Here is a 64,663-nt window from a genome sequence, read left to right as displayed (position 1 = left end):
AGCACTGGAACAGGCTGCCCAGATTGATTATGGAGTCTCCTTCTCTGGAGACATTCAAACCCCGCCTGGACACGTCCCTGTGTGATCTGCTCTGGTGAACCTGCTTTAGCAGGTGGGTTGGACTAGATGATCTCCAGAGGTCCCTTCCAACCCCAACCATTCTGCTATTCTGTGAAATAGCATCAGGAAAAGATGAGGTCCCTGAAGCCCATGGAGCTTTGCTGTGGGGTCAGAGGATTCCCCAAAGCACCACTGCACCAGTGCCAGGGAACTGCCTTACTTTGTGTGACAACATGCAGCAAGAGGAACAGTTGTAAAGTATTAAGGCATAAGGTAGGAGCACATGTTCATGAAATACACGGCTATAAAGCACCTTATAAAACTAATGATATGTCTATCACACATCACAACACCCACAAGACTGAAGCATAGACATTCCGGCAGTTGTTGGCAGCGCTATCTCCAGCTCTGTTTGGAAGGTACGCCTAAGGGTAAGAAATTATTTCCTTACAGTTTGTTAAAGATGTCTACAGCAAACCAGTTATCACAGTATCGCTTCCCAGCATAAAGGAGCGAGGTTTGTCACGCCGCTGGCGCCGCGGTTGCCGGCCGGGCTGTGCAGCGGGAAGACGCTCTGCGCTGAGCGGCCGCCCCGCAGGAGCCGCCCGGAGCATCCCCTGTGTAACCCGGGCTCTCACTGCCACCCGGCGGGCAAACGGCTTTACACCGCGGAGTTACGCCGCCTCCAACCTACTGGTGATGCTCCGTCACAGAGACACTTCAATCAGTGGATCCGTAGGGGAAATAAATTGCTTAACCTAAATTCATAGAGGAGTAAGATAAAGGAACTATTACTTGATAGAAATCACACATTCAAAACCCATGTGGGTATACCCAAAGCATCACGAATGTGACTTACAAATAATGGCTACAAGTATTTTGAAATTCTTTTTGACTTCTGATTTCTAGGCACTTGCAGTACGTCAGGCTTTTCCTGCAGTACCAAGAGTGAGCCTCTTCAAATAGTAGGTTTTACCTAATCATGTCTTCAGAGGGAAGAACTTCTGACAACAGCAAATAGCACAAGTCTTATTATTAAGCTGCTGAATAGTGGCAGTATTGATGGTGGTTCCTTTTTGAAAACAAAACTTTTAGAGGTGATAAATATTTGATGATTCCAGTACAGCTAGATTACTAATAAAGACAAGTGATATACGCAGGACAGAGACCTCAAGATGCTAATCTATATTGCAGTCTATGTATGAGAGCACGCCTTATCAGAAATACATTAAACAATGTCCTTTTATTTCCAACTTTGATTATTATTTAGTATTTTGTCACACTAGGGCTCTTCTAAGCACTTAAAAAATACAAAGGCATGTGACACCAAAGCAATGAGAAGGAAAAACACAAGTTCCAGATGCAAACACAAAGCGTAAGTGTGTGGCTCACAAATACTCTTTGTATAACACTTGCATTAGGACTTCCATCAAAAGCATCTTTTAGGGTTATCACTCCTAGGCTTTGGAAAAATCAAAACTGACTTGGTCCTAGGTGTTTAAAAAACACAATTTATGTGGAAAGAGAAAGCTCTTTCCAGATGGGCACAATCAGGATTCTGTTTCCACATGTGCCAGTGTAACAATTTGGATACGGAGCTCAATTATTTGTATTCCTGAGAAATCTTCAAATTAGCAGAAATGTTGCTTACTTAGCCAGTGGGAGAAGAAAAAAAAATACACTTTTCTTTTTGACTTGTTACTGGATGATTCCAAAGGCCTTGCAGGCACCTAGTGAAGATTCTGGGGTCCTAAAGCCCCAGTGAGCATCCTTCTGCCATAGAAGAGATGAAAAAAGCAGAAAAGCTTTTAAGATCAAACCCTTTTTGGTCAATGTCCTTTTTTGTGTAGCTCTGAAACTCATCATTACAAGACAAATAATTCATCAGGCTCCATGATTATGTTCTCCATTTCAGGCTGTAAAATAACTGCTCTGAAGCAAACATGTTGTGATCTAATCTACTTTACCGTAACAGCAGCTGAACTAAGCTTTGACAGTGATTTTCTTTTTGTATGCTCAATTCCTAAACTCAAACTGAAGTTTGAGCTCGAGAGGGTGCAGACTACAATGAGTGAAACCAAAGGCAACATTCATATGAATCTTAATGAAGCGAAATTCTCAAGCCTCAGGCAACTTCAAGTCTTCTGCGAGTCAGACAGAAGATCTGCATTACATGAGAACTTGATGTAACATTATGATACTTTCACAAATACAAAATGTTGTATTTTCCAGTACCTGGTTCCCCTGTGACCCAGCTTTTAAAATCATGATTATGAAAGGTTCGGGGAAGTGAAGAGAGTATATGGAAAAAGAGTGCAAATTATTTGCTTAACAGCATTTGCTTTTAGAGCACGTCCAGAAGTGTTAAAAATATGCTTCAGATGACAGGAGTGATTCATGACTAGACAGCTGCTGAGAGAGACATCACTGACAGGAGAGAGAGGGAGAGAGTGCGTGTGAGAGAGGGAGAGAGATTTGACATGCAAATTACTTGGAGAAAAAAGAAATTAAATACCTTTTCTTCTGAGCTTTAGAATTTAGGAATTATTTTAATGACTTTTGAATTGAAACGAAGTTGTTACAGCTCCTGAAGCTGTCAGAACTTCAGTGCCCCTCAGACCTGTTTCACAGGCTGCAGTCACTACTCAGCTGATGTGATGACATCTACCGTCACTTTCTGGGTAGGAAAAGGCAGTATTCTTTTGTCCATTTGGTGTTTTGCAATATTAAGAGACTGACTGCTGAATTTCCTGTCAGGCCTATCTCCATAAATAACGCAGTTCTTACATAGGTGTCAATCTTTAGACAAAATGTTGGTTGGAAGTTCCTGCTCAACAAGTAAAGGGATAATTTCCCCATTCTGGACCCATGGAACAAATTAAGAAAGTGATTGATTGAAACCCAAATCTTAAAGTAATGGCTAAACCATTTGAGTTTGAAGTTTGCGACCCCGTCTAAAAAACTACCATGGCAGAAGGGCTCAGCTCTGGTCTATACCTATAGTCCCTCTGCTTCTCCCTGTCCGCTTAGCCTGGATCTGGCAGCACAGCCCTCAGCCTGTGGACATGGGACTTCACTGTAACAGCCTACCTCTAAACAGCCATCTTCATTGATCTTGTACCTTGATGTTGCTAATTTGGTATATACTTACAGTGATATGATGTTCCCTGGATAAGTTTTGGTGTTTTTCAAAACTAGTCAACGTTAATCTTGGCCTTTTTCATCACTCCACCTGTGCATGCCTCCTAGATGATTTCATGCTTATGGTTGTTCTGTGTATTTTTTCCCTGAAATATTGTGTCCTGCTTTTTGTGTATGGCAAGTGAAAATGCAGAGGCCTTTATTCTGAAATGAAAGTAAACCACAGTAGAATCAGCTAGAACTCTCTGTACCTAATTTTACAATTTTTCAGCCACTTCTAAAATAGGCATGTCATACATTCATATATTTGCATTGAAAAAGCTAAGCTGATTTTAGAAAACCAATATGATTAAATCATAGGCAAATTTGTGTCGACCACCCCCTTTTGAGAAGAGGCTTTTTTAGCTTCCTTTGTTTCATTAGAATACAGATTACCTATTTGAAATACACAAACTGAATGGACTTCCCATTGAGGTTAGTGTATTCTAGCATTGCAATAAAGGTTATGAAAAGATGTCCGAGCACCAGCTGGCCTTCCTTTGATCCTCTCCATTCTTGTGATGATACATTTTCACACTTAAGATGATTCCCTTCTACCTCAAAGGCTGAGAGCTGCTTTGGTCCTTACAAATATTAACTGCAATCACAATGACCTATCTTTCTGGTTCCAGTCATCTGTTTAATATAGAGTGGAAGGTCAGAACTACATTAAAAGGGCCTGAAAGGCTTTTTTTCAGTATACTGTCCCCTGCAGAGCTTCACAAAAAGCTGGCAGACTTGTAGTTCATGCATGCACGCTCCTCAGCCCTGTATTGTGTGCTTGTATTAATGGGCTTTTGTAACCTTCCAGGAAAAATTCCCTCACCAAGAGAACAAAACTGTTGTCAGATCTAAACACACATGTGAATATCAACTAAAAAATATATATATATATATATATATATATATTTGAACAGTAGGGGTACTGTCTTTAGAAAACAAGAATGTCTGAGTCACTAGCGTGTGTCTTCACCAGCCTGTGTTATAAAGCGAATTTTCATCTATTTGTTAGGATGGAGATTTAATAACAGAGATGGAAGTCAACTGTTTAGAGAAGGAAAATTCAATAATAGACGTCAGTAAGGATTAATGAATAAGGCTAGGGACCAGAAAGCACAAGCCTGTGTGTACAAATACAAAGAAATCTATTTGCAGCACAGTGGAGCACAGGTCACTTCGAAGTCATTAGCATACTGAATTACAAAACAGCTGCACTAAGGCCCTTCCGTTGTCGCTAGAAAACATTTCCCAGGCCATCACATTTTCCTCCTTCAAATCTGCTGATAAAGCTCACATTTGCTTGCTAAATATTAAGTCTTCTGTACAAGCAGGACCATCTACATTTCTTGTCCTGTTTATGTATTGCTTCTCAAACAAGTTTAGCAAGAAAGCTAAAGAAAGTACATACTCCAAAACATGGGGACTGGAGATTTTTATGGAGTTTTACAGCTACGAGGGACTCTGTTTACCTATGTGCCTCTACATTTTTCCTCACAAAGCCTGAATATGTTAACCTCTGGTCTGGATTATGAGGGGTGGGTAAGTGGCATGAAGTGAGCAGCAAGAACTGAATGCAGCTGTCCACATATGAATGGAGCTACCCACGGCGGGGAAGACAATGGAAGGAAAGAAAAAAGTGGATTCCAGAAGCAAATGGCCTATGGGGCCAGTTCCACTTGCTTCACGCTGATTTTGTCTTAAATTTGGCTTGCTCTTGTATATGCCACTTAGATGCTTTGGGAAGACTTCATGTGTAGCAATTACTTCCCTATAAAATTATCGACAGGAGTTTAAGCCTGTTTGGACTTGCTGAAGAAGCCTTGGAAACAAAGCACAAGGGCTCTGTTCTAAAGCCCAATCTGAATTCAAGAAACTGCAAAACATTGAGTAGACCAGGTTTGAAAAGAGTATGAGAATGCAGATAAAGTTTCAGACCTCGAGAAAGCTGTACGTGCTCAAAGGCAACAGCTAATAAACAAGTGGTAAGTCCTTCCTAGTGAAGTTCTTCCTTACATAATTTTTTTAGTTCTAACTAAACTAGATAGTAAGTCTCAAGATAAGCAGAGGACGTTTTTTTTGGAGGGAGAGTTATTTGAACTTAGACTCAATGATATATGACATTTTCCTATGTACTTATAGAAAACCTACTCACATAAAAATGGCAGATTAAAATTTTTATAGGTTTAGTGCACTTAAATCATCCCCCAAAACACAAAGTAATGCCTTCACAAGCTTAAACACTACTATCGTTTCATTTTTTTCATACAGTGCTAGAGTCAATGACAGAGATGTCTCTGCACTAAACAAACCCAAACTAAGCCCCGAGCAGTTACCTGCATCTTCTGGAAACAAAAGTGACTCAGGTTTGCAAGACAAACTGAACAGCACCACTGAACTGCAGGATAGTTATTCTAATAAATAACAACTAGCAGTCCTTCAATTTTACTATGCCAGCTTGGTTAATAAGTTTTCTTTTTAAATAGCATGACACCTACGTCCGTTATAACAGCACTTCAGCATTGCCTGCTACTCGCCAATTGACTGCTGCTTATTCACACCCCTGAGCACACTGAGCAATAGCTATGGCTGGGCATCTGCTGCTCGTTAAATACTATCGGCTCAATAATTATGTCACGGTTTCCACCTGTTCTTCAGAGTCACAGGGTAGCTGCTGTTATCTGTGCCAGCTTTATAGCAGCATTAGGACTATTCGACCGTATTTGTTATTCCCACTCAAACATCCTCTTCATTACGGAGCTACTGGTTGCCACTGGAAGTTCTTAGGACACAGAAAATGATCCTCTTTCAAAGTAATTTTATACAGAGGTCTCACTGAGAAAAGCTCAGACAATACTAAGTTGACATGACATACTCGATCTGATTTTGAAAACACAAAAGCAAGCTACATCATCTCAGAGTCAGGCAGTCATATTCTCGCTGCAAAGTGGCTGAAGGGATGGGGCTTCTTAATGCAAAACTTCTTACTCCATACATAAAAACTCATTCTCTTCCATCTCATTCCACACATCTACTCATCTTTGGAATTTTCTCTCTTGCTCAGCTCTTCCCTCAAGTCAGATAGAAATAACAGTGCTTCAGTGCTCCTGCCCAATGCTGCCACTCTTGCTTTTTCTGGTTCCAGCTGCATAAGCTCAGATGGAGCCGGCTTTGTCCTGTCAGTGTTTTCTCTACTTCCTTCTCAAAGATGCCACATTGCAACATGGTGTTTTATCAAGCTTCCCAAATGGCAAACAATATTCACAATCTGGTAGCAGGTTTGAGAACCTTCATGTTTTTGGTGTGAAACATTCACACAGAAAGAAATACTGGAAGCAAGAGAAATTATCCTTTGTGCAACGTGGCTGTCCTCTCGGCACAAAGCACTTGATAGCCAGCAATCTCACCTGTATGCTTACAAACACCTCAAAATGCCATTTTCACTTTAAGGCAGACCTCAGCAACAACACATTCCTCCAAAACAAAGTGTATAGACCTCCAATATTCTGTCCGAAGAGAACAAAGGTTGCAACATGGTCTGTTTTAAACCTATCCTGTACTGACTCCACCAAAATACAACAGAGAAACCAAAACCATTGCAGAAACAGGGACAACTAACAAGTGAGGAGGTTCACATATTGCAGTTTTGTCCTTTCCAAACAACAGAATCCTCGTGGAAACAGAATCAAATTTCTATTTTCTCTTGGGATAAGTAAATCTAAAAATAGCTTTTGACAAGGGGAAAGCTGCAGAGCTAGTGACCGCCAGACACATTTTGCCTTAGGCACTAGTGTGAGGAAAGCAGAGGTGAGAGCAAGCCTGAGCACACATGGTCAGGGCCAGAACCGTGATACATGGATTGCTGAACAGCATGTGGACAATTTCCACAAAATTCTGCAGCGCTCAGCAGCAAATAATGTAAAAGAAAATTAATGAGAGAAGAGCTAATGGTTCAAATATACAAAGTGTTCCCTGCTTAATCCTATCCGAGACTGTGTTCTGCTGGCCTACCTGCTACTCTTAGAATTAGGCAAGGCAAACTTGTTTTGACTTAATTTGCTGCAAAAATATAGACATTTTAGTTTCCTTGTACATGTACAACAAAAGAACATGAAAAAACCTCCCAATTTGCTCTTCGGTGCATCTGGATTTTTTCAACTGCTCTGTCAATGTAGTGAAAAAAAGTTTTCATAACATTAAATGAGAATTGAGGAAAATGTTTATCTTTCAAGACCTACATAGATGGTGTAATGTTCTGCCCCTTTTGCTTTAAGGAGTGCTATGATCTGGCCAGCAATTTATCTTTCTCATTTTGGGTTGAAACAGGTTAAAAGCAGGGAAGTACAGTGCCCAAGTAAAGGAAGGGAAGCCACAAATTGCAATGTATTGTGTTGACACAATAAGAAACTGAACAGCTAGTTTTGAATTCTGGGGCAGAGGGGTAGTGGTGAGCACTTAAAAAATGTGAAAAATACTACATTTTCCAGCCTCTGAACTTCCACAGAATGCAAGCACTGGACTGTAAGTCACCTGTGGTCTACACTTCTGTTCTGGCAAAACTAAGTCTTGTTCTACCAAGAACTAGCCAATTATAATATATTTTATTTTTTGTGCTTTATAGTGGGATACAAGTGAAAATATACTTTCTAATACCAGCAAAATGTGACATGACGTATAAATTACAAGAGTTCCGCTACTAGTTTCACACAAACACTATTTTTTTCAGGAGAGGAACTGCAGTGTTATCAAAATAGCAGTGATACCAGGTCTTGTTAGCTGTTGCAAATCACTGACATCTACTTCTCAGCCTACAAAACTGCTTCTTCGCACAACTACAATTTTTATATAACCAGATGCTTGGGGGTTTTATGTGATAGTGTCAAATAAATGGACTATTTTTCATGCCAGTGCAACCCTGAAGTCTTGCAGTCTTATCCTATAAGACTAGAGATACTGGTACTCACAGCTGTCCTGCTAGTGGTGAACACTGAGATTCCTTATAGGAAATAAGAAGTATGTACTTCAAACATACTTTCCAGCCTGTGAATGAATTTCAGAAAAGGTTAGCACAGAGGTATTTTCTTTTCAGGAGCTACAGTATCTAAGGAATGTTTTAGCATAAAGCTTGACAACACACTGCTAAGACCTTTTGATAGGCTGGAAAATGTTAGGCCAGTAAAACACATGTGACTGCAGCGAGCAGTTTGAAATGCAGCAACGGATCTATACTGAAAATGAACACAATTATTCAAAGCACCAAAGCAGAAAAAGGCCTCTAAGCAAAGTTTCTATCCTGTAAGAGTCAATTAGTTTCATTAATTAGCCAATGTTTTACATTAATCACTGAAAATCAAGACGATCTACTGGTGTACTGATTGCATATTTTTATAGTGCAGTCTTCTTGTGGTGGTATCCCCATTAGCATTGTAAAGATACCTGGAACAGATGGAATTATGTTACTGAAAATCTCTAAAAACACGAAACACATTAAGCAATTAAGATATAATGTAAAACAACTTCCCTTTATTCACATTTCCTGATCTTGGTTTTCATTGTACAAATAATCTGCTGTGCAAAATAGTTTATAAAATACTAAAAAAAGCTTTTATTGTAAAAAAATAAAGTTTCTAGATATAACAGTTACTTTGCACTATCACAAATATTGTCCAGTATTTAACATTTAAATTTAATATCACAATACTCCAGCCATGTAAACCAATGATCCTACTGGTAAGAAAGCCACTACTGAAACTCAGGTTCACTAAGGATTTGTTAAATATTTTCTTCCTTACATATCTACACCCTTATACAACTCTGATAACGCATACTTGAATTGCACCTATATCATGAAGTTAGACATTGGGCCATCCTTTCCTCCATTATCAGGTAAAAAATACCCCAAGTTAAATGGTAAATTTTAGTAAATCCTGACAACACACAAGCTACACAGTGCAGTCACAGAACAACAAAGGTCCTTGAAACTAGATTTGAACTTTGCTGAGCAGCAGTGTAAAGGCAGTCTACAGTGGCTTCTGGGCTTGCGTATCTTGATTTCTACCAGCACCCAAACTAGTTGGCTTAAAACCTGGCTCTGACCTCTCTATGCTGCAGTGCAATCACAATCGCTTCAGCATGAAATGCCTCTAAGAAGTTTTGATACAGTCACCTGAGCCCTCATTGTTCTAATTCGCTCTCATTCTGCAAGGTCTTCATAGCTAAACCCCAGAGGGTCATGCTGGAGAAGAATGGTCCTTCATTATTCTTGTACGCAGCAGATGATGTTCGACTGCTCAGGGGATCGTTACAATGACTGTCCAAGCTAACCACAGAAGAACGAATTGCGGGAATATTATCAGACTGTAAGGGTTCTTCTGCAGAAGATACATCTACTTCTGCATAAGCATATGGTGGTGGTGGTGGAGTTTGTTGTGTCGGAGCTTTTGGGAGTTTAGCAGAACCCACATTCAGTTTCTGATGGTTTGCTGAGTCATGGTGCTGAATCATTGATCGCAATTTACAGTAAGAATCCGCAGAACGATCAAATTCTGTTGAATTTGCAGTTGGACGAATGGGAAATTTAACAGACACTGGTAACAATGTAAGAGACATTTCTTGGCCAAAAGAGTCAGAACTCTGAGATTTGTCAAGATCAGAAGTATCAATCCCTTGGGTAAATTCATCCAGCGTGTTTGGACCTTCATCAGTGGCTTTACAATGCATTTTCTTGTGCCGTCGTAGAACAGCAGAGCGAGTGAAGCACTTGTTACAAGTTTCACAGGTATAGGGTTTTTCTCCTGTGTGAGTCCTTACATGTCTACGCAGGTCACCAGAGCCTGCAAAGCATTTCCCTACAAGACAGAAGAGATTTATTTAGATTTTGTTCTTAACACAAGTGCATAAGCATGTTTTCATTAGAGAAAATATCAAGTGATAATGTATGGTATGTCCCAGCTGTGCTACTTTGTTTATCTAGAACAGGTTCAAACAAGTTCCATCTATTTTTACAATTCAATGACTTGTTTCTTCGTCTTGATCTGATTTTCTAACTTGTGTTTCCCAGGGCTGTAGTTTTTGTCTCTGGAGACAGGAATATCCATTATTATTTGAAAGCTCTGAGTGCTTACAGTTTGTATCAATCTTCATGGAGGAAAAAAAAAATAAACTATTTAATTCATCTGTCTGGAAAAAGTGTGCTGATAAGCTTCTAAGTATATTCCTCCAGCGAGAACTGCATCACAGAATCTCACAGTTTGTTCATTACCAAGGAACTATTCTTAAAGTGCTGACAAAATTCACTTTTTTGTTAACTTTGAGCAAACATGATGCAGCAGTCCATTTTTTTATATTCTAGACAGAGAATACATCAAAACTACAATTTTTTTATTACTGTAAATATTAGAATACAATAAAATGTTCAACTGTTTGCCTATTTTCAGAATCACAGGCTCAAATAAGCTCAATTACCAAACTGCAAAGAAAAAAGTGTCTGATGCTGAACCAGGGCAAAGTGTAGAACAACAAGCAGAACATGAGAGCATTAATTTCCAGAATTGCTACATGATTCAGACACTTCACGTTCTTTAGGATAGTAGAAATAAGCTGGTACCTATTTGTGATTTTATCTCATTTTACTTAGGTTAAAGATTATTTTGTGTGGAATGATAACAAGTAAAAGGAACTGTGTTATCTGAAAGCCCAATAAAACGGCAGGCTCAATTTTTGGCATCATACATTTCATTCTACTACCCAGATTTCTCTTCAGAAAAGCCATTAAGATCACAAATTACTGGAAGAACATGTGGATTTTTTGCATAATATGAATGATTTCTTAAAGCCTGATCAGATCCTCTTTGCACATTTTTTGCCTTCTCAGTACAAACTGACCTGGGTAAAATGAAAAATAATCAAAAGGCCACTAGAAGATGAAAATAAGCCTATTTTAATGACAGAAAAACAACCGTTTGTTTATTCTTTCATATCATGCATGTCTATATTTCCTTCCTCTGATGCAAGACCTCCGGATAATTTTAGCTCTTCTTGTGCCTCAAGACACTATAAATAAAACATACTGCAGCTGGACATTATTATATGGAGCTACCCTCCTCAAAAGCTGATTCCTGAGAACATGAATGAAATAATACCAAAAAAAGCACTTAAGGGCAGAAAAGTAAGTAGCATGCAGGATGCTAAATAACATGCGAGCTAAGGATAGACAACGCAATTTCTGAGAACGATGTTATACAAGGATGAATCATTGAACTAAGAGCAATTTTCAGACCACCCAGAAGTATGACCTACCAAGCAGATTTTGAAAACGGGCATTCTCTGGCATGAAGCATTGATCAAGTTTTGATTTTATTCCAGAGGTTGAAACAAGGTAGAACAAGGTAGCAAAAGGTTGTTATTGTCAACACTATGGTTGAATGCAGTTAAAGCTGAACAGTATTCAATTGAGGGGAGAGGAAAAAGAGGGGGAAAAAAGAAAATCTATGGATAGCCAGGTGATGCCAAACCTAGTTTTCCATCAGAAAGGACTATATTGAAAATAAATCAATTTTTGAAGCAGCTAGTATCAGTACTTCTCTAGCAACCATGTACGCAACCAGTGCTGATTCCTCTTCTTTCCCTTCTCTATTCTTCAACTGAAATTCACTTTTTAACTTATTTACAGCAGCTAAAGGAGTTTAGTATATCAAATGAAAGACTATTAAGTATGCAAGACAGAAGATTTTGTGAAAAACTTCCACAACATGGTATTTCAATTTGAAATAATGTCAGTTAATTGCTATTCTGCTGACATAGGAACTGTTAGTTATAATTTTAAAAGCAAAGACACTATCAAGCTACACACAGTAAACCTTACCACATGCGGAACAGCTGTATGGTCTCTCTCCAGTATGCCTAATTCTGTGCTTTACTAATTTTCGTTGCATGTTGAATGACTTCCCGCATTCATCACAGGTAAACACTTTGTCTGCGGTATGGGTCTTTTTGTGCTCCTTTAAATTACTGAAGTTACTGAACCCTAGAAAAAAAAGGACAGATACTGAGATCAAAATGAATCCTCTCATTTCGATAAAAAAACCTGAGAGGCAGAAACTTTGGTTCTTGCACACCTCTGCCACAGATATCACACAGATGAGGCTTTTCTCCAGAATGAATAATAATATGGCGTTGAACATCACCAGAAGCAGCAAATCTGTAACAGAATACAGAAACCCAATTACTATCTTTATAAGTCCCTTACTCTCCTAAACTGAGTATCATGTGAAAACCAACTATAATGAATGCCTGATGTGCTGAACAAAGATTAGACTCTAAAAGACAGATAAATGGATGCATTTAAGAAAAACATTTTGAAGCTGGCAATGTCCAACTACATTTATAAAAACAAACAAACAAGAAACCCCTTTCACCATTAATGCTGCATTTAACTTAATGTAAGTACAAATGCTGCTCCTAAATTAGCGCATTTTCTGTCATCTTTTAGCAGAAGGCAGAAACATTTAATGCTTTGCATAAATTTGTCAAATTTTGCATACTTTATAATTTCCATAAACTGTAACAAAAATTATGTGACCAAATAATGGAAAAAAATGTGAGGGAAATGTACAAACCAGCATGACTTATTGTGACTCACACTGTTCAAAATACACATAAGAGTATATGTATATCCTTAATTGAAGATACTAATACACATAAAATTAAGACCACAGACTATATATGTGGTAACATGTTTATCTTATTGTTGAGGCTTGCAACAAGACACTTGCATTTTAATCCCATCAGTGTTTTAAACAAAATTAACAGCATGCTGCCTTAGCTTTTGGCCCTTAGCTTATCAAGAACAAATTCAATCACGTTAACTTTACCAAGATGAACAATTCTACTCACCTCTTCCCACAGATTTCACAAATGTATGGCTTTTCACCAGAATGTCGACGTAAATGTGTCTGGAGATTACCAGCCTGAAGGGACAATAATTTAAACATTTAAATTCAGCTAGTCTGTTGCTGTATACAAATAAAAAGACAATGATGGGAACTATGAGATTGGCTTTTTATTCCTAATTCTAAGGTAGTGAATACTTCAAAACATGTAGGAACTCAAGCATTCTTATCTAGCAAAGGCAGACTGCTACATACTTCAAGATCAAACTACTTATGTATGCAATTATACATTGACAAGAACAACAACAACCAAAAAAAAGCCTGGAATCAAATGCAAGGAGAAAGACCTATCGTTGAAAATAGATCCAATCATAAACGAAAATTACACCATCCAGATTGCAGTGAAGAAGAAAACTTACTAGTAATACAATTCATGTTAGTCTCATTTTCCCTGTTCTACAAATAAAATGTTGCTACCTCAGGATGTCTGAATTCACCTATCAGAAGGCTAAAAAGGAAAGAATAGGGTAAACGTTTTTCAATCCATAAAAGAGTTAGAGCCAAGTGCTCCAAATCTATAAATATTTACTGATATCAAAACAAAACAGAAGAAGTACAGAAATGAACAAATGGGATTCCTGGTAACTAATTTTAATTACATATCTTTCCTTTCTCAATCCTGTAAAAATCATGCCAGTCTAGCAGGCAAACCAGATAATGACTACACAAAACCATCTTACTCATTCCAACTTCTTTTTTTTTTAAGCCACTGGTTCTTCTGCATGGCTAATCCACTGAGACTCCAGTTCTCAAACCACAAGATACAGCGAGTCTGCATAGAAGAGCTGCAGATGTTCCATATATTGTGCATATTTCCACAGTCAGTTTTTAACCCATCTGTTCTCTTTGATGTATAACTGCCTGGTTTTATCTAAGTACACTAAAGAAACATTAAGTCCTTTCAATCAGGAAAGAAAACTGGGGATGCAAAGATTATCTTGTCCTCCTTCATCACAGTAAGATAACAAAAATAAGACCCACCAGTAATTTCTTCCAACTCCTTTAGGTAATAAATTACCTGTGATGACCAATCACTGTAATCACAGCTTATAATATACCAGCACTAAAGTAATGCAGACACACAAACAGCCACAGAGGACAACATCCAATGGATTGCCTTTTGAACCCCGAGAGAGCTTCCTTTAACCCTTGTGAAGTTTTTCAGACATCAGTTTGACTGAACCGCTGTTCTCTCAGGCCAAACTTTATAATGCTGAAATCCATCCAAAGAAAGGCATTAGGCTCCTATTTCTGAGGAAAGAGAAGACTAAACCGACTTCTCCATGGAGTAATTTGTGCTTTGCAAAGACGACAGGATTTTATGCACAGGTGCATTTGAGAGAAGCACACAGAAGACAGAACCTTTACCTCTATCCATGTCACAAAACAAACCGTATCATAGGCATTTGAAAGTTATTCTCGGTAAAGACAAGAGGGTGAATTTGAAGTGCAACAATTATTCTGCAATAGTTCCCATATAGGTATTTTTTAGTCAGAGTAGCAGGTAGTAGAGGATCCATTTCCTTATTACAAGTCTCTGTCACTCCCTCCTAATAAGGGCAAAAGTTATTAACTGTACTGACACACACAAAAAAAAAATAGTTAAAAACATCAGTAACTTGTGTTCTTCCTAAGATTTCAGGTGGTACCCGGCATTGTTTAAGGCATAATATGCCATCCTAATGAAAAAGTGTAAGAGAACTTTTGCTACCATTTCAGTGAAAGCAAAAAAATGTTCAGAAGGATCCTCTTACTGATACTGATTGCAGACCACTCCTCATAAATGTGGAGACTAGAGAGGTACGCTAGACTTACTCTGTTTGTAACTAGAGTACCTCTAAAGTGAAGGAACTAATGCATATGATCCCCCAAAAGAAGCTCTGCAGAAGGAGGCAGGAGCTAAAACACAATACCCTGAGTCACCAACCAGAGAAGGACCAAATAGCAACAAGCTGTCTACTAGTAGTAAGCAAAGATGCAGGCTTGGAAGTACAAAAGGAACTTTTTCCTCCAGAAATCAAACAAATTTATGGTTATTTGTTCAAGATTATGAGTTCCTATGTCAGTTTTCACTACCTTCTTCATTTTCTGTGTCACATTCCAACACACATCAGTCACATTCAGCAGGAGCAGATATACTACCAGGCACCACCAGTGCACAGTCTCAAAAGCACAGAACATAAGGCTTAAATAAGAAAAGCGTTACTATTTCTGTCCTTGCAGACTGAGAAGATCAAGAACAAGATCAAAGATGGTCTTTTAAGCAAAAAGTAGATAGTAATTACCCTTGCATCTTACTTTCTGGTAGGTAGAGTCCTATTTATTTGCACTACTCCAAAGCAAGTACCTCAGAAGAATGCAAGTCCCCTTTTATGAGCAGTGAGAACCGCAGCACGCAAGCTGAATGCTACGGCTCATACTCTGGATGTGCAAGTATTTATCCATCAGTATTTATCTACCCGTACCTTCAGGCAAATGAGGTGATGGTGAGAGGAGAGCAGCTCTCGTGCCTGTCATACACTAGGAGTGTCTGAAGCTTCTTTATTCCTGCTTCCCCCACAGTAATGGTACAGAATACCGCTCTATTTGCCAAAAGTATTCCTAATGAAATTTGGAAATATTCACTTTTTTCTTTTAATAACTAGAAGCTGAGCCATCAAAATGAAGGAAAACATACGTTCTTTGCCTAATAAGCAGATCCAGTTTTACTCAAATGCTTGATAAGCATGATGAAACAGTATCGCACACTTGATGTAGTGTTACATTCATATTTAGTAACAGATGGAACTGCATCAGATTCATGGGCCAAAGAAGTACCACTGGTGGATTACAAAACTGGAGCAAGAGAAGTGCGGGCACTGGTGGGTGGGTGGGTGGACAAAGACCAAATAATTCTAATCCTTAAACCATACAAAAACCAAAACCAATAATTATTATTTAATCTTAGCATAAAATTATGCACCTGTCCATTGTCTCCTGTGCTTAAGTGCACATATTCCAATCAAGAAAAGAAACAGACATTTTTGGAAACGCGAGACAGCTAGGCACCAAATTTGTAGAAATACAAATGAATTGTTGTACCCAGAATAGCAAACAAGCACTGGATGGCAAATGAAGACAGCTGAAGTTTAGGCCCCATATCTAAGTAGGGAATTTCACAAGAGTTTTTTTTAATCATAGCTAAGTTTTGTCACTTCAGACAGACTGTGCTGTTCTTCTCTGCAGAAGGAAACTGACTCAAAAAAAATCTGCTTAATAATTGAAGCCATTCAGGAAGATGGAACTGTATTGTAAACACAACATTACATACAATTCTAACCTATATTTCTTTTCAGATATGGTAAAAACGCTATTCCAAACATATCCCTAAGCATAATGCAAAAGCACACTCTGCAGGCGAATGTTCTCTCTATTGCAAATATAGTTGTGGGTCTGTATAGTTAAAACACTCATTTGAATGTAAAATACATAACAAATCCACTGAGAGCAGACAGGATCAAAGGTACGAAACGTATCAGAGAAATCTAAACCATTTAACATGTTATCTTCAAATAAGACATTTCAATCCTTTATCCCTGAAATCAAGTCTGTCTTTGAACAAAAAAAAAATCTAATTTATAGACTTTAAACCAAGTTTATTTTTAGAATCAACACAGATGCATTTCATTTTCAAATGCAAGTACCATAATAGAAAATATTCCCACCTGTGAGAAGTGTTTCCCACAAATGTTACATTCAAAAGGTTTCTCACCTAAAAGGAGAAGAAACAGAACATAGAACTTCTAGTAGTTGCAATAAAATACAACGTTTTAAATTGCTACACTTCCTTTTAAAACATGTAATGTAAGAGTAAAAATATCCCCAAAAGGACACTTACCCATGTATATAAGGGGAATTCCAGAGGGAAGTACAGCATTTGTCAGTAGCTCATAAGGCAGATTTGCTCAGAAAGAGAATTTATCTTTCAAATCGAGTAGGTAGAAGAATTTTGATACATACAGGAATATTTTATAATTTTTTAACAAATACTGTTTTTTTCCAAATGAAAGGGGTACCATACCTCCAGGACGAACAGAACAGATGACAAGGTCCTAAGAAAACAACAACAAAAGCTCTAGGAAACGCACCAGTTTTTCCACACACAAAGGTCCACTCATAAAAAGAATATGGAACATAGAGAAGCTAATTTGGAAGGATTGTTTTCTCTGTTCAACATGTACCATACATCTCTGATCAGCACGTAGGCATTCACTTTCAGCAAATATATATGTCTTTAAATTCCCATCATATATAAGAGTATGTGATAATTAACACGAGTATTTTGCTCCAAAATTCTGAGTTTATACTTGCAAAACTGGTGTTCTTGCATCTCCAAAAACACATGAGCAGCTTTAGTAAAAAACTAGTGCAGTCCACTTCAGCTTTTCCAAATAACTTGACTCTCAATCTAGAATGTGACTGCATAATACTTCAATTATCTGGTTGTTAATTTGAGTCAAATATCTTTTTCTAATCACTTTTTCTCCTCTACAATTTTTCATAAAGGCAATTTTTTCCCCTGTGTATTTCTTGGTTTCCTAGATTTTAGGCTGCTGATAAAAATCTCTTGCATTCTCCAGAGTTTTTAAAACAATAATAATGCTCACATACCACTGAATTCGATGACAGTCAGACTTCTAAAGATATTTTCATGAGCCTAACTGTTCTTTCGAAGGACGTATATAATCCAGCCCCCAGGCTCAGGGAAGCAAAAGAACTAGCATAAATCCTCATGATTTTGAATACAGATATTTCCAGAAGGAAAAAGAGACCTTACACTGTGTTTTATCTTAATGCTGATTCAAAATCTGTCTAAAGATTTTTATTTCGTTTTTTAATTATAATTTTCCTGATTTTATGGAACACCTCTTGGCTATCTGTAGCCTTTTCTTCCAGCAAGTATTCTCTACATCAGTATTCTTCCTCTGTCCTTCGAAGTGTTATGAGCAACACCTACAACATCCATGTGCTGAGGTTCCATTTTCTTTCCCTGTTGCCAAATACAGGTCATGTTCTTTCAACAGATTTCAGGATCAAGGACTAAATGCAATTCTCTTAGATTTTACAGCACAGAGTAAACATACAGTTATGTGGCTTCACAGACAGTAATCTCGCAGTTATTCTGACAACCTGAGGCTAAATGTATTTTTTCTACTTAATAAAGAATGGAAATACTATGGCAGTTTCAAGAAAGCTTTTATTTAATTAAAGATAAAAATTAAGAACCCAATAACTCATCTATAAAGAGCACTGAGGCTTGATTTCATTATGGCTTTCAATTTGCAAAGCTATTGTTGTAGGCTCCATGCAGCCTCATTATAACTGTACTGATGTACAAAGAGCTGGAGGTTTTCTTTTCCCCCATGATAAAGATAAAATAAAAAAGTTTTGTTTGAAAAGAAACATCAGATTAGTTTTTGGAGAACAATTCTGCACCTGCATGAAACTCCAAAGCACTAGGCATATCAAGCAGCCTATTCCAAGAATGAATTCTAGCAGAAATACTAGATTACTCACAGCATCGTAGCATCCCTCAGGTAAGGTGGAGCTAATTGCTTCCTAGGGCATTTTAGTGAGAGTGTTTCTAGCAAGCTGAAGGTGATTCTTCTCTACCTATCACTAGTGAGACCATATGTAGAGCCTTAAGGCAAACTGGAAATGGTAGTGCTGTCAACGTTTAATGGGAAGATAGATGAAACCAGGTTGTTCTTGAAGGTACCCAGTGACAGGACCAGAGGTGACAGACACAAGTTAGATCATGAGAAATTCCCATTATACATAGGAAAAGAATATTTTACCCCATGAGGGTGGCTAAATACTGGCACTGGTTTCCTGAAGAACTTGTGGAATCTTTGTCCTTGAATATATCAGAAATTTGACCACATAAGGTCATGAGCAAAACAACCAAATCTAATTTGACCTGCCTCAAGCAGAGGATTGGACTGGATGACCTTCAGAGGTCCATCCTAATCTAAATTATTCTGTGATTCTGTGACTGTCATTAAATTCCAAATGAAAAAAACCTTATCTAAAAACACTAATCTTCTCAAACACCATGGCTGGATCAACAGTAACAGATAAAACTTAGGGAAAACTAATAATTGGACTACAATTAAGACAATGCTTAAACAAATATCAAGGGGACTGCCTTGTGCTTCCTATCTTCTGTTGCACCCTTCTTGTTCAATACTCTGCAAGAGATGAAGTACACAGTAGTGGGATCAAAGCAGTGGTGTGTCAGCTCCAGTGGAGAAAGGCATGAAGGCAGCAGCAGTGTTCCTGAAGAGACCACAAAGGTGAGGAACAGGACCCACTAAAGCACTGAACACCAGCAACTTGCTCAAGCAAAGCTCAGAAGGAAAAGGTTGAGGAACAACAGTGTATTGCATGGCAGTGTGACTCTGCTCCTGTTGTTTTACATCCTGCCAAGCCCTGTCCACAGGGCTTGGGGAGTGGGGTTGAGATGTTTTAAAAACCCAAAAAAGAGAACACTGGATATTCCTGGATAGATGAGGACTGTTTAAGAGAGATATTTGCTTCCTTTTTTTTTTTTTTTTTGTTTTCCAGACAGGTCAATTTAATTAAAAAAATTGACAAAACAGTCAAGTCAAAATCAATCAAGTCAATGCAATAAGCTCTGTTTAGAGGTTCCTTCAAATATCTGCTAGTGATACAATTAAAATAGCTAGACAATCTAACACAACAACTCGCGTTGAACACAGTACACCTGTCCTTCACATAGACAACTCATCAATGCAACCATGCTAACCTGTAAATTCTTTAGCAGTTCCTAGTGTTTGTGGACAGAGAATTTCACATGTGCTTTTCCTTGACAACCAGGCTACCACAGCACTTATGCTGAGAGAGTTGTCATTTGTGGGTTAAAAACTGGCTTGCCATTGTGAAAGGTGCATTTCAGTAACTTGCTTCCTTCATCTCTTCAGTAAAACCAGATTTAGAGGACTTTCAGTAAGCGCTGTAATACTTAAATACGTGATAAACCTTTTGCTCAGTGCTAGAAAATAAATGTTTTTCAATAAAATTGGTTAGCTAGCAATTTCCTGTGCTTTCTGAAGTGGCAGATGAATGGAAATGGCCTTTAGAATATACTGGCATTACTCAGCTACCAGTATACCTAATATTGATGATATAGATGTGCCTTGTACCTTCAGCTACAGATCCTTCCTGTATTAACATCCTATTCACTGTTCGCTGCAATTTTCTGAGTACTCTTTTCAGACAAGTTGGATATTTAAAACCGAATTAACATGATCCTAAAATAACAGGCATATTTAGTCATATTCTTGCCTCATTTTTTATATCCTTCTTTGATGTGCATATTATTTGTTAAACTTAAACTTCATCAGTTTAGCACATCTATAGAAGAATGTCAATGCCACATTAATCAGTATTCAAGTCTGGAATTTTTTTAAAACTACTGGAACAACACAGAATTCCTGAATCCAGTGTATACTCAGACTAGTACAGCAGAACAGCAACAACAAAACCAAGTCTAGGATCACTTTTCTTACACAATGTAAAAACCTAGTTCATATCAGGCAGTGTTGTGAAACGTGAAACAACATTTACCAGAGCTTAAGCGGAGTGGAAGCATGTGTAAATACATAGACCTCAAATAAAAAGAAATAAATTAATGGAAACACAAATAACCTTGAAAAGCTACTGCAACCCTTTTTTGAGAGAGATGCATTTGTATATTGTATATCTGTACACAACACACGGAAGAAGAAAAGGCAAAAAATATTCAACAGCTTAATCAGGAATAAAGCCGTCTCAAGGACCTGGAATCAATGCTGTTACTTGACTAGCTAAGGTAGTTCTTAAAAACTCTTAAAAAAACATATCTAAAGTTGTGGAAACAAAATAGCACATGCTGGTTAAACTGAACAGACAAATGAGTTGATTCAAAGTTAGACTGGGTCTTGGTTTTTGGTCACCTGTTTCTCGTTGCCCCTTTCACGAGATGTGCATCCATTCTCATCCATTCTTATCAATGACCTTGCATACCATTGCTATGTCTATCAAAACATGTATCTGGCTTTTCAGAAAAATGCAGCTAATATGAAGGCTTTAGCTGACAAGCAAATTTGCTAAAAGAGAAATTCTTTTTTTAACAAAACTAGGACAGGTAATTCTTAAAAACTCTTAAAAAAACATATCTAAAGTTGTGGAAATATAACAGTACATGCTCGTTAAACTGGACAGACAAATGAGTTGATTAAAAGTTAGACTGGGTCTTGTTTTTCACTAGAATAAAAAGATACTCAGAAATAAATCTATACTAGGTTTAAAAAATAATATTACCTGTGGGTTTTTAAAACAAAGTAAATTAATTCAAAATTCCTATTCAGTCTGCAGCCTACTTGTCTGCAAGAGCATTACTTTATCGGAAACCACAATGAAAATGGTTCACACTAGAAAAAAAATATATAAATTAATTACAGAGCATGCTTCTACAGGTTAAAAAGAAGTGACCAACAAGCCCTAATCACTTGCATCTTACAAGGAATATATTGACCAGAGAGAAATGAGGTCGTCTGAAACAGTTGTAGTATCTCCCACTATCCATTTACGCTTTTCATTGTTATCTGTCTCAGACTTCTGACTCTGACAAACTGACTAGAAACGTCTCTTCTAAATGCAAGAAAAAAATAAAAATTTCATTGAAATATGATGCAACATTCTTTGAAAAACAACCCTAAAAAATACGAAGGAAAAATCTTAATACAACTCTCAGCTAAACTCAGTTTTAGAGTCTTTATTCCTGTATGATTATTAATTTAAAAAACAACAACAAACACATCACAAAACCACCACCTTTTGAAAGTAGACCTTTATCCAGCATCCCTGAATAAAGAGATACAACAACACATGCTCTTTAACTGAAATATTTGGTCTGCAGACCAAGTTATTGATACCTGTACCTGTATGAGACCTTTTGTGGAGCTCCAAATTGCTTGGATGTTTGAAAGCCTTCCCACATAATTCACAAGTATATTGCCTCTGCGAATGAAGAGTCTGTGATTGTCCTTCTTGTTCCAAAGGACCTTGAGGTCTTTCCATTTCAACACTTTGTTCAAAATTCTCAGAATTCACTACATCTTCAGCTTCTTTTTCTTCAGTAACTCTAACGTTTGTCATGTCCATGGTACTTTCATTTACAGATTCAATTACTCCTGTTATTCTACTCTCATCTCTTTTAGGCTCAGTTGGCTCCTCTGCAGATTTCTGAGATCTTAGAAAATTTAACTTTTTGAGGTGTATTGCCTTTTTCAGCCTCATCTGCTTGGTGGGCTGCATAAGCGTGCTTTCTGCATCTTGGTCTGCAGTGGCTTCATTAACAGACTGAACCAGAAAGTTTGATGGTAAATGATCAGAGGTTTCCAGAATACACTCCGAGTGATTGACAGTACATGAGTTACTCTCTACTGTGTTTATTTCTGTAGATGTGTTGTACGAATAGGATTGTTCTGCCATTCTTTCATTATTAGAGCAAGCGTTTTGCTTATAGAACTGTTTACTGTAAAAGTTGCGTAGTTTATAATAGTAGTTTGGTTGTTTAAATGGAAGCTCTGTGCAGTTGCCATCTAAGGAATCTTGTGGTTGTTTCTGTACATCACCTGAGGGCGCATGAACATTAACAGACTGCGATGCATGAGAATGGTGGTCAGCCAAGACTTTATTAGCTTGTGTGTCAGATGAGCATTCATGCAATAGGTTTGTTCCATAACCATCACTGGCACAGCCAGTATCTGCAGTCAAAGTATTCTGCAGTGAAAATATGCTATTACAAGGCATGCTGGCTGTTTGCCCTACAGCTGTAGAAGATTTTAAAAAGGTGTGGCAAATGTTCAGCACATTTTGCACTTGGAGACACTGCGCAATATCCAGCATAGCCTGTACATTGTCCTGGCTAAGATCCAGGTGAGAGGTGTACATGAAGTCCAAGATCTGGCCTATCCCACCTACATTTTTAATGTCCAAGTGAAAAACATCATTCTTCTGGCCTGAAGAATTCTGGAATAGGGTCCTGATAAAATAAGGCAAATATTCAAACACACACATGAGTAATTCACAAACACTTTTACAAAAATATACACATACACCTCAGACAGACTGCCTGGCATGATACAAGAATTTATGCTATAAGGTCTTATCTAGATTGCTGTGTTTTTGAAGACAAACATCTCAAAACTGCTCAATTGTCTTACATATTAGTTCTACGCTAGTATACTTAAAGTATAAATCAAAGCAAACGATCCATTATATAACTTTAATTTTCTATATTTTTCATGCTGTGAAGTCACACCCTATACCTGTAGTTTTCCATCCAATGTTCTTTACGTATTAGGTGCAGTGATGTGTTTATGGACTATTTGCAAAAAAATGTTAACTCAGAATGGTGTTTCTCATTCCACCATGACAACTAAAACAGGACATGAGAAATTTTCTAGTAAAAAGGAGCAGACAGACCTCAAAGTCAGCTAAACTGTTCTCTACTGGAAACTGAGCTTGTCCATCAAGCTTTATTAGTAAACTTTAATGTTATTATTATTAATTCTTTCTCCACAAGTATATGAGAAGATTGTAATAGCAAACAAGAGGATGGCATTATTTTCAATCTATTCTCTCTTATCCAAAAGTATATATTTTTACTTGTACTGGATTAGAACCAAGTAAAAGAATAACGAAGAGTACAGATACACGAGCTTAAAACAGCCATTCAACCAATACCCACTGAATTGTCATTAAGGTGTCTAAATAATTCCCAAGACTTCTTACTAGTTGATATAAAGTATTCTTAGCATCAGAGCTGCAGTTCTTCACATCCATAATCAGTTCTAGATTAAGTGCTCTGCCTCAGTCAGCACCTTCACACTTCACAATTAAACCCCCCAGTCTCTAACCTGGTTACTCTCACAATAAATGATACATAAATGGCATCAGGTCACTCCTATGTAGCTGTTTTCCTGCACTAGGAAACACCCTGAACTTGATGATTCCTCTCCGTGGATTAACTCTCAAATTAGGTTTTGTTTAACGGTGGGTATAATATCAATGATCTCTGAATCTCAAGCATATAAGAGTCTAGGCTTAAACTTTAGAAATGCAGAGTTTCAGATGCGTCTCCATACTTAAGTTGTCCTATCCTCACACTTACATGCTACTCTGAAGCCAGTGCTCACATCCAAATTATTTAATAAATCCAGCCCATACTATCTAAATTAAAACCAGAACTATAATGAACAGATCTGGGTTGAGAATCCAAAATATATATCTCTCTCTATATATAGATATATATTACTTCGTTATTTTTAACTACTTTAAAAATTTCAGTCTTTGAGCATAATTTCACTTCAGCATCAGGATTAAAACACTGGAGGAGAAAAGGAAAAACAACCTGTCTTCTTTTTTCCCTCAGCCATAACATAAAAATAATTTTCTTAGATAAGAATTGGTAGTCAAGCTATAGATGTTGCAAGAAGGTCTAAAAACTGCTAGATCTAACAGCTTACTCATAACTAACATAAAACATTAAGTTGGGTGATCCAGCATCCCCCAAAATTTGGAGGATCAATGAGGTCTACGCAGAGAGGAATAAAACCAGTGATGAGGCTTCATGGGCCGCCTGTATACTTCAAAATACAGATGTTATCTCTCTGAGAATCTGTTCTACAATAACCTATATAGTCAAATTTTATTTTGAATATATAATGAGTGAAACAATTCACATTATCTGGAAATGGATAACATGAATTTTTTCATCAATTACGTCCCTTATCTGGCTCTGTTCACATACTCTACTATGCTTTTGCAAATGGTTACCTTTTCATACTGAAATTGTGAATGCTGGTTCATGCCAGAACCCATTATATGAGGCACTGTAAGCAAGTAAGGATCAAGAAAACGCCAAACTCAAAGAGCATAGTAGTTAACTATGGATATCTAAAAAACAGATTAGGATGGTCACAGTCTTTAATCAGATTAAATATTTGATACAGGTTTATCTGTGGACAAACAATTCAATTTTTCTCCAAACACTCCAACAGTTACTTAGTCTGCAACTACCAGAAAAAAATACCTTTCCCAGAGAAAACCTCAACCAACAGCATTCAGTTCACTTTTTTAATAGAAGAATTTTCTTTCACATACCTGAAATATTGACTGAAAGCAGCTAATACATTTTTGTGTGCTTTGAAGCAGACACCTTTTACCACCAGCATGCAGTCACAGAGAAGACCCTGAATGCGCTGTTCATGTAGCTGCTGGAGAAGATGACAACTATGGCTAGCAACAGTGTCCATGCTAGAAAATCACTTAAATTACCTACAATGAAATAAAATGCTAATAAGAATTTTAAATATTAAATTGCAAAACTAATTTAGAATATAAAGAATATTTTTGCAGTTTGTTATAGCTCCCAAAGGAATCAGACTTAGGCTTACACCTGCAATGTGAGATCTAATGACATTTCCCTGATTAAAGATGAGTCACAATATTGCTCAACAGTAAAAATACAGCAATATACATAAGGAATATTGGTGTTAATGATGTTTTGCTTACAAGAAAAGGCATCGGCAAAATTTGCTAATGGTGCTGCCAATAAACCGAACTCCAGAACAACAACAAAAACCACAATATATTTTAAAAAAAAATTCACTTCCTTGAACAGGTTGAAGGGAAGACAAATAACATTCCCACATAACATGTTTACATTCAATTCCATACTTCCTTTTTTTGGAAGAAAGATGGAACTCCTCCCCTGCACACTTGTAAATATGAAAGCAAAATTTCAACTATCAGGGCAAATAGAACTTCTAGTCTTCTAACTAATGAATAAAGCAGAAAAAACACCTTGGATTAAACATGAGAAGAAAGTGGTTGCCCGCATTCTCAATTCTCATGAGTGCTAAAGGCTCCACATTTTAATTTATTCTGTTACTCTGTGATTCGCAGCCTCCTGTTGTCTTAAGGTCGGCAATATTATATTGTACTTTCCTATTTATTCTTATCATGCCTGTTACTGGGCTTTAAAATAAAGAAGTCACATTTCTTTGCCAGACAACCACTTCCTTTGTGTATCTTTCCCACCACAGCATCTTGCAAGTACTTTTACAACCTGTGAACTCAGACTGTCAGCCAGCAGGTGCCAGTCTCCCCGCAGAGAGGGCAAACAGTCCGAGCTGCTCCCGAGCAAGAGGAGCCCTAGCAACACGGTCGCTATTTACAGCTGAGCTGCCATTCCAGGCTCCCCTCAGCCTAAAGCTCAGGCTCGGTGCAGCACGGAGGGCTCGCCTCAGAGGAGCGGGCGCCGAGGGGAGGGAGGGCTCTGCCCGGGAAGGCGCGGAGATGGAGCGGAGCCGGGCGGGGGGGGCGGCAGCGGGGCCCGAGCAGCCGCTGCCGCAGGGGGACGGGGCTCAGGGCGGGCCAAGCGCCAACAGCCGCAGCGAGAGAACGCGGCCGCCACACCGCCCTCAGTGGGGGCAACGCGGCGGCACCGACTGGCAGAGGCGGGCAGGGCGGCCGAGGGGAAGGAGCCGGCCCTGCTGAACCCGGCGCTTACCGGCTCCGGCCACCTCCCAGCTCCATCCCCGCACGGCCGCCCGGCGGCAACTCCGATCCCATCACCGGTCTCGGCCCCGCCGCTGCCGCTTCCGCTTCCGCGGGGGGCGCGGGGCGGAGCGGGGGCCGCGCAGGCGCGGAGCGGCGGCACCGAGCGAGGCGGAGGGGGCAGGGCGAGGCGGCGGCTGCACGTGCCGCGCGGAGCGGCCGTTGGAAGCGGCGGTTGAGGTGCGGGAAGCGGCGGGAGGTGGCACCTGCTGCCGCTGAGGAGCCGGGGCGGCGGGCGGGCGGGCCGGCCTTCCCGCCCATATGGTCCCCACCTCAGGCGGCACAGCTGGGCCGGACCTGGCGGGGACGGGTCTGCTCGGAAGGCGGGGGAGTCACACCGGGAAGCGGAGGGGAAGTGGAAGCCGCCAGCTGCGTGCGGATCGGCGTGGGCTGGGACGTTGGGCCTGGGGGCTGCTAGTTCCAGGGTTACTGGTCCCCCTTGTGCTCGAGGTACCAGGCAGAATGAGTTTTTCCTTATGAACTTTTCCACGTGAAAAATCAAACTGCTCAGATTTTCTGTTGCTGGATGCACAGTTACATTTCCTTTCACCATCCAAGGGTTCTTTCAAGCTTTACGTGGAAGATCTCCTCTTTGTGTTTCTAGGGCTGTGCTTGTGTGGGGAGGAAGAAGATTGTCCCCATTTCGTAGAAGCTACTGACCAGTCACCAAAATGGTAGTTTTCACATGCAACGCGTGTGGAGAATCTGTGAAAAAAGCACAAGTTGAAAAACACGTGAACATCTGCAGGAACTGTCAGTGCCTTTCTTGCATGGATTGTGGCAAGGATTTCTGGTACGTAATGGATGGGTATAGCCTTGCTCACTCCGCAGTGGTTGTTACAAGTACAACATTTTCCTATGGTATATTAGAATTAAATTGGGCACCTTCTGAATAATTCGTATTTGTATTTTAAAATTATACACATTTTTACATAATTTCAAGCTTAATCATCCAAGTTTGAACCGCAAGGACAACTAAACCACCCAGCAAAGAGAGTTGCAATTTCTTTTTCTACAGTTATAAGTGACAATGCTTTTGGCTTCTGATCATCAACTGCTACTTATTCTGCTACTGCTGAGAGAGAGAGATTGGTAATCATGTCAGAAATTCTGAATTGGATTGTCACTTCTCAGAACTCAGAAGAAAGCAGTGCTACTATCTGCTTTCAAAATATAAACATATAAATTTGCATAAGAAAATAAGGTTGTCCTCAAATAATTATTATATTGCTCAATATGTCACTGACAAAAGATTATGTTAGTCATTCCTTTTGGGGAGCACTTACGCATTGGTTAGAACTACACTACCACATTAGTATATCTGGGTTTAGGAATTAGGTTCGTGCAAGCATTTTTCACCTGCTTTGATAATTTTAAAATGTGTCCATGTGAGTAGTAAAACACAGATATGCATTAATAGCTGTGCATATGCTACCTGTAAGTTATAGAGCATTAAAAGGAGCAGTATACTGAAGACTTAGATCTGATTTTGCAAGTCAGAAATTTTCTCTGAAGGCTGTAGCATTACAGAAATGTCAGCAGTCTTATAAGCATGTACTTTAAGCACATGAATTTTACTCATATAAGCGTTAGCAGTATTAAGGTTTAAATGATAGATACTATCATCTGTTCAGTTCGTTGTTTATATAAGTCTTCCATAGTTTAAAGGACTGAAACACTTCAGTGAACTAAAGTTAAAAATCTCCTGTGTTCAGGGGTGACGATTATAAGGAACATGTGAAGTGCGTAAGTGAAGACCAGAAATATGGTGGAAAAGATTTTGAAGCCAAAACTAACAAAGGAGATGCTAAACAACAGGAGTGGATTCAGGTAAGGTTTTTACTATATACAGATATGATAAATAACTGTTCTTTACTACCTTTAAATATACAAGAGAAGCTATACTGGGTCAAACCAGACATCTGTTTTTCCCAATTTCCACATCTTTCTTTTGGCAATTCCTTGGTAGGTCTATTTCTTATCTTGGTAAGAAACACACCTTTTGTTTGTTTTGAATCCATCTCTTACTAATCTGATGTAATGTTCCCTAGTTCTTGCATACAAAGTGTCTTTGATCATTGTCTGCCCTCTTCATGCCACATATGCTTTTGTAGACTTCTGTCAGGCATCCCTCCCCAGCTCATCATCTCTGTTCCAGGCCAAAAACACCTATCCTGCTCAGTTGATCTTCATTTGTAAATTACATCCTGGGTCTTCTGAAGTCTTCTCAGTTCTACAGTGTCCTTGTGAAATGAGGTTACAAGAACTGCATACACTCTTCAAGATATGGATGAACCATAGATTTACTCTGTGTCATAATGATGTTTCCTGTGTCCTTCTTTATTCCTTTGTTACTGATTTTTGTCAGTTGATCTACTTTTTTGACTGCTGCTGAGCATTATGCTGGCATTTTCATGGAATTGGCTATTTTAACCCCAAGATTTTGTGTCTAAGCTCCAGTGGTCATCTTAAAGCCTGCTATTTTAGATGCAAAGTTAGTATTGCTTTTCCTGTGCATGCTGCTTTACGTGAACTTATGTTGGATTTAATTCACCTTTTTATTACTTATTGACTCATTTTCTTTCTATCTTTCTGGAATTCTTCACAGTCTTCATACTGAATAGCACCATATAATCAGGAAAATTTTCCTGCCCTCTTCTCAGATATTTTGTAAATATGTTGAACAGCAGAGGGTGCAGCATGGATCACGGAAAATGTCCTATCCCTTAGGTAGTGCAAGAACCTGCCCTCTTACAGGTGTTAGTTTCCTTTAAAGGTTTTAGGAAGGAGCTCTCAAACGTTTTTAAAACTCCATTAGATATTATTAGTTAGATCACCTTTATCCACGGATTTGTTGATTTCTATCTCATATAGAACACAATCTAACAAAGTACTAATCCCCACATAGTCAAGGAATGTGAATAATACCACTGGAAGTCAACAGATTAGTGCCATTGTTGAGATGGACCATTGTTGTGAGTAAATTGTTCAAAGACAGTATGATATGACTGCTATTGCTTATGAAAATCATTAGCCTTCCTCAAGAGCAAGTACTTTCTACACCAAAAGATGAGGGAGTGTTACAGAGCATCCTTTTCTGGTAGTCTTAGCAATTCACAAAAGCCTTCAGTAAACAGATTTTCAAAAGTACAGGAAGGCTCTCCAGTGTCCAGTGGCTACATCTTTAAGTAATGAGAAGCTCAGAGCCTTTTTTCCCCCCAACTACCAGCAGCATGGTTCATGTAGCTGCCGTAAGGCCCTGGCCTGACCATTTCTGCTGGCACCTGCAGCACAGGAGTGTGCCTGAGCTGTCTTATAGGGATCAGTGGTTGTTGAAGCTGGCACTGCTGCCAAAAGAAATGTGTGTCAAACTGTGACCTCAAAGTTAGCCTGATTTTTTACAATTAACTCCAGAAGTTTGCAAAAACCAATCAGCTGACAGTTGCTTTTCTTAATGCAGGTCTTTTTCACGCTGCAAAAATCCATGACGTGATACAGTTACTTTACTTTTAAATGTTTTTATTATAGGTTATGACTTGTACATCAGAAAGCATTGGTGAGCAGTCCTGCTTGCCTCAGCTTGCTATACAGGTTTGAATATTTATATAGATAACTTTGACACATCTTATGATCTATGATAAAACCAAAGGTTAGTGGTTTTCCCATGCATATTGAACAGTTCTTTTGAGCAGGCTACACACTGTGAGTACTAGGTGATTTCTGTCCAGTATGTTTCCAACTTGCATACCTGCATGTATCATTTGGTCATTATGTGTCTTTGCTGATTTAATTCTGTATTTCTTCATTCAGAAAATTCATGAAGTAATGAAGAAGCCAAACATAAGCCCTAAAGTGCGGAATGTTCTGGAGCAAATGCGTGTCTTTGATAATATTCCAAGAAAAAAAGTAAAGTTTCAGGTATGTATGAGACTTGTAGTAACCCATGAAGTGTGTTTAAAATAGACCTTCTTCGGGAGTGCTGCCCTCTTTTAACAAAGGTAGGACAAATTGCTTATTTGGGCGTGGTAAATAGCTGGTGTAATAGCTGAGTTTCAAATAGGCAATGTTTGTTAAATACATCTCTTTGCTTAGAACTACTCTCTGCATGCCATTTTCTTTAGGTGTTAAGACAGAGACTCACCATTCAAGCTTCATCTCCACGTGCACGCTTGTTCTTTTTTAATACCTTTATTTTTTCTTTGTGCAATTTCTATTGAATGTCCAAATTCCTAGATGTACTTTAAAGGGATTCTGATTTCTGTAGCTTTGGTTTTTTTTCTAAGTAAAGATACTGTTTTGAGAGTTTTCCTGTTGCTCAGTATTCTGACAATCTCCTGCACTGCAGGCTTCACTACACTTTGCAATACCACCCAAGCAAATTCTAAATGTTTCATGTTGTATCAGTAAAGTATTACTGACAAGCTGGCCTTTTTTTTTCTCCGTTTTGTGCCTCAGATTGTGAGGCAGAGATAAGATCATGATTGCTTCCAAAGCATTCAAAAATAACCTAATAGAGCTGCGCTGAAATTGCTGCTAGCGAGCTGAAGGTTAGAATACTTTTCTGCAAAATTTATATTCTAAGGAGGGAAAGTGATATTGCCAAGAAGAATGTTTCTTTTTGGCAAGATGTGTTGCAGTGGAAGATCAAAAGTTTTTTTAGTTCCTTGTTCTAATTTACAAATGCAGCTTTCCTGCGATTTTCATTGCAATGCAAAAATCTTTACATTAGGTTTTACTTAGAATTCTACATTCCTGAAGGTTGATCTGTTGCTGCTAGTGTAAGCATGTTATAAGTAGAAATTTACTGCTTTGTTTTAATTTCCAGCAGGAGCTCTTGCAATAGCCCCAGCAACTTTCTAATGTTTGCATTGAGATATTTGTTTAAATTTTACTTCTCTGTAATAAACTACGGTATCCATTTAGGAGCATGACCATCTGCCCAGTACACAAATGAATCAATAAGATCAAATCCTTAATGTTTTAACTCATGGGAACAGTCAGAAGGTTTGATAGGACATAGATTTACATCTTCTGGATTCCTATTGGTGAGGCAATTGAGAGGTATGGTATAGCCTCATAACAGTACACAGGCATTATGTGAAACAGTTTAGCATGGAGGTTTAAGAGTTTCCTGGAGAGTAAACATCTAACCAGATCTTAATCAGAAGAAGTTATTAGATTCTTAAAAGAAAAATGAAAACAAGAACCAAATATAAGTCAATTGAGAAAAACAATCAGATATGCACTTTTTCAGTTATTCTTGTTTTTTTGCTGCACAGAATTGGATGAAGAACAGTTTGAGAATTACTGACAGCACTTTGCAAGACCAGGTGTGGGATATTTTCTCTGAAGCAACCAGAAATGTAAGTGAAGTTAGAGGTACAATGTCATACAACAGGAATGCAGTCAGAAATGCTGGAAGGAAAACCCTTTCAGACTCCCTTTGTAGATGTTAGCACAAAAAGTGGCTCCCAGTCTTAAAATGGATTATGTTATAATGTAACACTCCTAGACTAAATTACCAATTTGTGGAATATACTTTTGCTGGAGCGGTTGTGCATACTGGGCACATTGTGATTAAAAATTTGGACATAGTGACACCATTGTGACACGATAATCAGAAGGCTAATTTAACTTTATACTATTAGTACATAAGGAAAGGGCAAACCACTACTTTTATCTTTGGTTTCAGCCTTCTACTATACACTAAGAAGTAATAAACCAATGTCTTTTCAGAACTGTATTGGCCTCAAATTAGTGCGTATTGGAGCAGGATATTAACAGCACCTAGCTAATCTATTAATATATTCATTAATATAAACTATTATAAGCCCAGGAACTTTAAGAAAACAAAATATGTTAAGGTGAGAAAAAAACAATTAAACAGCATTGTATTTGTTGACATCATGCAATAATAGTTTGGTGTGCCAGACATATCCCAAGACAGGGATGGCAGAGCTGAGCTTCTTATTTAAGGGCTGTATATTTAGGAATAGGTTCTATATCTTGCTGTAATATGCTATATTTTTGTCCGTGTAAATCAGAGAATTCTCTCTCCCTTAACTTAGTTACATTTAGTAAATGTTTAAAAAATACATAGACAGTTATTTCAAATGGAAATTCTATATGTTGTAAGTTAACATTTCTCCTGTGATGTTAAGGTAATCAGCATTTATGCTGTTAAGTTAAAAGAAGAATCAGCTGCAGTATTTAGTGCTATTTCTCAGATGACTGGTGTCACCAGTGTAAGCAGTTTTATTGAATTCAGAATATTAGTGTTCTTAATGAATGACGGAGTAGAAAAAAGTTGCCATTTCAAAAAAAGCCTGTAAAAATTGTAATAATCTGTCTTTCAACAAAAGATTTCAAGTGGAAAAGAACAAGACAAACCACAGCAGAAGGAAGAGGGGCAGTCTGCAGAAACTGGGAAAAAAACAGTGGTAGAAGAAAATGGAATTACAGATGATAAAATCGAGAGGAAAAAGAATAAGAGAGAACGAAAAGAAGAGAGACAAAAGAACAAAAAGGAGAAAAAAGACTTGAAATTAGAAAACCAGTCAGAAGTAAAAAAGAGTAAGAAGTCCAAAAAAAGAAAGGAGAGCTCAGAGAATGAATTTGAAATAAATGGAAATGGCCATCAGAGTGAAACAGAAGAGGAAACAAATGTAAAGAAACGCAAACATAAACATACAGAAGGTACTGATCCTAATTTTATAGTCTTGTTTGTTTTCAATATGGTTTATCTCAATGTCTTAAAGCTCAATAATCTACTTTCAGTAGAATTTTTTAAGTAGTAAGTTGCATATACAAATTAGATTATTTTTAATGCCGTGGTTGCACAGTCCTTTTATAAAATGTGAACCTCTTAGCAGATATAAACTCATGTTAAAGGAACATGAACTTGAAATCATGTCAGAACTTTCCTTCTAGTTTTATAATTTTTTTGTGTGTGTTGATCTCATTCCATCTCTAGAGGAACCTCGTATCAGAACAAAGAGAATGAAAACTGAAAACATTTCAGAAGACATGGAAACAGAAAACACCAATGGCAATGAAGAAAATGTGGGAACAGATAAAGGTATTCTTAAAGGGGGACTTAAAAAACTATTCTGCAAAAGACTTCATGCAGAATATAAATACAGTGCTTTTGCAGCAAGCCATGAAATAAATTGTGCCTCAGTAAACAGATACATATATGTATATTCAGTATACATATCTGTTCCAGAGTATATAGCCTGTGCTACCTTTAACACCTGATGCTGAATTAGTTCTCTCATTTGTTGCTTCTGCTGAGCTGGCAACCTTTGGCTGTGTTTGGTTTCCCTGCGCCATGAGGAATGTGTCGTTTGTGTTACCACAGCAGGTCTCTTCCCTGCTGCCAGGAACTTTAACAAATGTGGAAGAAAAAGGGCAACAGCTCTCTTGTATCTCTTTGTATCTCTTATGTAGCCATTTTTGTTCAGTGAATCATAAATTAGACTTTAGCTGTGTTTGAACTTAGTTTATACGTAGGTAAAACCTACTGAAGCCTGTCATCCAACGCAGTGTTACTGTCAGGGAATGTTGGTACTTGAACATACAGATTGTTTATTTGGAAAATACCAATTAATGACCCCTGTGCTCTAAGGGTGAGGAGACAGGAGCTTTGTAAATATTCCTCTATTATGTAAGAGTTGCTGCTTAACAGCTGAAGCACAGAAGTTAAGTTAAAGCGATCCTGACCCTAGTTGTTCAAGTAGTGTCTTGGTTCTTTGTGTCTGTCCTATTATAATCTTCAAAAACATCCTACCTGACTTCATGCTTAAGACACTCTGCTGTTGTAGAGTCAGTAAGACAGCAATGAACTGTTGTGGTAGATGAATTGGTTCCAAAATTAGGAGATTGCAGGTTGGCTCCTACTAGAGAAGAAAACCTGCAAATACCTGATTTTACCAATTATGTTGTACACTTGATTATTTTCTAGGTAAATTCAACTGGAAGGGAACCATCAAAGCTGTTCTGAAACAGGCTCCAGACAATGAAATTTCAATTAAAAAACTAAGAAAAAAGGTACTGTACAACGTGGTTTTTTGAATTTCCTTTGGTATTGTGAATTTCATTCTGTAATGCCTAAGTTCATAAAATCCTGTCCCACATAAGCAAAAAAGTTTGACAAAGTAAATTTTGCTTTGACTTTTTTGATTGCTTTTTTGATCAATTCAATTATCAAAACAATTTATATTTAACAGAGTATCAACTGACAGAATGTCAACTGAAGGACGTGTGCTCTATTGCTTACTGGACTACAGTAGAAATTCCGTGCTAATTCTGCAAAGGAATAATAGCATAATAGATTCCATGCTACTTTTAATACAGTAACATGAATGTATTATTGCTTTAAGTGAAATCGTCACTAACCACAAACTGTTCCTTTCTTCTTTGTGCAGGTTATAGCTCAGTATTACGCAGTAGCTGGTGAACATCACAAATCAGAAGAGGATATTCTAGTCATATTTAACAAGAAAGTGAATAACAATCCTAAATTTAAAGTTTTAAAGGACAAAGTTAAACTCCTGAAATAAGAGTTTGCATACTTTTATAACCTATGCATCTTAATCTTGCAGACAAATTCGTGACAGCTGTACAAATATCGTGCTTTGGGCTCAATTTAAGTGGTGTATTTGAGAGCAGAACTTAACTTTTAAGGCTGGATTCCTCCTCTTTTTCTAGATTTATCACAGAACATTTTCAGATATTTTATTTTTTTATTTTATGGAAAATGTATATTTTTAGTACAAGTTTTAAGAGGCATTGAAAATAATTGCTGCCTACTATATTAAAATTATTCCAGTAATGGATATAATTTAGAGGCATGAATGTTTATCAGGACCTGGGTTGTGTGGATTTTTGCAGAAACTATTCTAAGAGCAAATAGAATTTTCATATTCCAAAACCTACCATGGAATGTTTTGTTATGCTAAAATTCAAAATGGTATGACTGGTATCCACTTTATGCACTGTATATGCACGCTTTAATAATCTACTAATTCTGTGTTGTAAATTACAATAATTAAAGCGTTTGTCAAGTTTGTGTATGTAATACTGTGCATTGACTGAAAATCTAAAGACTGAGGTACTTGTATATGCATCACTACTGCATATTTGAATTAATGCAACTGACTTCAACTTAAGTGCACACATGGACTAAAAATTGACTGATTAAATAAATTACTTTAAAACACCACCTTAAATATAATTTATGATTGTATAATAAATCTTGCCACTTTATGATTGTATAATAAATCCACAAATGATAAAAAATTTGAAGAGGCTGTTATGGCAGTCGCCAAAACAAATATTACTTATATGTATGAGAGAGAGTTGCCTGGGGAAAATTAACTTGAAGTTTATATGATTTTAATGACAGAATGCAAAATACTGCCAGATAGGGTATTTCCTACCATGAAGCAATCTGTTAAAAATAGTGGTAGAAAGCCAGTGAAAATGTCTTTCAGTAGGTAGCATAGTGATTTCAAGCAGATACAATTTTATAAAACTCCATAATACAAATATCTGAATTTGTAGAAATAGCGAATATATTAAAGGTATAAACGTGAAAAAAAACATGTCTGATACACTGGGTCCAGTTTCTCTGAGTACCTTGTTTATTATAAAAGTTGCAATAAAATATCTAATAAATTTAAGATCTTCTCAGAAAGTGTTTGTGGTTAATTCATGAAAATGACTTTGGAGATAAATAGAATAAAATTTATTCACAGACATGGAGAAACTTGGAGAAGTTTTTTTTAATCCCATGGATATGTTGCAATGACGTTATGTACCTTGGATGCTCTTTTGTTTTTAAGGGGGGATGGGGAGGTGGGGTTTGACAACCTGAAGATTTAGCAAATGCAAGAGGGCAACAGTATCAACTGTAGATTTCCAATTGCATTCATCAAGTATGTTATGTTTCAAAATTATTCCAGACAGTATAAGAACAGCAAGGCACAACCCACAGTGGTAATGTGGAAACTTGCTGAGCACCTTGCAGTTTAATAAATATGTTCGTTAAGTGTTATTATCTGATCCCAGTTTCTAGATCAGGTGATTAGTTTGAACAGATCTTAAGTCATTATTTCAGTGGCTTTGGGGTCTGTCACCTTCAAGAACAGATGACAGGACTGACATCCATCCGTGTGTGCCTGTGTTTGAAGGAAGATCTCGCTCACAGTAATCGCAGCAAATCTGGGTGTTGTGTGTGTGCTGACAGCGTGACTACCATCCTGCCCCTTTGCACTATCTTGGATCATCTCAATCGAACACTGCAAGCCATCGATGCCAAGTTTGGTGCCCATGGAAATTCAGCTGACTTGATCCACAACTGATGTTTTAAATACATTTGACAACAGGCACATAATGAAACAGAAAGTTCATCATCTTTGATCTAGGTTCTCAGCAGCAAAGTCAATTGATTAGGGTTTTCCATGGACAGAAAAATTGTGATTGCCCTTCATCAAGCACACTACTGATCTGTTTAAATATAGATAGTACAGAATATTTAAGAGAATGCAATGACAACACTAAGTAGCCATTTATTTTAATATTTTATCTGACAGAACAGCTGTGGTATTGGACTTTCTTTGGACAGCATGCCATGTTTGTGTTGCCATAGAGGAGTTTATGTACTGAACCACTGAGTTCATTTCATAGCATTTGGTCATGAAGCCATCAAAACCACATCTTGGTAATGAGTTCAGTTGTACACGTGGAGATTCAGCAAAATCCAGCACATATCACAGTAATATCATTTAAAACAAAGAAAAAACAACAACAACAACCAAAAAAACCCCACACAAACCACAAACCCAATGCCAAACCAGAGACCACTTAAAATCAAAATTGCTGGTGTACAACATTTTCACTTTTTACTGCGATATTTTTCCAATTCTAACAGATCCTATCTTTTGGTACATGGAGTTCCTATGTGGTTCAGATAGTATTACAGAGCTCAAGGCTTAAGCATTAGGTGTTTCAATATCAAACAAAAAAACCCCGCAAGGCCAGCAGCACCTCTTCAAGTTTGTTAGATATTTTTAGAGCATCATCACCTTTCTCACTGTTTTTCTGAATGTGCTTTCAGGACAACAGAGCATTGCTTAATGTTGATTCTGCAGTGTGGCAGAATCATGTGGCTGGTGGATATGCACCTTTTGTTCTTGACTTGCAATCAACCAACAGTAATATTCAGAAAGGGACCTCATCATTTTGCAGCTTCCACTGTAGATTCTGAGGAAAAGAGAGGGAGCCCTTCCAGACTTTTGCAGAGGCAGAAAAGCTAGTATTTTAATATAGTTTGTACAGATCTCAATGAATGAGAATGTAAATAGAGTTCCAATTTTAGCAGCAAGAGCTGAGTAGTTAATTGTTATAGTATGAAAAAGTCATAACAGTAAATATTTACTTTGTAACTATATATTTTACACTTGTTCTGTTTCAAACTGAGATATGAAAACGGATAAAATTAATGTTAACAATTTACAGTTTTCCAGTATTCACTCAGTACTGTAAGCACAGGAAATTTCTTTGTTTTAACATGTCAGGGTACTGAAAAATTACCACAAGAGAATGCTTGTATTATATAAAGTTTCACTTACCATTTAATACAAATTGACCAAATCATGTGGATTTTTTTCTACTTTCTTTTCCACAAATGATGTGTTTAGTAGTCATTAATGTCAACAGCCACAATAAATTCAAGAGCAACTATCTGATAATAGTAAAAAGCATTACAAAATGTTCCCGAATGTTTTTGTTCATTTTCTAAACAACATAATGTATCATCTCCATAATAACATATGCCTTATTGCTCTTGGAAACTGAGTGTCTGGGGGAGGGGAAGGAAAAAGTATTGTAAATAAGAAAATTGTTTAAAGCTAGTGGCTTTCTTGATAAGTATAGCATAAGCATTTAAGCAGGGAGTTTAATCACCAAAAGAAAGAAGCTTCAAAGGACAGCTGCCTAGTTGTGCTCAGCCCTCCACCGCACTGCTGCACTAGAGCAGTTCATTCTTTTGGCCAGCGAAAATCGATCCACCCACCTGGTGCTACAATCTGATCGCACCAGTAGAATGTAGTCAGACCCTGACAAGAGTAGTGGCTCATAGCTGGTGGGCACAGGATACAGAGACGCAATACATGATTTCATTCGAAAACTTTTAAAGCTGTAACACTCACCCTTATTAAGGAAATAAGAGAGCAAATAACAAACTTTTTGTGCTAGATAAGCAAAAAAAAAGACATATTGTTCTACATATTAAGCTGTATTCACAGGTTACAAGATATCTCAGTCAATATATTCAACATTTATCCCCTTCTTCTCCCAATTTAGTCATTAAGAAAAAAAAAAAGTCGGCCAAGTTTCTTTTTTGCTCTGCCAGCCAGGAAAAGCAGCATATTGTGTTTCTCATTAGTACTTTTACAGTAAGTGATATTTTATACTGAAGTCTAAATCTCATTAGAACTAGAGGAAGTCTAAGTAGTAACTCTTCCTTGCACTTGTTAAGATACAATTCCTTTTTCACCCTTAAGCTACTGCTTTGCTTTGCACTTGCTGAGATGTAATTCCTTTTGCACCCGAATCTTTATGCTTATTCGCTCTCACAGGGCAAGGGCTGAAACACCTTTAAGCTTTTTGTTCAGATTGGGCTTTTTTTTTGCAAGAGTGCAGATCACAGACCTTAGTCCTTTCTCAAATATATCCTCATTTCATTTTTTATTTGTCCCTTCTTTTATGATTTATTCTAGAAGACTCGGAAGACTCGGAATTGTCCTGTCTTCAAATAGAGACTGTTTTCCTTTATCAAAGTATATCTTTTGTATAGAAACTGCCCTCACCACTCAACTCCATATCTGAGCTACAGAAGTAAAATAACTGACCTCCAATAGATGTAGTTTAATAGCTCCTGAAATTACTTGAAAGTAACAGAAAACCAGAAATTGTGTCTCTGTATGCCTACTCATTCAAGCACTATTCTCAGACTTTTAAGTGGAACGCATTACTACAAAATCAGTATCAAAATCCTAATCAAGATCAATTTGGTGTCATCTGCAGACTTACTGAGGGCGCTCTCATTCCGCTCATCCAGATCATTGATAAAGAGATTAAACAGAACTGGCCCCAATACTGAGCCCTGGGGAACACCACTCATGACCGGCCACCAACTGGATTTGGCTCTGTTGACCACAACTCTTTGGGCCCAGCCCTCCAGCCAGTTCTGTATCCATTGCAGAGTCCACCCATCCAGGCCATCCACAGGTGAGTGGATGAGCCCAATTTCATGTCAATCACTCAGCTTAAGTAAGTGCACACTAAATATAATGCATCATCAAAAAGTATAAGGCTGTGTGATTTTTTATATACTCTCTGCTTCATGTTACTTAGAAAGATGGATTTGCTAAAGCCTTAAGCTGTGAAGTTCTGTTCATATTTACCAAAAGCAACTACAAACTACACTGAACAACCTGCAAGATGAGGTCTAGTTTGCTGGGAAGAATGGAATTGACTGGGAAAATATGATGACTTCAAGGCTAATGCAAATGCACTGCAGACACCTGCAAATGGGGCCTGTTTTGCACTTCACTGAGAAGGGTTTATTCAGACAAAACAGCATCTGCAAGGCTATAGAGAATAAACAATATCTATAGCTAAACAAAAATGCACACATGAGATCAGTGAGAAAGATCCAATGAGAAGCAAGAAGACCCCAAACTGTAATATTGCTGTCGGAATGAATCATGGTAAGAATGGTCTGTAAAGATGTAAAAGCCTATGGTTTTCTATGCTCAGATTGGACTTCTGCACAGGTACCCAGCTTGAGCCAGCCCTCCTGGTAGTCTACTCCCCTTTATTTTATTATTTTATTTTATTTATTTTATTTTATTTTATTTTCCATTTCTGATAATTTTTTTTCCTGAAAGTTTGCTCTGCAAACAGGTGTTGGGCCCGTGGAGAGAAGACGCCCAAACGTTTGCTCCACAAATGGCTATCATATATTTTGTTCTTGCAGCCTTGTAGATTTTCAGTCCTCTCTAAAACAACAGGAATATATAAGTAGCCTGATCTGTGAAGACGCGTTTCATTAATGATCAGCTTATGGAAACTCCTTGCTCCTAGGCCTGTATTCAGTTGACATTTTTCAGAAGTTGTCTGTCATACCTGAGTAAATGAATTTAGGCTGCAGTATTTCCCTTAAAAAGTATCTCATCTCTGTCATTAAAAAATAGCTTTGTGATACTCCTGAGTTCACCAAAATTAGGCTTTGACTGCTCAAATTAAAGTTGCCTTAAAACATAGGCTGGATGCAACGTTACAGAGGTATTAATAAACAGTTCTTTGTACCTCAGATGTGGTCATCAACTTTACAAAAATACAGTATCCTTTATACTACCTTTCTGAATGAAATGGCCAGGTGTATGTGTGTCTTTGTGTCTCTGTATGCAATTCCTATATGGTTTGCTAAAGGATTAATAGTGGGGCTAGATGACCTTTGAAAGTCCCTTCCAACCCAAACTATTCTATGATTCTATGAACAGGTATCCAGAAAACAGCAGAAAGGGAGCACAGCCAGTCATATCATGGACCTTCTGATTGATGAACAATGCCCGTCGTCACAGTAAATCCCTTAAACCAAGAACCAGATAGAATCCAGAGACATTTCTACAGTGCTGGAGGCTCCGGCCCTGAGACACTAGTTCTGGATAAAAAGCCACGCGGTGCACAGCCTTGTCTCCACTGTGCTCAAGCCCAGAGTGGACTTTCAGCAACAACTCTGACCAGGTCAAGGATCAACCTGAAATTCTGCCAGAAACCAAAAGATCATTGAGTCAGTTCCAAGATTTGAAAAGTATACTGTAAGAAAACTTTAATCAATGAAGACCAGTCCCAGATCCTGTAACGATGCCACCATATTATTTTAACTTTTCTCAACATCATGGGCTTTTAAATTATTCTCCGATGGACTCTGCTAAAAATACTGTTCAACTACCACACTACTGTTTTCTAGAAATATATGAATAGAGGAATACACTACTATCTTGCATTTATTATATACTTTCAGGGTTTGCAGGGCTAAGTCCTGCCCCAACAGAACAAATCCAAGAGAACAAGAGGAAAAGGAGATGTGTCTCTGCCCAAGGGCCAATAGCTCTTCTTTTCTAGACAACTTGGAGTCAGACCACCTGGCCCAGAAAACTTTGTACCTCTCTACGTAAGTCAGGGACACCCACCTACACTCCCCATTTTCATTTCAGTTATGGTTTGGGGGTGTCTGCCCTCTTTGTCAAGAGAGCCCCTGGGTGCTCGCTCCTGCCAGGCAGGTTTGTACTCGGTGTGATGCCCAGGAGCTGCTGAGCCGGGTGGCGGGGACGAAGGCTGGGGGTGCTGGCTGGGTGGTGCTGCTCTGGTGGCTGTGACAGCACAGAGGACAGGTCACAATGGGAGCTGTCCCCAGGGCCATCACCAGGCAGCCCCACTGCAGTTCGGCTTGTGCCACTGGTGAGTGCAGCATGCAGGGGGAAGGTTGGGCTGGATGGGGGACGGGGCAGATGGCCAGGGGGTCTCTAACCCAGAGCGAGAGCCGAGCCCCGCAGGCAGGGCACGGGACCGTCCTCGGGGCTGAGGGCAGACGTGCTCGGGGCTCCCAGTGGTGGCAGCTGCCCAGGGAGGCTCTGGGGATTTTGCCGGCTGCTCCTGGTTCATGGGACATGGTTGTGTGGCAGGGATGGGGCCTCGGGAGCCTCTACTCAGGTGTCCTGTGTCCTTTCACATGGCACAGCTCAGCCAGGGGCTGGCCATGGGGGCGGCTTGGGCAGGATGGGCTCCACGCTGTCTCCAGCCAGGGCCCACAGCCCCTTCAAGCCTGTCGACACCAGTGCCCAAACGCTTTCCTAGGGCAGCCCGTGGCTCCCATCTGGGCAGTGCTCACAGACCCCGCTCTTGCTCCCTACCACACCCCTCACTCCCGCTCCTACTGGCCCCAGGCACCTTCTGCCCCTCTCCCCCAGCCCCGTGCTCCCTCCCACCCAGCCCTGCTCAGCCCCTTTTCTCCCATCTCCTCCAGGCCATGGCTTCGGCAATCGCCTTCGCCCTGGCTGTGCTGGTTGTCGAGCACATCCTGAAGCCCGAGCCGCAGATAGATGTGGCTACGGCTGAGCGGATGCGGCAGCGTGAGGAGTATCTGCGTCAGGAGATGGATCAGCTGCTGCGGGAGATGGAGTGGCGCAGGAGCGCAGAAGAGACCACGCTCCTCTCTGCGATGCAGCACTGTCTGTTTCTGGGCATTGCACTAGTCCTGATCCTGCTTGCTGTGGCCTCTCGGCTGATCAGGAGAAGGAAGCTTGCCTTTGAGAACCGGAGTGAGCAGGACAGCTCCAGCCGCAAGGAGAAGGACAACAAGGAGGTGAAAGACCTCAACGGCGCACACGATGGTGTCAGGTCTTTGACTGTGTCCACTCCATTGCTAATGCAGGTCCTGCCTGACACGTGCAAGGTGCTGCAGCAGCTGGTGGGTGACCTGCTTGGTGTCTGCCGAATGCTTTCCAAGAAGACTTCCATGCCACAGATGCACCCAGCCATTGAGATGGACGGTGTCTATGAATCCTGGGGAGTCCACGACAACAGCATCTCCTACTGCCTGCTCGTGCTCCTGCAGCCACCACCCGGACACTCTTTCAGCCTGGAGCTGGACACCATGGGGCAGCTGCCACCAAGGCACTCCAGCATCCGTGTGGCGCTGGACTGCGTGTGCTCGAGTGAGCAGCTGCTGGGGGATAGTTTGTGCTTCCTCCACCACCCCGACGACAACCTGCCGAGGGATCAGAGCTCGTACCTCCTACATACCCTCTGCACGAGCTCTTGCTTAGACATGGAGAAATTAGCCTGCTGGGTCCAAGAGCTGGTGAAATCAGCCTGGCTGTTTTTGCCTCAGTCGCACCACTGCCAGCTAACGGTGCTGCCCTCCCACCAGTCCTGCAGGTTCCAGCTGACAAGCACCTCCCAGATGAGCATCTACACTGAGATGACTTTTGCAGTGCAGCAAGGCAGCTCCATCACCTACCTGAGCCTTGAGTAGGTAGAGGCCAGCTTCACCAGCAGCGCGCCGTGGCCGGAGACCTGTGCTGCTGTCAAGATGCCGCTTGTCAGAAGCACCATGAGGCATGTCCAAGTGGCACAATTTCCACCTTAGAGGTCTGCAGCTCTGCACCAGCATCCTGGTGATCACAGGCTTATCCACCCATGCCTGTGACCCAGAGGATCTGCTTTCCTCTCACACTGCTTGGGCCCCTGCGACAATTTTGGACACTGGGACAGAGAATTTGCTCATCCCAGAGACTACCTGGGGAGTCTGTGACGCAGATCTGAGCAAATTAGGCATGGAGGTGACACCACTCAAGAGGAGCTCAGCATCACCAGAGCTTGCAGAATCTCCTCCAGTCCAGCTGAAGACGCCACTGCAACTGAGGCTCCTGTTACCACCTGTAACAGGATGAGACCACCCAACCTGTCAGAAAGAGCTGATCCCCTCTGGGATCTTTATTTGGCATAAAGATAACAATAAATTAGCTTATTTGAATGAACCCTCTGTCTGTGAGTGTCTGTGCAACACTTTGTTGGGGAATGTGGGCAGGTTGCAGGTTGCTGCCTGCTCAGATGCAGAGGAAGCGGAGCAGCATCTTGAGGTAAGCAGGACCGAAACAGAATGCTACTCCTGTCCCCTTTTGTTGTCCTTTTCCAGTTTGATGCTCTGCTTCCACATGAAGGAGAAGATGCCTCTCTGCATGTATACCTGATGGGAGGGAATGAGGGCAAAGGAGTCAGACCTTTCTCAGGAGTGACCACTGACAGGACAGGCACAGATAAAAAAATGTGAAATTCCATCTGAACACAAGAAAGCAGGTCCTGACTCTGAGGGTGCCCTAACTTGGTGAATTGAGCCCTGCAGCTAGAGTGCTGGGATGGAGGGCTACAGGCTGTTCAGGAGAGACAGGCAGGGCAGGCGAGGTGGAGATGTCAATGCTCTGTGCAAGGGAGAGGTTTGATTGTAGAGCCCTCACAGTTAGCGATGATGTGGTTGAGAGCCTCTGGGTGAGGAATAGGGGAATGGAAAACAAAGGAGATGTTGTAGTGGGTGTTTACTACTATGATCTCCCAGCCAGAACAGAAGCACTGGCAAGCCAGAAGGCTGTGCTGCCATCCAGCGAGACCTGGACAGGCTGGAGACTTGAGTGGGGAAAAATTTAATGAAATATAACACGGGCAAGTGTAGAGTCTTGCATCTGGGCAAGAACAACTCCAGGTACCAGTATAAGTTGGGGAATGACCTGTTAGAGAGCAGTGTAGGGGAAAGAGACCTGGGGGTCCTGATTTACATCAGGATAATCATGAGCGAGCACTGTGCCCTTGTGGCCAGGAAGGCCAATGGCATCCTGGGGTGTATTAGAAGTGGGGCGGTTAGTAGGTCAAGAGAGGTTCTCCTCTGCCTCTACTCTGCCCTGGTGAGACCACATCTGGAATATTGTGTCCAGTTCTGGGCCCCTCAGTTCCAGAAGGACAGGGAACTGCTGGAGAGAGTCCAGCACAGGGCAACCAAGATGATTAAGGGAGTGGAGCATCTCCCTTATGAGGAACGGCTGAGGGAGCTGGGTGTCTTTAATTTGGAGAAGAGGAGACTGAGGGGGGACCTCATTAACATTTATAAATATGTAAAGGGTGAGTGTCAGGAGGATGGAGCCAGGCTCTTCTTGGTGACAACCAATGACAGGACAAGGGGCAATGGGTACAAACTGGAACACAGGAGGTTCCACTTAAATTTGAGAAGAAACTTCTTCACGGTGAGTGACAGACACTGGAACAGGATGTCCAGGGAGGTTGTGGAGTCTCCTTCTCTGAAAACATTCAAAACCCGTCTGGACACATTCCTGTGCAACCTCATCTAGGTGTTCCTGCTCTGGCAGGGGGATTGGACTGAATCATCTTTCAAGGTCCCTTCCAATCCCTAACATTCTGTGAATTCTGCCTGCATTGCAGATGGCTCAAAACAGGTGATTTTTACGCCTTCATTTTGTCCTTGGCAGTAGCCATGCGATGAATTAATCCAGCCATTAATGTATAAATACAAAGCATGAAGTGCTCTTTTATACATTTGATTTTCTGCCTTTCTACTGGCCTTTGACTCTTGATGATGAGAAGGAATTCAAGAAGCACACAGCTATTTACACTGTATAGTATCCACTCATGACAAGGGCTGATGTTTTGTGTCAGTTATACGGGATCAGAATTTTCTCCTAGACTTCTCTTTCTTACCATTAAAGCAAGTGCTTCACTTACTGAAGTCAATATGTTGTACCTGCATTTCTGCCTCAGACTTCTAAATCAATTGCTAGTATAAATGCTTTTACTGAACTGAATAGACATCTCTAATGCTTAGAACGTTTTATTGATTTTTTTTCCATCTATCCATTCTACTATTTACTATAAGCCATTTTATGGACTGGCTGTACCTACAATTTCCTTGTCTTACACCAGGAAATATTTTTCCTCTTTCCCTCTTGCTACTACAATTCTGTCCCACGCAGCTTTGAAAGTTCAGGTTTTTTGATGAACTTCCAGAACTTAAGTGATTTCATAGGTTAGCATTGGATAAGTTTTCTATGAGAAAAAATATTAACTCAGTCTCAGTTCCATGTTCTTAAAGACCTGTGGCCAGTACTTTATCTCTATATTGACTCATGGATGGTGGCAAATGCCTTGTGGGGATGGCTAAAGCAGTGGAAGTAAAATAACTGACAGCACAGAGGCAAGCCTATTTGGGCTGCCCCATTGTGGCAGGACATTGCTGCTTGACTAGAGAACCTGACTGTAAAAGTACGGCATGTGGATGCCTACGTGCTTAAAAGTCGAGCCACTGACGAACATCAAAACAACCAGCAAGCAGATCAGGCTGCTAAGATTAAAGTAGCTGAGGTGAATTTGGACTGGCAACATGAAGATGAACTTTTCCTAGCTCAGTGGGCCCATGATGCTTCAGAGCATCAAGGATGGGATGCAACATATAAATGGGCTTGGGACTGAGGGGTGGACTTAACCATGGACGTTATTTCGCGGGTTATCCATGATTGTGAAACATGTGCTGCAATAAAGCAGGCCAAAAGGTTAAAGCCTGTGTGGCATGCAGGGCGGTGGTTGAAATATAAATATGGGGAGGCCTGGCAGATTGACTATATTATACTCCCTAGAACATACCAAGGCAAATGCTATGTGCTTACAATGGTGGAAGCAACCACAGGATGGCTGGAAACATATCTTGTGTCTCATGACACTGCCCAGAACACTATTTTGGGCCTTGAAAAGCAAGTCCTGTAGTGACATGGTACTCCAGAAATAACTGAGTCAGACAATGGGACTCATTTTAAAAATAGTCTCATAACCAACTGGGCCAAAGAACATGGTACTGAATGGATATATCATATCCCCTGTCATGCACCAGCCTCTGGGAAGAGTAAGTGATATAACGGTTTGTTAAAAACTACTCTCAAAGCAATGGGAGGTGGAACTTTTTAAAAATTGGGAGAAGAATTTGGCACAAGCCACCTAGTTAGTTAACACCAGGGAATCAGTCAATCGAGCTGGCCCTGCTCAGAGCTTTTACATACAGTAGAAGGGGATAAAGTCCCTGTGGTACATGGAAGGAACATGTTAGGAAAAGCTGTCCGTGTTATTCCTGCTTTGGGCAAAGGCAAACCCATTCGTGGGATTGTTTTCACTCAAGGGCCTGGATGTACTTGGTGGGTGATGCTGAAGGATGGTGAAGCCCGATGTGCACCTCAAGGAGATCTGATTCTGGGTGAGAATACTCAGTTTCAAACTGTATGAGGGTAGTTGCTGCATGACACTAACAGTGTTCCATAAGTGTCTTTCCGGCTGATGCAGTGGTGGTGATGAACCCTGAGCTAACCTCATTGAGTGGTGTCCAGTAACCTTCCTGAGACTGACATCTCTGACAATTCATGGCCACGAACTGCACCAGATTGCACATCATCTCTCCTGCCTAGAGAGAGACTGCTGTGACAGAGAGACTTGCACTCATGAACTAACAATATACATATTTTTGTGTGTGTATATATACATTTGAAGACAGGCAGAAAGCAGTAGTGATTTGGGTATGACTCAAATGGTATGGAATAAGGGGTGGAATGTCCCGGTTTTGTTAAAAACAAGACCAGTTCTCTTTTAGTGATTTTTCTTTCAGCTAAGTTCTTCTAGGTGGCTGTACTTTTCTGAGTTTTAGTATGCCTGTTTTTCCTCAGATGCTGTACTCGGTGCTGATAAGAAGACCAACAGAATGCTGAAGACACTCATTTTTAGATGTATTACTATGGTAGCTAAGAAAGACTGTTAAGTTTTCCCACGTTCCATTGTGAGAGGGGCGTTTTTGAGGAGGGGTGGATGGAACAGGTGACTCAAATTGACCAATTAAGTATTCCATCCCATAATCGTCATACCGCCTATATAAGAGGGTGATCACAGGGTGACTCTCCGACCACGGCCGGCATCTAGAGAGGCCCCTGTCTGTCTGTCTGTGATCTACGGGCCTCAGGCCCTGCATCCTGCACCCAGGTTCTGGTTTGCTGTGCAGTCCCGCCCATGATTTCCGGGGGTCTGAGCTGCAGCAGCTGGAGCCGCCAGCTCCGCACACCCAGCTCTGCTGCTGAGTGACGCCAACTGCACATCGAGCATTCGAGATTGGTTTTGTATATTTTGTATGTATTCTCTATTTATTAGTAGCATTAGTAAAAGCCTTTAAAACTCTCCAACTTGAAGTCGAAGTCTCTCTTCCTTCCTCCTTATCTTTTCTATCATCTTTTCGATCTACAGGAAGGGGGTGGCGGGAGGTGAGGGGGGAACAGGGAGCGTCTGCCATGGTTTATTGCCGCCTTGCCTTAAACCTTGACATCATGTTAAGCAGATTACCCAAAACAGTGACAGGAATTGCACAACCATCCTCTAGTTAAAATTTCAAATTGAGGTATTGCTGAATTTAGTTTTCATACCAGCAAACACCTTCTGTCTTCCTTTCTCTCTCTGACACTATAACACACTCAGTGTTCCCTCTAATGCTTTTGTCCAATTCCAATACCAGAAAAAACATGAAAAATTGACACTGCAAGATATATAAGCGGTAAAGGACTGTGAAGGATAATGGTAACGAAAACCTGCTTATAGACATTAATGAAGTTTGTAAGAACTTTGGTTTGTGTTTAATTTTTTCTGGACTCCACAGAAAAATTACCAAGTCAAACAGCCTGAGTTCTACACTATATATGCTGAACACATTATGGAAATTGTCTATACTTCCCAGTTTATAATAGTTACGTCCATGTGCCCAAGAAGCTTTGTTTCTGCTTCATTAAAGGAGTCAGATCACAGGTAGTGGAGACACTAGACCATCTCCAAAACAACAGTTAATATGCTACCACAGCCTAAAAAACTGCTGACATCTATCAATACAGAAATAAAGTGTCATGCCTAAGGAGAGCAATACTCCTGTAGAGCAAATGTTTGATGAATAATAAACTTGAATGCCCATTCCCACAATTGATACACAGTCTTTCCCGTGTGAATTAGATCCATGATCTTAATTAATAAAAATAAATCAAACCAAAAAAAAACCCCACCACAAGCAAACAAACAACAAACCTTTAGGAAATTTCTAAATGCCCTCAATATGAAATTCTTGACATATTGTTACAGAGGCAGTTGCACAGACATACGTTTTCCTCAGTGAGGAAATCAGCTTTGGTAATTCCCAAGCATTCACTTTCCCACCCTCCCACACTTGGCCATCTCTGCGACCCCCTGCATTTCTGCAGGCTTTTAAACGAGATCAAATCCTCAAACTGAGAGGTATTATGTACTACTACTAGGGATTGAGTAGTCAAGAACAATTATAGCTGGAGCATTGCTGCCAAATGCTTTGTATCATTAAACTGTAGTCTCAGGAAAACATTTTGAGAGCCATTGTATTCCCTAAGAAAGTAAGCACAGTTAAGCGAAACTAAACTCAATAAATTATTTAGGGGAGAGAGTGGGAAGATTTACTTAGCAACTTCTAGGACAATAGTTTATTCAGATTTATTTCATGGGTTTTTTTACATGTTTGAAGAGTGAAAGTGTTCATTCCAAGTTGGAATAAACAGTGTTCTGATTTCATATTCTTAATGCTGACTATAGCAAAAGGCAAGAGTCAAACATTGAAGCTATGTAACATTTTTATTCAGAATAACTGAAAGCATTGAAATCGTCTTCCATCAAACAGATACTTCAGACTAAAGTAATGTTCTGGATCAGCTACTTTTTTGTAATTTGTAATTTTCAAGGTGAAAAAGAACATAATAGATAAATCAGATGGCATTATGTGGCATGTTATTTTTCAGTTCTCATAGATGCCCTCCTCACATTTTTAATAGCCTTTATATTTTCTGCTTTCTTTTCCTTCAAGAAGCTTTCATGCTTATAGGTAGTACATTCTTGATATCAAACACACTATTATATGTATTGTTTCCTTCCTAAAGGGCCAACTCAGGGCTGCACCGTAATTTAATACTCACATGACAATTCAACTTGAGGTCAATAGTTTGTATGTGTACAACATGCAGATCTGATTGAGTTTTAACCTTCAGTTGTTTTGAGAACTGCAATAAGTGTTTTCAGTCCTTTGGTGATTTTTTCCATTGTATTGAACTTAAATAAATGAATGCTAGATGAAAGCAAGAGAACTGTAGTACTATTTGAAGGCTGGTTTTGCACCTGGATGGGTTACACAGTGCATGTACTTTCCCACTCAGTGTGAGAGAGGATAGGCAATGCTTTACTCCAAGAACAATGTTCAGAAAGGAGTGAGAATTTCTACTCACCCACTCATTTTACTCCTGATGGTGGAAGATAAGCAGCAGATTATTACTCACTTTATCATATCTTAGTTTATTAACAGAAAGCACAGAATATATTGCACAATTATTTCTCAAAATGAAGAATATGCATACACCATAGCCACTTCCTTCAGTTAAAAATGAATACACAGAGAGAGAAGCCAGCTCTACTTAGACAAGAAATGAAGAAAATTCCAGTGAGGTCTTTTGTGAACAAACAACATTTTGGCTTATTTAACTATTGATTTCTGTAACGGGGAAAACGTTACACACATTTGCTAGAATACTAGAAAACTAATATGACTTTCTGAAAGTTAGAATTTAACTGGGGAGTTTAATTCTAAAATTTAAATTTACCCAGTCAAGGAACATAAAAAGCTACCACTTGTCATTAAGTGTTACCTGTAATCAACATAAAAACAACTAATCAGTAAATAGAAAATATGCAGCAAGCAACAAGAAAATTAATTTTAAAATATCTGACTAGATTGAAAAAAAATCAGCTTTCATTAACTGAAAAACCTGAATATTTAAAAGCATTCAAATAACTTAGAAACCATTCTTTTCTATTTAAAAGAAGAGAACATGAAATTGTTGAATTCACTCTGAAAATGTGAGAAGAATTCACATCATGTGAGAGACCAGGAATACATGTAACAAAAAAAAAAAGTTGCAAAATCTACCCTTAGTACATTTCCTTCACAGAACATTCAAACTCAAAAATTTCCTTCACAGACTTAAATAAATTTATCAGATCAAGCACCACATTTTAAAATACTTCCTAACATTTCTTAATTATTTATAATGGGCCTGTTGTTTAGATGCTTGTTAATTATGTTGTTCATTTTGTAACAGGCTCAGCTCAGGTCCTGATTGCTATCTACTCTTTAACAGATTAATAATTTCAGAATCAGAGAAGCTCTGTGAAAAGATCACAGAAAACATCTGAGCTCTACAAACACTGAACATCAGCAGTCCAGGTTAAGGTCAATAGTGAGTCAGGGAAGGGAGGCTCTTATTTCAGCTCTTTGCACAATACCTACTCTGTAGGTAGTCTTCAGTTTAACAACACTAACAGATCTTAACCTTTTCAAGCATACATATTTATTTAATTGCTACATTTAAATAAAAAATATCTCCTATGAATAGATTTTTCAAAGAAAGTAAATGAAGATTTCATTTATTTCTTATTTGAATCACTAGCATGACAGTGAAGGCTGAGGTAATCATTTCACTCAAAGGAAATAAAACAAAGAAACCTCTATTTCGTTGCTAAGAAAGCAGAGCTCAGAGGCTCCCACGAGCTGTTAACTTCAAAATATTCAACCGAACTAAATAAAAAATAGTCACTGCAGTCACTAAGGACTATGATGTGGTTTACCTTATGTGAGATGTGTTGTAAGGCTTGAAAAACAATGTCTGCTCACCATGACACGGCTCACATGATATTCAGATGTAAATGAAGGTCCAGGTTTCTGTGGGAAAATAAATGAATAATTAAAAAAAATGTACCATCCTTTTTTCTTTTAGGCTGAATTTACTCAAAACTCAATGCACAGTAATACAGAATAACCAGAACCCTTGCTTCCCTTGTCCCTAGAACCTCACTCTTCTATACGCTATTTAGGAAAATGTAGTAACTTTTTTCCTGATAAGTTACTGTTAGCAGCCCCTTTGCAGAAAAAAAGAACATCTCCAGGTAGACTATACAACTCAGTGTACATATGCATCAGGTTACATGACAAATGAAAAGCCAGTGCTGTTTTTCTAACTGTAGAATGCAGAGGCTAAGTCAAATTCTCCATTACTTCAGCACCTGCAGTTCAAACCAAATGTAAGAAGTAGTTGTGATAGTGCATTGAAAAAACATAATTCTTACATACTTGTAGGGCTCATCCCTACACTAACTAAACTGACGTAAGTCTACTGAGTTAAACCTGCTATAACACTGTATGAATGAGGCTATATATGCAGAAGATCTATTATTTTATTAATACTTACTCAAGTTTTTTTCCATCCAGTTCAAAGGGCATTTGATAAGGTCATTAGCTACCAAACAGGCTTAGAACTGCTTAAAAACAGTGCAGGTCAGAGGAACTTTAGCTTGCACCATGATTAGCTTCTACCAGTTACTTTCTACCTTTAGGACAGCCTGACATTTTTTAAGGTTTTCTGACAAAATACGTATTAATAATTTATCCACAGCCTATATCCCACTCTTTCAGCTTTTCTTGTTTTCTCAACATGAAACTACAGAGGAAGTATCTTCAAGGCTTTTACATTTATAAATGCCACACAATACGCAAAGATTGCATGTGGGAAGTGAAAATTTAACATATTTCTCATAGTTACTGTTTTCATGCAAAATACACAATTTGCCTTCTAAAAATCAGATCAGGTAACTAAACATCTGTATTTTGAACTTTATATATAGCTAGGACTATAAATTTGACTTTGGTAAGTAAAACACACAGACTGAATTCTTTTTTCTTCAATCTACCTTATAATATCAAAGCTTTTATTAAGTATTTTTACATTTTATGACACCATAAAGAAAAGCTTTCCAGAACAGGTGCCATACCAGACAGGTAATTCCATTCTGTTGTCAGAGGGACTCCTGCCTTAGTTTGAACTTTATACCACATGATTTTGTCTAAGAAAGCAGAGTTTGTGTGTACCACATATGTAATCAAATTAGCCTAATAAATCATTACTGTTAGAAACAAATTTCAATTTTAAAAGCTACGTTATTTATTCAATGAACACATCCCAAAAGACATAATATGCATATTTACAGCATTCTTATAAAACAGGAAAAATTACACCAGACCTGATCTAATCTGTCAATACAATTTATGTTTCAAGTTTGTCCATGGGAATAAGCAGTAAAGCAACACTAATAAGCTTCAAGGTTTTGTTTGCAGAAACACGTTAGTGTGACTCCCCACCTAGTTATGCAGAATTCAGCTATATACAGCTGTTTCCTTCCTGTACAGCTATATACAATACAAAGACAATGTATTTTACCATCTTATTAGTTTAACTTTCACCTAGTTTGTCTCCTAAATATGGTGGTTATTTTCGATTGCTCTCACGGTGTTACAGTATTCCTGCAGTTCTTGCAACCTTACAGAGCTTTCTATTTGTCTTCTAGTTAAACCACTGCTCTGTGTCACAATTGAAATCTTCCTAACACGTACTTGAAAGCACCTGTTTTGCAAAATGTGATGAGAAAAATACTTACATGCACCTATTTTTTTCGTATTTGTGATGATTTTGAAAAAATAAAAAATCCTCAGTCTGGCACTTGGTTTTACAGCACAGAGTTTAGTGTTTTCAACGGGGACTGGCGCGACTGATACTGTCTATTTATAACAGATTCCTGGGCCATTAACAGGGTCATCACTGGCTACAGCGGTGCTACCGCGCGGCCCGGCGCCCTCCGCGGGGATCAGCCGCTCACATTCGCGTTCTGACCGACCGTGGGCTCAGCCGGGCCGTGACCACACAGCAGCCGTGACTGGAGCAGCTGTGACTGGAGGAGCTGTAACACGCGCCGCTCCGATAGCGGCCGCCCCAACGGCCTCTGCCCCACACGGGGCCACCGCCCCTCACGCCAACGGCCGCCGCGCTCCCCGCCCCGCCCTGGCGTCACTGCCGGAGCGGCCCAAGATGGAGGCGGGTGGCAGTGTCCGGGCGCCGCTCCCGAGGCTCAGGCGCCCTTTGCGGCGAGGGCCAGAGCTCCGCGACCCGCTGCTGCCGCAGCCGCCTTCGGGGGGCGGTGGCACGGCCGGTGGGTGGTGCCGGGGACGCGGGCTGAGGTCGCGGAGACGCCGCAGGGAGGGGAGCCCCGGTCTGCTTGGTGGGCGGTGTGACAGGAGCGGGCGGGCGGGGAGCGGTGCCAGGTGCCAGGCGGTGGCTGCCGCAGCGCTGCCCCCGGCGGGACCGGGGGAAGGGACGGGCCCTGCCCGCGGCAGGAGGGAGGGGTTCGCGGTGACTGGACGCTGTCCCGCCGCTGGGCGCTGCCTGCGGGCAGCCCCACGGCTCCCCTCGGCCTCTGGTACTAACAGCGAGCTGAGTGGGAAAAGAGATGTGGCTCGTGTAAAAGACTTGCAGCCGGGGATTCTTCATGGGGACGAAGTGCTTAAATGCTCCAGACCCAAGGTTTAGTAGATGGGGAGGAACCTAGGAAATAAAAAATAAAAGTGCCTTTAAATTCCAGCAGAACTGCTAGTACACTCAGCTGGTGATAACGCATGTGGAGGAGCCGGCACTGCTGGAGGCACACAGGCACCAATAACTTATAAAGTTCAAAGTGCAAAACATCAAAGGCACCTGTGACACCTTATTTGACAGTGTGTATAAGTATTGAGTGAGTTAGTTGGTCAGTGTCAAGAACAAAAATATGCTTTCAAATCCTCTCACTCTGTTGTCTTGCTTTCTCTAAAGCAATATATGGTGATGAGGGGAAAAAAGAAAATACACATTTCTGCATAACAGTAGTTTTAGTCTACCTGCTGAAGGTATACAGCCTGAGTCAGGCCTGCTCTTGAAACTGAAGTGGAAAATCTCTTGTGCAATAACTGCGGTTTTGTACAATAAAATTATTTATGCCTGAGATTGGTTTGCAAATATTAAAATTAGCAAGGATACAAATTGATTAGTAATTGGAAATACCGACCTGTCTTTTTATACGCTGGATTAATAAAAATGCTTTAATAACACAGGGAGGTTTTTGTTTAGTTAAATAACCCTTTCATAATCTAGTCAGCCGTTAATTTGTTACTGCTTTATCTTTTTATCAAAGGGTATTTCGCTTAGTCTGTTTTATTTCAGGAAATGTGCAGAGCTTTTTAGAATACTTCCTCTATAATACGAAGTGTATTATACTGAGTATAATAATCTCCAAAGATAAATGAATTAAAAGGATAAAGCATCATGTTTTACGTAAGTATAACCATATTTCATTTAATAACTGGCTTTACTGCTATAATTATGTTCTTATTTACAGAAGAGTCCACAGCTGTAGAGAAGAAAAGGAAACCTCTTACCAGACTGAATGCTCATTCTGCATTCTGGATATTGGCATCAATTGCTGTCACGTACTACTTTGATTTTTTTAAAACTATTAAAGAAACTATTCAAGCAGACAGGTAAGGTACCTTTTCTTACAAAGCAAATAGTGTTTTCATCTTACAATCATATTCAGTTTGTTAGATCTGAACACTGTGTTTTAAATCTTGGATCAAGAAGATCTACAATAGAAATAGCAGGAGCTGAGACTGTTCAGCCTGGAGAAGAAAAGGCTCAGGGTGATCTCGTCAATGTATATAAATACCTGGTAGGAGGGTGTAAAGAATACAGAGCCAGGCTGTTTTCAGTGGTGCCCAGTGACAGGACCAGAGGCAGTGGGCACAGACTGAAACACAGGAGGTTCCCTCTGAACATCAGGAAACAGTTTTTCACTGTGAGGGTGACCAAGCACTGGCACAGGTTGCCCAAGGGGGTCATGGAGTCTCCATCCTTGGAGGTACTCAAAACCTGTCTGGACATGGTCCTGGGCACCCAGCTGTAGCTGACCCTGCTGGAACAGAGGGATTGGGCCAGATGACCACCTAAGTCATTGTTATTAAACTAATTTTTAAGTAAATGCAATACTTAAAATTTTGCTATAATTATTTTTTTTCTTCAGGTTCTACTGAGCCATTTGTCTATGTGCAAAATTTGTTCTAATAGCACAGCGTTTTAATACTGTAACTTCTAGTTTACACCTAAGTACAAGAAATTGCTGCCTGTTTTGTGGAAACTGTTGGTGTTTAATCAGAAAAAGCTGAAATTAATCTTTAAATGTCAAAATGAAGTTATTTTCTGTAGAAGTTCTCTAGAATTCTTTGAGCAGACCAGTGAAAGTTTAGTGAAATAATTTCTATTAAGTAATTTCTATTTCCTCTCTATTAAATTATTTTCAATGGGATTGATATTTTTAGATAGCTTCACCTGGAAGTGCTTTTAAAACTATCTCATTGTCATTGTTGTATCAGCACATGGAAGCTGAACAGGGCCTTGCTCTGTGCTGTGAGGTTCTCTGGAGCTGCTGTTCCAGACTGGTGTAGATACACCTACATCCACCTGGCTGTGGATCCAAATGAGTGACTCCAGGATGTGATCAAAGTTTTAGGTGGCCCCAGCTGCACCCTGCAGGAACTTGTCTTCCTGCATTGCTTGTTTAGCTAGACTATGGCAACTGCTCTCTTAAAGCAGATTTCTTAATTGGTAATACTGAGGTACCAAAATAGCGTATGATATTTGCTGTACCATACCAGAGCAAATGTTACCTGAGTAGTTGATTACTCTTTGTAATTTAGTAATCAAACTATGGTAATAAGAATTTCCTTTTATTTTTTTTTTTTTTTTTTTGCTAAATATACATTCAGATAAGATTTTACTGAAGTGTAGCTGCCTCCCGAGTTGTCTCTCGTATCTTTTACTCCTGAAGTGTGTCCTCAAAGAGACTCAAAAGTACGTCTTCCTAAATAATCACATACCCTGTGTTTTCTTGATTTTGAGTTTGAAATCCTGGATTTCTCCATGCTTTTCTTCAGCCGCAATAAAGAAATATCTTCATACTTGTTCTCTGTTAAATTTCAGAGTTAATAAACTTTAAACCTTATTAAAGCTTTCTGCAAGATTTCTGTTGCACAAAAATCAGTAGTCTAGTGAGAAGCTAAAAGTGCAGTGAAGCCTTTTTACCTCATTACTGACAAGGTATTTTTTGTGTGGTGGTATAGTAGATCTGACAAGGTCTGTTGCATTGCATTTTCAAAATATTTGAGGGAAAAGATAAATGACAGGAATGATGCATTGCGAAATTAAACTCAGTCATGTATATTAGACAGCTTTGGAAGGGCAAAAATATTTTGTAAAAGTAATTGAAGAAAAAAACAACAGGACCTCTAGGCCCATCTGTATAATTAAAAGCTATTGTCTGTTCTGTCTCTAGACTAGAATGAAGATTAATGTGCTAACTGCAATATGACTGTGCTTAACGTGCTTTCCCCCCCACAGCTGGTGGTTTTTATCTGGCAGCTGTTTATTGGCTGCATGTTTATCTGTTGCCTTTTACTGCATACTATATCTTGAGTGGTATCGTGGAATTCAGGACTACGACACACAGTATCCAGCACTGATACCTATCACAACAGCTACCTTTATTGCAGCGGCCATTTGGTAAGTATGAACACTGTACAGACTTCTAAACCTGTGCAAGTCTAACTGTGTTAAAGGGCTTATTTTATAAAAAATATAGTTTCTCTAATTCTATTAAGTGTGTTGGTGACAGTATCAGTTCTATGTAGCGTAATTTCTTCCACTTTCAACATTCACCCACAAAGCAGGAGTTACAGCTGTCAAAACTGTATATTAAGTGTACTTGTAGATGTACCTTATCTTTTCTGTCTTGAAAATCTATAGGGAAACGGAAGTCCTTAGCTTTGTTAGAATAAACTACTCACCTCTGACAGCTGTTTGTGAGGTTTACAAATGAAGACAAAGGTGTATTCTCTAGCTGAGAAAAATATCAAGCAATCTGTAATAGCAAACATACTGAAATTTATACTTCCAATTAGGTTATATGAGCTTTAAGGGTTTATATTTTGTCAGAGAATGGTACTTTTAGTAAGAGCTACTTTATTTATGAGATTATAGAAGTCAGAATTGAGCAAATGTGCATGTGAATGAAAAAATTACATATGTGTGTGCAAGTATATTTATTTGCTCTCTCTATGAAAGCTGGTTCTCCCTTTAAGTGTAGATGTTGTATCTGAGTAGTATCAGTCAGTATTTGTTGCAATGCTGGGGCAAAAAAAGAAGACTGAATAAGATAAAGGTTCCCTGTTGTTGAGTATTAGTCAAATCTATAATTCTTGTAAGTCAGTTGTAGAATAAATTGTTTGCCCCCTCTCTGTCCCCTCTCTCTGTAGTTAACTCAATCTGCTTGGCCCAAAGTAAAAATTAAGCCTTTTCTCAGTTGACATGTATGCCCATGGAAAAATCCAGAGTATTTTCAGGGACTTGATATATAGAAATCTTGAAAGGAAACGATATTTTTACCCTTGATGGGACTGAGTGTACATACTCAGTGTAAAATCTGCAAGAGCTACAGAAGTTCTAGGATGAGTTGTCAGTAAATAAACAGTAAACTAAACTATCAATAAGTGGGTGCTGGGGTTTTCTCTCAAGTTGTAAAGAAATAAGTATTTTTCCAGATTAAGTAATTTAAGTCTCTTTTCCTCTTGTGCCATGTTTTCTTTGTGTGGCTGGTATTTCCATAATATGACAATTGAACTTACCAAAACTTCCTGCTTTTATTCCCAGTTTCAACGTTGCCTTGTGGCCTGTCTGGTCATTTATGACACCTTTGCTGCTCTTCATTCAGTTTATGGGTGTTGTGATGCTTGTGTCACTCTTGGGATAAGTCCTTCAGGTAAATAATTGAATTGTTTAAGCACGTGAAATTATTGATCTTGTTGCATGAACTGTTTTTTTGACATTTAAGGTTTGTAAGACCACTTAAGGGTTCCCTCTCAATGCATTGTATACGCTTTTAGAACACTGACATTTTGTGGCATACAGATTAACTGGAGAATGTGCAAGTGTCCTAAGGGGAAGAATATGCTTTTTCTTTTCTTTAAGATTCCGTTCTAGACAGTGAAAACAAGCAATTAGTGAGTGGATGGGTTTGGGGAGTGCAGGCCAAATACCTGCAGCTTTTACACAAACTGGAAAAATGTTAGTGAAGTTGCTTGACATGATAGTAAAGGGGAGAAGCTATTAACATCCATATGCAACTGTCTTATCTATTTTTACTTTTTTAAAATTCAAATTCTTTGTCTTATATTTGTCTTTAGGTATGCTGTTTTCATTTTCTGTGATGGACAGTCCAGATCAACCTCCTGGAAAGCTGCCTAATATTAGAAGTTCTTTGTTCTTCCTAAAAAACAACCTTTCACAGGCAAAACCTGATATTTTGTTGACTTGAAAAATTTATTCTCAGTAACTGCCACACTGAGAAGTAGTTCTTGCATCCTTTGTTAGGATATACTATTCAAATTAATCCTGTGAAATAGAAAAAGCTTAAGGAAGACATCAAAGACTGCTCAGTAAATAGGGTTAGGGATGTCCCCTCCATCACAAGTGTCTGCATCATCCAATCAAGTGTCTCCTTCAGCAGATCTTGTGCTGTACTTCTCAAGGGAATCTGGGCAAGGCTGTTTGGTTTTGCTGCCATCATAAATCCTTTCTGGTGAGGAAGTCCCCCAGCATTTTTGTGAGTGTATCAAGAATAATGAGACAATGCTGGATTTTGAGTGTAGCCTCTTGTAGTGCTGGAGTTGTAGGCAAAAAATACTTAATGGCTGTGAGAGTGAAACACAGATTTTGTTTGCATCAACAAACTGAAACTGGTGTTGGATTTTTTTCCCTATTTTCTGGATTTCTGATTTTTTTAAGGAGGTAATTAAATTAGGTCGTAATCTGACAACACCTATAGACTTCTGAAAAATACGATATTTACTTCATAACATTTTAACTGTTTATAGGAGCTTTAGTCACAGTTGATAATGCAAAATTCTTCAAATCGTGTTTGTTCATTCTGTCCTTAGTTATGTTCTGCCTGAGCACTGGAAGAATGTGGGGAAGCACACACTTCAGAGCTGATTGTATAGCAGATTAAACCAACAATTCTGCATTAATTTGTACTTAGAAAGTAAGAAGTACAAGTGAATTACAGATATCCTGAACAGCCAAACCTTATAAAAAAGTTCTGGTTTTCTATATGAACAGACAGGTAAATTCTATTCTACAGAATTTATTAATTTTGCATTAGGCCAGATAATTATTGGCGTAATAATTAGGGCCAAATTATTATTTGGTGATGCAAAATCATTAACTGATCAATATCAAATTAGTACAAGATACAACTTGTGCAATACATGCAACCTTACACCATTTTTATTAAAGCTGGATTTGGTTTTTCTTTCAGCTTCGTGTGAAGGACTCAAGTAATTGTTATCCTGCAAAATGGATGTTACTTTTGTTACATTCCAGTGCTTCTGTTATTTCTAATACTGCTTGTTTGCTCTGACACTGTAATTCTTAGAGTACCTGGGTATAACCGTAGGTCAGCCAGTGGCTGGGAAAAAGCAACTGAATAGTGAATAATTGAAAGACAGGTAGGTTTTACCTCTCTTAGTAACATAAAGCATTTCATCCCTGCTTTCTGAAGCTTTTATTTATTAATATATTTCAATATTAACCAGACGGGCAATAAGTCAGTTACATAGTCCTAAATCCTATTTGAGCACTCCAGAGGTCACCTAGTCCAATTTCCTGCTCAAGGCAGGTTGGTTGGTTTAGGATTAATTGGTACTTTGTAAGTGGTGTGGGGTTTTAATACTATATTAATTCCATTTGAATTGACAGCTAAAGTACCGTTATCTGGAATCTGTGTTTGTACTTGTAAACTTACTCATAGATGACACAGGAGACATTTATTGATCTGTTAAATTTCTTATGTGTGTTAGCATGTAGGAAATATTTTATTACCTAATCTCTTGACTTTGGATCTGCTAGTATTTGAAAAAAGATAGGGATCAGGTTAAGGGCCTAGAAAGCTGGTTGACATGTACATCATTGTTAATTTGATAGTGCCATCAGTGAAATAAATAAATTCTACTTGTGCTGATATAGTTTGCCCACAGCGAAACATAGATGATCAAGCCATGAATAACAATGGTATGAACAATATTAACACTACACAAGCAATTAAGAGCACAAAGAAAAGTCTTTTTTTTTCATTCTCAGCAGTGCCTGTTAATGAAGTTGCCACTTTTCTTCCTCAGAAGAGGCTGGTATTAACTTCAATGCCATTAGTCATACACAGCTGGGCAAATAAAGTAACTTTGTCTGTTCGCTTTGGCTGAGATACCTAAGTATCTGGAAATCTGTGTGCCATTCAGCTGCTGGACCATTTTATATAGGTCCTTGTGTTAAATACCTTGACACCCAGACCTTTTGGAAAATAGGAGAATGTAGAAACTAAGTATGGAAGCTTCTTAAAATTTTCTCCTCGTGACTGTTGCTTCAAGTCTTGACTGTTAGAGGAGACCGTGTTCTTCATTCTGACTTTCAAACTCACACCATTGCTGAATACACAGTCCATGAAATGTTTAGTAATGAAAAATACAGACATTGTCTTAAGCTGCTACAGTTTCATTAAGGAAAAATGTTGCTGTTGATATGCAACACAAAGGATCAGTGAAAACAGAATACGTTTAGCACTACCATTAAGTAGCTTGTAGAGTAAATTAACAGCTCTATTTGTTTAAATGTAATACTTAAGTTTTCCAAAACCAGTTGTATTTTACACCTTTAAAGGGCGAGTAGCTTATCTTCAGACCTGCATCTTTAACAAATTTTAACAATTTTAAGTCTGCTTACAGAGGTACATTTGAGTAACTTTGTTTATTACGGTATTTAAATGCACTGTTGCTCAGGGATGGCAATTATCACTGTATTTTTATTTGTCAACTATATAAATGCTCTAGGTGTTTTCAGTTGCTTTGTACTCTTGACTTAAGATTACTATTTGCTACATGTTTTTTCAGATTTATTTTTCTGGACATCTTAATAAACTTTGTACAAAATGATCAATTATTGTTAGTACTTAATTTTTTAACCATCCAGCGCCACTGTTCTTGGTGACTGCCAGCCCATCATTTTGCCTTTAAAATAGATATTCATGTAGATTTTAAATACTGTACTTGACTTGGAGTATGTCTTTCATGACCTCTCAGCTGGGTTTATTGAGGATGTAATACCATTCTGTTCACCTTTAGAAAACTCAAATCCCAGGCAGAGATGCGCAATTGTACAAAATCCTGCACAGTCTTTCAGTAAGTTTTGAGTATGTAGTGCAATACTTAGTCACTTACTTGCTTAGAAGGCAGGAGTGGCCAATCTAGAAAGAATTTAAAACAATGTTTGCTGTAATTAGCACCCTGACAAAATGTTGCTGCCACTTCCAGTTCTGTGAACTCCCTGCCTTTGTTATTTTGCTTGTCACCAAATAAAGAATTTAGGGCAAGAGATTAGAAAGAGGTCTCTTAATAGTTTATTGAAAATAATTATTAGATGGTCAAAATCCCTACCTCTACCAAAGTTAGAATACAATAGCTGGCTACAGGCCACTGTAGGTATTCTCTGTATCCATTTACATTAATTTCATTTGAGCATAAGTATGTATGCCAGCACCAAAGAGCTTTTCGTCACAAGTGACAAGAGATGCTCTAGAATAATCTTAAAATACAAATAAAATAGTCTAGACAGCTAAAGTTATCAGTTACCCATAGAAGTCATGTAAAAGAAAAGCATCTTCCTTCATTGTTCTTCAAAGGTTACATTAGATAAGGTAAAAGTAGGACTTGGCATTTTCATAAGCTTCACATAATGATGGATGTAGCTTTGAGCTAGAGGTGCTTGAAGCCTTAAATTTCTCTAGTTACCCTTTTTATTTATACTGCTGATATGGGCCAGACAGAAACACAGGGCTAGCTATCAATTAAGTGCATTTAGGGAAAATTTGTAGGTGACTTAAAATACCTGTTTCTTGAGAAGAGGCCAAGATGAGTAAAGGACATCAGCTGCTCCTTCCTTGTGCTTACCTACATAGGGGACTGAGCAGAATTCCCTGCTTCTACCCTTCTGCCATTTTGTTCTCCTTCCCTGTTCAAGAGGAATGTAAACCTCAAGTTTACATACAAGTTCAGAAATGTCCTTTGTTTCTCAACAAAAAAATCCTTCTTATTCATTTCTGGCTTCAGAAGAGAAAAAGCTTCAAAGCTCTTTAAGTTTTGACAGTGGAAGTAAAGTAGATGCTGTGTTTTAATTTTTTTTTTTTTTTTTTTTGGATGTAGCCGAATTAGTGGCTTAATTTCATGTGAGACATAGGTCATTCAATGTAAAAAACAATGCTCTGGATATTTGACATGTTACCAACAGATAGAGGGTAAAATGTAAGACCTGCTTGGCCAGAATAAGGACCGGTCCATCTTGGTATTTGGCCTCCAAGCTATGGCTAGGTACATAAATAACTAGAATTAAGAGAATTTGTATTGGATGCAAACAAAATACCATTTAAAATATGTAATGTTTTACCCTGGGCTGAATTCCTGTCAGTCCCTAACTGGTGCTCCGAATCTTGAGGTTTGAATGCATTAATATCTTATGAGCACAAGTCACAGCTACAACTAAGCAGTTTAAATGAGAGAAGGTCAATACTTTTGTGCATAAAAATTAGGAAAATTGATAAATGAGAAATGGACTAAATTCCGCAGAGGTCTTTGCTACTTTGAGCTCAGTTGTTGCTACTCCAGCTAGCAATCGTTACCATACTCTCTTGTCAGAACAGGACTTACTAAAAAACGAGATAAATTGCTAATTTTGAAAGGTATAGAAAATTCCTGAAAGGGAAGGGTTTTTATTACCAATGGAAGTGTCAATTGCCAAAAAAGCCAGTGGACTGTGGGGCTGAGAGCATGGAAGTGTGGCAGGTGAGCCCATTGCCACCCCAATGTGAAGGAGCCGCATCACAGGGCAGGGTCTATGGGCCTGTCCTGGCTTTGTCTCAACACCTCCTGCACGCCGGCCATCCCTCAGCTTTCCAGCCAGCCATTAATGCTCAGGGGTGTTCTGTTCACCGCTTGCTATCTTTCCCATCTCCATACCTAGGGAACATGTTACACCGCACACGTCTCTGTCATCACGGGCCTAAGCTCCGTGTCCCTC

The 64,663-nt window shown here is 39.2% G+C and overlaps 3 protein-coding genes across 6 annotated transcripts; 2 read left to right on the top strand and 1 right to left on the bottom strand.

Moving 5' to 3' along the window:
• Positions 1–8,890: 8,890 nt before the first annotated feature.
• On the bottom strand, positions 8,891–26,904 carry ZBTB49 (zinc finger and BTB domain containing 49). 2 transcript variants are annotated; one of them, XM_080344186.1, is made up of 8 exons: positions 26,812–26,904; positions 25,401–25,574; positions 22,172–23,277; positions 16,892–16,938; positions 13,132–13,205; positions 12,354–12,436; positions 12,101–12,262; positions 8,891–10,085 (listed from the first exon to the last, which is right to left on the bottom strand). In XM_080344186.1, exons 2-8 carry the CDS (start codon positions 25,550–25,552, stop codon positions 9,412–9,414), a joined length of 2,298 nt encoding a protein of 765 aa, XP_080200312.1. In that variant the 5' UTR covers positions 25,553–25,574; positions 26,812–26,904; the 3' UTR covers positions 8,891–9,411. The 2 variants fall into 2 exon arrangements, with proteins under 2 accessions (XP_080200312.1, XP_080200313.1); XM_080344187.1 differs by lacking the exon at positions 25,401–25,574 and having other exon boundaries at positions 26,812–26,846.
• Positions 26,905–27,016: 112 nt separating this feature from the next.
• LYAR (Ly1 antibody reactive) lies at positions 27,017–35,549 on the top strand. The gene is made up of 9 exons (XM_080344056.1): positions 27,017–27,038; positions 27,463–27,651; positions 28,574–28,688; positions 30,669–30,776; positions 32,138–32,221; positions 33,221–33,554; positions 33,832–33,936; positions 34,822–34,907; positions 35,285–35,549. Exons 2-9 carry the CDS (start codon positions 27,530–27,532, stop codon positions 35,417–35,419), a joined length of 1,089 nt encoding a protein of 362 aa, XP_080200182.1. The 5' UTR covers positions 27,017–27,038; positions 27,463–27,529; the 3' UTR covers positions 35,420–35,549.
• An 18,939-nt stretch (positions 35,550–54,488) lies between these two features.
• TMEM128 (transmembrane protein 128) lies at positions 54,489–62,526 on the top strand. 3 transcript variants are annotated; one of them, XM_080343683.1, is made up of 5 exons: positions 54,489–54,614; positions 55,833–55,974; positions 57,887–58,048; positions 59,195–59,303; positions 60,861–62,526. In XM_080343683.1, exons 1-4 carry the CDS (start codon positions 54,494–54,496, stop codon positions 59,292–59,294), a joined length of 525 nt encoding a protein of 174 aa, XP_080199809.1. In that variant the 5' UTR covers positions 54,489–54,493; the 3' UTR covers positions 59,295–59,303; positions 60,861–62,526. The 3 variants fall into 3 exon arrangements, with proteins under 3 accessions (XP_080199809.1, XP_080199808.1, XP_080199807.1); XM_080343682.1 differs by having other exon boundaries at positions 60,481–62,526; XM_080343681.1 differs by having other exon boundaries at positions 59,728–62,526.
• Positions 62,527–64,663: the final 2,137 nt, after the last annotated feature.

The sequence above is a fragment of the Nesoenas mayeri genome (assembly GCF_963082525.1).
Source record: "Nesoenas mayeri genome assembly, chromosome: 4".
NCBI classification, from domain to species: Eukaryota; Metazoa; Chordata; class Aves; order Columbiformes; family Columbidae; genus Nesoenas; species Nesoenas mayeri.
This window is presented reverse-complemented; position numbering and strand designations above follow the sequence as displayed.

Bases quoted from the DNA above. Each gene is read 5' to 3' on its own strand.
- LYAR (XM_080344056.1), top strand. From the start codon at position 27,530: ATGGTAGTTTTCACATGCAACGCGTGTGGAGAATCTGTGAAAAAAGCA. The intron at 30,777-32,137 runs GTATGTATGAGA...TTTGCTGCACAG, and splicing joins GAAAAAAAGTAAAGTTTCAG to AATTGGATGAAGAACAGTTT. The intron at 33,555-33,831 runs GTACTGATCCTA...TTCCATCTCTAG, and splicing joins CAAACATAAACATACAGAAG to AGGAACCTCGTATCAGAACA.
- TMEM128 (XM_080343683.1), top strand. From the start codon at position 54,494: ATGGAGGCGGGTGGCAGTGTCCGGGCGCCGCTCCCGAGGCTCAGGCGC. The intron at 55,975-57,886 runs GTAAGGTACCTT...TCCCCCCCACAG, and splicing joins GAAACTATTCAAGCAGACAG to CTGGTGGTTTTTATCTGGCA. The intron at 58,049-59,194 runs GTAAGTATGAAC...TTTTATTCCCAG, and splicing joins TTTATTGCAGCGGCCATTTG to TTTCAACGTTGCCTTGTGGC.
- ZBTB49 (XM_080344186.1), bottom strand. From the start codon at position 25,552: ATGGACACTGTTGCTAGCCATAGTTGTCATCTTCTCCAGCAGCTACAT. The intron at 16,939-22,171 runs GTACAGGTATCA...TTCTCCTTTTAG, and splicing joins CCACAAAAGGTCTCATACAG to GTGAGAAACCTTTTGAATGT. The intron at 10,086-12,100 runs GTAAGGTTTACT...TCTGTCTTGTAG, and splicing joins ATACAGCTGTTCCGCATGTG to GGAAATGCTTTGCAGGCTCT.